The sequence below is a fragment of the Erpetoichthys calabaricus genome, chromosome 3 (assembly GCF_900747795.2).
Source record: "Erpetoichthys calabaricus chromosome 3, fErpCal1.3, whole genome shotgun sequence".
NCBI classification, from domain to species: domain Eukaryota; kingdom Metazoa; phylum Chordata; class Cladistia; order Polypteriformes; family Polypteridae; genus Erpetoichthys; species Erpetoichthys calabaricus.
This window is the reverse complement of record NC_041396.2, coordinates 165,381,474-165,453,562: the sequence shown is the minus strand read 5'-3', so window position 1 is coordinate 165,453,562 and position 72,089 is coordinate 165,381,474.

Sequence of the window (72,089 nt, the reverse complement as noted above, 5' to 3'; positions counted from 1 at the left end):
GAATTTCTCTTGCATTCTGAGTGAGGCTAGTATGATGGAACTGGGGCACCAGTGAGCCCCAAGCCCCAACACTATACAGTCCCAGGTTCAAATAAGGGATGGCTTATTAACCCCTATACCTCCACAAAGTACAGGTTTTCTCTCAATCACCTCACCTCTCTCCACCGCATTGCCCTCCTCCAGTCGAGCGTTGTTCTCCTTCCAACTCACCTGGACAAGGGAGTGTGGTGCCTTTTATGCGGACCTGGGAGTACTTCCAGTACCAGGGTTGCTGCCCTTTCGAAGTACTTCCAGGTGATACGGAAGTCCAATATAGCAGGGAGCACATCTCCCTGTAGCACCCTTTCGCGGCACCCACGTACCGCAGCAGGGCTGCTCTGCCGGACTACATCTCCCAGCATGCCCTAATAGTTTCCGACTGGGTACCAAAATCCATGGCGTATGCCATTTAGCGTCCTGGGGGCATAAAGAGTCCCCAGCAACATCTACTACTGATGGGCTGTTGATCCATCCACTTTGGCCATCTCTTTCGGGTCTGGCACCTTTCTCTCCCCTAGCCAGGATGCTTGTCTGCTCGCTAGGAGCCTCCTGTCTGGGCAAGGAACCATCCCTTCTCCTGAGTGGCATTTACTGTACACTGGGTACAATGAACCTGAATGGGCTATATTCCATGCATGACTCCATTGCTGAGGCAGCTGCATAGAGCTGTGGCCATGAGAGCACTGGTGCCTGTCGTAGTAGTAGTCCCCGAACCAGATGGTGGATGCCAGCCAGCAGTAAAGGGAGCCATCAGACTGAACGAGGCCTTTCAAGCTTGGTTAGCTTGTGGGACTCCAAAGGCAGTGGACAGGTACTAAAAGGCCAAGTGCTGCAATCGCAGTGATGGAAGCAAAAACTCAGGTATGGGAGGAATTCGGTAACACCATGGAAAATGACCTTTGGTCAGCCTTGAAGCGATTCTGGCAAACTGACAGCTGACTTGGGTGCTTTTCCCCTGGGTTTAGAGCAGGGATATAGGACTGCTGATGTCACCTAGGGATATAGTTGAGTGGTGAAAGGAATACTGCAAGTTCCTCCTAAATCCCACTGACATGCCTTCCTTGGAGGAAGAAGAATCAGGGGATTTGGAGGAGGACTCACCCATCACTGAGTTAGAAAAAAACACTCCTTTATTTAATAAAGGTTGTTCTGGCATCTAATGAATGTGCCTCATGGATGCCTGCCTGTGGAGGTGTTTTGGGCATGTCCTTCTGGGAGGAGACCTCGAGGTAGACCCAGGACACACTGTAGAGATTATACTACTCAGCTGGCCTAGGAAAGCCTTGGTATCCCTCCCAGAGGAGGGTGATGGGGAAAAGGGTTGCCTGGGCATCATTATTTACTAAGCACCTTGAGCATGGGAAAAACACTATATACTGTAAATAAAATGTATTATTATTATTAATTAGACTGCTGCCCCTATGACCCGGACTCACATAAGCAACAGAAAATGGACAGATCAATGGATCTTCTCAAGGAAAATACATAATAAACTGCATATCATTCTGAGGTTATTGCTTTATTATTTAGACCCAAATATACAAAGCTAAAGTTTTACGCCTTGGACAGATACCAAATGGAACTTTTTACCATTGGTTCAATGTTCTAGTTTAAATGTATTTTCAAAACAATGATTATTCAGAACAGGGTCACAGGACAGCTGAAAACAATCCCAGCAAGCATCAGGTGCAAACCAGGAACAATTCTTGTACATGATACCTGCCTATTGCAGGGCACACACACACACATGCACACACTAGGGATAACTTACTATCACCAGTTCACCTAACCTGCATGTCTTTAGACTATGAGAAGAAACCAAAGAACCTGGAGGAAACCTGGGCAGACACTGGGAGAATGTGCAATGTCCACGTAGGGAGTACCCAGGACACAAACTCTGGTCTCCTTACTGTGAGGCAGCTGTGCCACCATGCCTTTCTCCTGGAACATCACACAATCTCTAAACACTGGAGACCAGGCCAAGATTAGAACTGGACTTTCATGAAAAAGTAACATTATTTTTTTTTCTTTTTACTACCCTAAAGGGGACTGTTTAACATCATACCCTTGGTTTATTGTTATTGTTATTATTGCATTAGGATTTACTATGCATATCCTGGACCACTTTCTAACACCATTCCCTGGGTTTATTATCTTAATTCTTTAAGATTGCTGTAGATTTTATATCTTATGCTTATAGTATGTTAATGAATAGTATTTTGACTATATTGGCAATAGATATCTCTACTTTCTAATCCTCAAACGCCGCTGCGTGGGGGCTTGTCTTGCTTTGGACGTGCTCTGTTTCTAGGTATGTCAGAGGACCGGGACTTTGTGGTGGGGTCCAGCCTCATGTGGGAAGGCAAAATGGGGAGGGGGGGGGGGTAAGTGGGGGAGAGAAAGAGAGCAGGCTATATCTAATCTATCCTTTTAATCCTTATAATTATAACTACCAACGTAACAATAGGCTGCATGGCAATTACCCGTGGGGAAATAGGAAATTAAGGTTAATGCTGTCTCACTTCCAGTTAAGACTATAAAATGACATCAAAAATTCAGAATCAATGTCTCCATGATGGGACAATTAACTTTGTGAGCTGGAATGTTAAAGGCCTGAATCACAAATTAAAGAGAAAGAAAGTATTCTCTCACCTAACAGGTTTAAACGCTAAAATAGTATTTCTACAGGAGACCCATTTACTAAGCAAGGATCAGTTTCGGCTGCAAAAGGATTGGACTGGCCAAATGTTCCATTCTAGCTTTACAAAGAAAACTGGAGGCGTGGGAATCCTCATTCACAGAACAGTCTCATTTGTAGCATCAGATGTAGTATCTGATCCTGAAGGGAGATACAGTATATGATGGTCACGGGCAACTTATTTAACTGTAAAATTATTTTGATAAATGTTTATGCACCGAATGTCAATGATAAGGAATTCATGCAAAATGTATTTGCATCCATTCCCAATGTGAACACTCATAAAATTATAATGGCTGGGAACTTTAATTGTGTTTTAAATCCACTCTTAGATAGGACTCCTGTGACTGGGGGATGACATCTAACACTGCAAAGACAATTACATAGTTTGTAACTGACCACAACTTATCAGACCCCTGGAGGTTTCTAAACCCAAACTCAAGAACATATTCTTTCTACTCACAAGTACATCATTGCTACTCAAGAATTGATTATTTCTTTATAGATAATAATTTCTTGCCTACGATTAAATCTTGCAAGTACAATGCTATTGTTATTTCCGACCATGCACCTCTGATCTTGGAGCTAAAGTCACTAGGCCCCACACACTCACCTCGGAGATGGCCCCTTAACCCGCTTCTATTAGCAGATGAGAACTTTACTGAATTTATATCCAAACAAATCAGTTTTTTCCTAGAGACAAATACATCTTCAGAGGTTTCTGCAGAAATACTCTGGGAAACTTTAAAGGCCTTCTTAAGAGGACAGATTATTTCATATCTTTCCCACAGGAATAAATCAGAAACCAAGAAAGTATCAGAGCTAAAAAACAAAATTACTAGAGTAGATGAAGAACATGCCAGGCCTCCAAGCGAGGCTCTACATAGGAAAAGGCAGGCTCTGCATTCAGAACTCAACCTCTTGACAACTAAAGAAACTGAACAACTAATTTATAAATCCAGGCATCATTACTATGAATATGGAGAGAAAGCTAATAAGCTTTTAGCTCAACAAATCCACAAGCAAGAAGTTCGCAATGCAATCCCAGTAATCACCAACACAAACGGAGATGAAATCATTGACCACATAGCTCAACAAATCCACAAGCAAGAAGTTCGCAATGCAGTCCCAGTAATCACCAACACAAACGGAGATGAAATCATTGACCATAAAAATATAATGAACACATTTAGAGACTACTATAAATCCTTATATTCTACTGAGTTTAAAGAAGACAATACACAATCTAATGCATTTCTGGATACATTACAGATGCCACACATAGGTACTTTTAGTGTGGAGGAACTGGATAAACCTCTGGCGCTATCAGAATTACTAGATGCTATAAAGTCACTTCAAGGCGGAAAGCAGCAGGCCCTGATGGCTACCCTGCAGAATTTTATAAGAAATTCTCCACTCAGCTAGCTCCCCTCCTATTAGCAACATTTACAGAAGCTAGAGACAATCAAATTCTACCTCAAACTTTTTGCCAAGCATTAATCACCGTCTTTCCTAAACAAAATAAGGACTTGTTACAATGTGCATCATACAGACCAATTTCACTTCTGAATAATGATGTTAAGATACTCTCAAAAATCATAGCTAGAAGGAGGGAGAAAGCGCTGCCTTTGGTAATATCAAAAGATCAAACTGGATTTATCAAGGGTCGACACTTATCTTCCAATCTTTGACGCCTGTTTAATGTAATATACTCACCAACAGAGTTAAAACACCCCAGAAATATTATTATCATTGGATGCAGAAAAAGCATTTGACATGATTGAATGGAAATACCTTTTCACCACATTAGAGAAATTTGGGTTTGGCCCGAACATTTGTGTATGGATCAAACTATTATAATCCAATCCAGAAGCTTTGATTTGTATTAACATTAATTCAGATAACTTTAAACTAGAACGTGGTACCAGACAAGGTTGCCCCTTGTCACCACTGCTATTTGCAGTCGCCATTGAACCACTGGCAGTCCACTGTCGAAATTCTTATCAGATAAAGGGGATTTTCAGAGAAGGACTGGAACAGAAAATTTCTCTATATGCAGATGATATGGTACTGTATATATCAGATCCACAAAATTCTGTGCCTGCAGTCTTAACAGCACTTACAGAATTTCAAAAGATCTCTGGTCTCAGAATTAATTAGAATAAAAGTGTGCTCTTTCCAGTGAATTTTCAAGCACACAATATTAGATTGGACACCTTCCCTTTTATCATCGCAAATCAGTTTAAATACCTAGGGGTAAACATCACAACATAAAGCTCTATATCAACAAAATTTCGCCGTCTGTATGGAAAAAATTAAGCAAGACTTGCATAGATGGTCAACCCTTCATCTCACTCTAGCTGGAAGAATTAACGTTGTTAAGATGAATATTCTTCCTAAGCTACTTTTTTTATTTCAAAACATTCCAATATACATTAATAAATCATTTTTTAATCAATTAGATTCAACAATAACCTCATTTATTTGGAACTCAAAACACCCACGTATCCAAAGAGCGACCCTACAAAGACCTAAGGCAAAAGGTGGCTTGGCTCTACCCAACTTTCAGTTTTATTACTGGGCAGCAAACATACAAGCTATAAAAACCTGGATACAAATAGATGAACATACACGGGCTTGGTCCGCAATGGAAGTAAAATCCTGCAGTACTTCTTTATATTCCCTGCTTTGTGCCCCAATAAATGCAAGTTATTGACAATATACTAATAACCCAATTGTGCTTCACTCACTCAGAATATGGAACCAATATAGAAACCATTTTAAGATGGAGAATCTTTTATCTGTGGCACCTCTGCAAGAGAACCACCTCTTTCAAATCTCACAAACATATGCAGTTTTTAATATCTGGAAAAGATTTGGGATTAAATTGCTTAGAGATCTTTATATAGACAACATATTTGCATCCTATGAACAATTACACTAGAAATGTAACTTTCCAGCCACACATTTCTTTCACTATCTTCAAATTAGGAACTTTGTTAAACAGAACCTGCCCGATTTTCCTCATCTTGCACCCTCCTCCATGCCGGAAAAAATATTGCTCAATTTCAAGGACTTAGACACCATCTCTGCAATATATAAAATTATCTTGCAGTCCCTCCCTTATAAAGATCCAAGAGGACAATGGGAAAAAGATCTCTTAATCAATATATCAGAAAAGGAGTGGAAAATAGTAATGCAGAGACTTCACTCGAGCTCCATATGCGCAAAGCATACAATTATTCAACTCAAAATAATATATATCAAGCACATCTGTCTTGCCTAAAACTGTCCAAAATGTTTCCAGGGCAAGATCCAACCTGTGAACGCTGCAATCAAGTCCCAGCCTCACTGGGTCACATGTTCTGGGCCTGCACCAAATTAACATCATTTTGGACCAAAATTTTTAAGTGCCTTTCAGACAGCCTTGGTGTCACAATCCCTCCTAACCCATTAACAGCTGTGTTTGGTGTTCTTCCAGATGGGTTTAAAGTGGAGAAGGACAAACAAACTGTGACTGCATTCACTACACTTTTGGCACGCAGACATATTTTGCTAAACTGGAAGAATCCTAACTCTCCTCTTTTAAGTCAGTGGGAAACTGATGTTTTATACTATTTGAAATTGGAAAAAATCAAATATTTAGTTAGAGGATCTGTACAGAATTTTTTCAAAACCTGGCAGGATCTAATCAATAATATCTTAGAATAAGCTCTTAATGAACCGAGGAAGCAATTACCTCCACATTTCTTTTTCTTCTCCATTTATCTCTATTGCCCTATTAAACTCGTCAATTTAGGTATGTCTACAAGCCTTAAGTTTTACTCTGTTGGCCATGCTTTCTCTCTCATGGATGGGGGGAGCGACTTGTTTTCAATCCTATCTTTTGTAAAAATTGATCTATTTGTATGGAATGATTACAATAAAATTAATAAAATTTAAAAAAAAGTAACATTATGCAATTCAATACTACAAAATGCATAGAAAAAAAAATACACTCTATAGTGGTTTAATACCTTAAACATAACTCATTATTGACTTCATGAAGCACAGTGAGGATTATTATAAAGTACTTTACCATGCAGCTTTGATTTCAGACTACAGCAACTCACAAGATTACAGCTTGTAGTAATTGTAATTATAGTAATATAAAGCATAATGTGAATCAATGCCTTCCTTCTGTGAAAATGGTTCCTCGTAAAGGGTGAATGAATGCAATGCCAAGGTTAACCTTTGCAAAGCTTTTGAAATAATGACAAAACCATGAAGTGATGGTAATATTAAAATATATGTGACTTGCTTTTTGATTGTGGAAAATTGCTCAGAAAAGGGCAAAACATAAGGATTTGGAAAAAGATGAACACTCTGTGTTCATCAACACACTTTGTTCATCACCTTCTTCTCATATCTTAAAGATGTGGATGTTAAGGTTAATCGGACACTCTAAATGGAATAGGCTTCAGTAAGTGTGGATGTGGTGTGTATGAATGTGTTATGTGATGGAATGACACTCTTTGCAGGGCTGGTTTCTGCCCTTTTGGCTGGTGCTGCTGGGATATCTCTGTCCTATCACAGCCCTAAAATTTTATTAGGTAGGTCTGTAGTGAGATGTCAACTCAGGCCCCTTCTTCATGTCATTGGAAAGAGCAACCACAGAGGAAAATTCCCCCCTGGGTGCAAAGGTGCAAATGGTCACAGATGCTTTCATGCATATACATACAGCTAATGGGATTTTTAAGGTCTAAGTTTGCAAGGATACCTAGATTTCTAGCTTGATGTCTCTGACCCAGATGTGATTACAGGCAGAAACATAGGTGGCCCAGGAAAAAGAAATAAAGCCACCTCAGGGCCCAGAACCTGGTGACCTTGGAGTTTGCATGTTAGTGGTTGCCCAGATCTATACTGATTGGACAAAGAGAAGCCAGAGGTTGGAGAGAAAATGAAGTTTGAGAGCCAAAGTATTTACAACAAATTATGTCAGATATTGATAATTGATTCATTTTTTTTTCTGACTTACTCATCCCAGTGCAGGGAAGTGAAAGGGAGGCCTGCAGTCTATCTCAGTCCTTTGTAGGACACTTATCTGAGGAAAATTTAAAAACACTACTTCACCTAAACTATATACAGTGCCCCACTCTGAGGGAGCAAAATGATTCATTTGTCAATCATCCAAGATTCAGAAGCAAAGAAAAAAGGTTATTGAGTTGTATTACATAGTTATAGTTCTCTCTTCAATCTCTAAACAGTATTCATTTAGCTATTCACAAGGTCAAAACATTGAAAACACTGTCATGTTACATGTAAATATTGCCATCATTTGCTAACTCATTTTCTCATTTGTAACTGAACTGTCTGCTTGTATGTTTCTCTCTTTTGCACTGTATTATCCAAACTGAAAAAACATTGATCATAATTTTACAAACTTCAAGCAATTGCAGAATTTTATTTTTTTTAAAAAATGTAAAATGAACAGCCTCAGCAATTTAAAACACACTCTATCTGATCCTGTTGCTTTATTTGACTACGGTGTTACTTATAACTTAGTTCCTATATTTATACGCAATATAAGTATAATTTTAAATTTCTATTTTTTTCTGTAATGCTAATGTTTGATGTTGCTTTTTTCACACTATGGTCTACAATAAAACCACTTAGAAACTGAAAAAAATCAAGAGTAACTGACATTACTGTGTCCAATTCAGAATAGTCCTGCAACACTTACCTGATTAGTTATTGTTTATTTGATATTTGTAGTTAATTTATATCACTTTGCAGAGATCTGTATTCACTTTGACACTACAAAGTATTATTCTGTTGAACATAGAAAAAAGTGGAATTAAATCCCTGTTGTAAGTTATACAAGTAAGTGAATAATTTCAATAGGCACTGTACACTTTTGCTATAAAATAAGGAGAAATCGTCACTTTGTATGTATTATTATTCAAGTAAAGCAATTTTTTTTGTATCTTAAAACACATTCAATGATGACAAGCTATCAGCACATTATGAGTTCTTATATTATTTAGGCGTGAAAATCAGATTTTTTTCAAAATGTTATTTTCCTAAATTTTGCTGTGACAATCTCTCTTGTGAAATCAGAATGCAAACTTTTTGCTAGTTCCCTTTCAATGGAGATCATAACTAATCTATTCAGTCTCTCTTGAGATATAGTTACTCTTTAAGTTTTTTTTATTCACTACAATGTTGAAAAAGTAACTGGAACTGGCAATAAAATCCTGCATACTGTTTCTGTGTTAGGGAAGGAACCATGTAATTAATACAATAAATAAATAAATAAATGTATGCTTTTAGAGCGACCTGTAGGGGGCATCACAGAGCCCCAAACCACAGACACAACCTCATAGATACAAGTCTCGGGGTCAAATGAAAGGTTTATTATAACATACAGTATACCTTTCATACAGGCTTCTTTGTCAAACAGCATCACTATTCTCTTTCTCTCTTTCTTCTCTTCCACTCCTCCCAGTCAAACTTTGTTCTCTTCCACTCAACTCCAGATCGCCTGGATGAGGCAGAGTGGCTCCTTTTATATAAGACCCAGAAGTACTTCTGGGGCCAGGACATTGTCTGTAGGAAGCCCTTCTTGGTCAGACAGAAGCCCTATAAAGTAGGGACCGTTAATCCCTGCAGTATACCCTGGCATCATCCAGAGCCCAACAAGGTTGTCCCACCAGACTACAATTCCCAGCATGCCTTGCTTATGTCTGTATAGGTACCGTGACCCGGGGTGCTGCCATCTAGCAAATTGAGAGAGCAAATAGTTCAGACAGATTGTCTCCCCTGTCTCTCCATTATACTTGTCTTTTAGCCAGGTAAGATTCTTTCGTTCATCTCTGCTGGGACACCTGTATATTTACATTGACACCTCCTGCAAACCCCCTGGCTCAGGAAGGGAACAGCCTGTCTTTCTCTTTGATCATTATTATTATCATTCAATATGGGGGCGACGTTATGAGAAGGATTTAGGAGTCATAGTGGATTCAACACTGTCAACTGCCAAATGGTGTTTAGAAGCCATTAGAAGGCAAACAGAATGTTAGGTTATATAGCACCCTGATTTGTAGAGTACAAGTCCAAGGAGGTTCTACTTAAGCTTTATAATGCACTGGTGAGGCCTCATCTGGAGTACTGTGTGCAGTTTTGGTCTCCAGTCTACAAAAAGGACATAGCAGCACTAGAAAAAGTCCAGAGAGAGCGACTAAAGAAGATTAAGAGGAGACATGATTGAAGTGTTTAAAATTATGAAGGGGATTGACACTGGTATTTTAAAATGAGTTCATCAAGAACACAGCGACATAGTTGGAAACTTGTTAAGGGTAAATTTTGCACAAACATTAGAAAGTTTTTCTTTACACAGTGAACCATAGACACTTGGAATAAGCTATCAGGTACTGTGGTAGACATTAGTACTTTAGGGACTTTCAAAGCTAGACTTGATGTGTTTTTAGAAAGATTAAGTGTATAGGACTAGCAAGCTTTTTTTGGCTGAATGACCTGTTCTCGTCTAGATTGTTCTGTTCTAAATATGTTCTAATGTCTTTATTTCTGCCTTAACTGCTAGTCACTTGTATTGCATCCAAAAATACTTTTTTTTTGTCAGTCTTTGGGTAAAGACCAGTGCTTAACCAATTTTTAGTTGTTGGTGTGCAACATAAGGGTGGAAGGTCAGCAATGGGCAGCCTGTAATGCAGGTATGATGTGGCACAGATGATACAGCAAGGATTTGGAAAGTTTTCTGCTAAAGCTCAACTCAGTGTCCCCACTGCCATTTATCAGGAAATAAATTAAATTCCTTCGCATGCTCTACTCAACATGGCTGTCACTGAAATCTTCAAACAAAATTTTTAAAGCAAGCTTGCAGTGAATTTTTTTTGGCATAAAATAAAGCCCAAAATGTTTTAAAACATGTTGAGTGCTTGTGCACTTCAATTGTACATATTTTAGAAAGTTTATATTTCTACGATTTTGCACTCAAGAAGTCATCATTCACCAATTTTAGCATAGACTGAAATAGGACATGGAGTGCAACACAAATCACACGTATCAGGACACTGCTGAAGGGCTAAAAATAATGCAATTTTACTTCCTTATTTTATTATGAATTTTCTAACTTTGTAATTTTTATTATACTGATAAGTTATTCATTTCTTCACAAACTGTTTGATTTCCAAAGTTTTCAAAGTCGTACACATGTTTAAGGCTAAAAACAAGTTTAATAAGGTAGATACAATCATATTAACAGAAGACAGATAACAGTGAAACTGCATCTCATTCAATATCATTTCTTATGTCGATCATAACATGTAGTTTAAGAATTAAATATTATTTGGCAGCACTTTATTTAGTTTTATGATTTACATTGTAGTATCTAAAGTATTATATTATCTCTAGTTATTGGAATTTATTTCACTTTATGTTTAATTGGGTTTTCATCTGAGAAATGCTTTACGTAATAGTATTATCCAGGTTTAAGCATTATTTTAAAATTGCAGTTACAATGAAAATGTCTCACAGCTCCAGGATACAGTCATTAGGGACTAGATAATACAAAGAAATCTTTAAAACTACAGCAGTAAGCAATAATGCAGTCAGTGCCAGTACAATAAATCACCTTACTTTGTTTGCTCACATTTTCTGCCATGAACAATGTTTTTGTTCCAAATAAAACCAAAGCCCATGAGGCACTGCATTTTTAGAAGCCAGAAGTGAATAAATTAGTGCCTGCGATTGGACACTATACAGTATAATGAGATGTTTTTCCATACAAAAAAAAAGTTAAATAATTAATAAAATCTGTTATTATTAGATTTGAAGTTAATCATCATAATGTAATAGCTACAAACAGTAAATTGCCTATGTCAGTATATAATGTGATCCAACACATTTACCCTTCCATTTACTGAAGCAGAGCAAGTCCAGGCAGTGCTGGCTGAAAGGCAGAGACCACCTTCACACTCACACATTATTGGTGATATATACGGCAAATAACCAAATATATCAACATGAACAAATCAAAACGTCAATGGAAGAAATATGGTATACCATACTGATTTTTATAAATTTATGATTCAGCAACATTAAAACATTTTAAATCTAAAGATGAAGATAGCTTTGTTCATTTTGATATGAGTCAAAGCAAGATTTGTTACATTACCCAGTTAGTCTCCTACTAGAAAAAGTTAATCCCCTGAACAGTTCTTACTGTGCCTAATGTTTTGAACAAACTGATATCATCTAAATTCTGAAGCTTGGTTTGCAGTCCCTTCCTTATATGTACTTTTCTGACCTGCAGTCCATTTGTCCTGTATAGTAATAGAGCAAAATGTAAACAAGTAGTGCTGCAGTTTGTTCAGGATTTTATTCAAAATGTTTTGCATGAACTGAAGTCACTAAAATTATTCACATTTTAATATACTGATTATAATTTCTAGTTTTGTAATTTCCAGCAGTGGATGAAGTTATCATTCTATTTTTGCTGCTGGGAGACTGGTAATGACTAATTTATCTTTACCTGTAGACGCTCATCCCTAGGTTTTCCATATATATTCACACAAAATATAATTGCTTTCAATAATATCCCCATTTTGTCTAATCATAATTTTGCCTTAAAGCTAGAACAAGTTACAAATTATAATTCTTATGTTTTGTCACATTATTGCATTTTAATGTTTAAACTCATTTTTAGTGAAAACTTTTCTTTTATTCTAGACTTAGAAAAAAAAAATTCTAGCAATGTACCAAACTTTGCATTGCTAATAAAATCAGGCACGGTGTGTGCTTTTGATGTTTAATTGGATTTGTTGTCAATATTTTAATGGCAACTGTTTGCCCTAAAAAGGATTTTCTATATGAGTCTTTACCAGTGCATCATGAACAAAATATATTTTCATAAACCTTCAAGATTACAATGGTAACATCAACTTTTCGAATTTTGTTGGTATAAATCTTACTGGTTGAGAAGGCAGAAACAAAATCATTGAAGCAGCTGTGTTTTGCAGGGGTGCACAGGTTGCCTGTAAAATTTTTTTTTTTTTTTGTACTGGTCTAATCCATACAAAACAACACTTTAACATAGGTGATGAAAAGACCAAATAAAAAAAGAAAAATGAAGGAAATTAGCGTACCTTTAATTAAATTCAACTTCTTGAAACAAGCTAATATTAAGGCACAGCAGCACACCATCAGCAGGGTAAGGGTCTTTGGTCCAAAAGTGAAAACAGGAACACAGGTCAGAGTTTTGTCTATAATCTGAGGTTCTTCTTCTCCAATGTAGTTCTTTCAAATGCTATGTTGCAATCAAATGTTAACTGGATAGAAATTACATAAATACATAATAATAAATTATTGTGACCAATGACCAGGAACAAGATAAGCAAGCTGCTACTGTTATCATCTTATTTAAATATACCTTAAAAATAAGTCCAAAAAAATTATTTATTATTTTATATATTTTGCTTTTCTCTGTAACATGAGTATTTTGCTTAATTCTGATTTGAAAAATGTTTTTTAAAAGACTCTTAAATAAGACCATCATTTCTACTTTGTGCCAGGATTGTTAGAAAGGCTCAGATAACCAAAAGGTCAAAGAGAAGAAGAACCAGGAGCTGAATTAAAGTGTAAAAGGGCAAGGCAGAAATATAGTCAAAAAGGAGGTGAGGATCAGAAATCACAGCATCAAACAAACCTAAAAGTCAAAACCAATATGCTGTAGGAACAGAAAGTGTTTTTAACTTGCCTACCCAGGGACAATAATAATAAGGTGGGAAGAAGTAGAAATTTAACTTGGTTAATCAACTATTTGCCTTGGCTTTGGCAACACTGCTCATTGATTAAATAATTTGGTAATACTTGTTTTAAGAAACACAATAATACAATTTATTGATGAACACAATGGTTATAGAAATATGAAAACTACATACATATGTGTTGACATATAAGACAGAAAAATATATAAAACATAGAAAGGATGTCTATTTACTATCTATTTAAAGTTTTAATTGTTCTTGGCACATACAGATACTTTTCTAAGTTTTAAAGTTGATGTCTGATGTTGGGTGGAGTTGTTTCTTTTTGTTGCTGTAGGTTCAAGTGGAGGATTCTTCTTGCTTTGGAATGCATTCACTCTCTTTGCTGCATGATCCTTTGCCCGGTGGTATTCAGTACTTTCCTCAATTAGGCCCTTTGCTGTGCCATCAGCACCTTCAAAGAGAAAAGCATTACTCTTTTTGACATTAAAGTTTAGGTGCTGAAGTTCCCTTCTTGAAGTAATGGTTACATCTCAGCTTTTTAAGACTACTGCCATACAGCTTTTGCTTTGCATACCAGACCTCAGCTTTCTGGTCTACAAAAAGAGAAAGAGTGGCTCATCAGCTTTTAGTTTTATATATTTTATATATATACTAGGGGGCTCCGCCCCCTGCTCGCTTCGCTCGCCAACCCCTGGTGTTGGGAAATTACAAAGAGCGTGATGTATGAATGAGATATAGCATAGTGTGAAGGTGTAGATGACGCAGATAGGAAGCAAACAATAAAGTGTTTGGCACAGTGTAAAGGTTTATTGGAAAATGTCTTTGTAAACAACATTAGTAGTAAAGATGGTGTCTTGTCCTTGAATGAGTTTTCCTTGGCATGGAGCATTTATGACCTTAACTTTAACGTCGAACTTGCGAGAAGGCCACATAAAGTTGTCCATGTCCAAAAATGGGCTCAGATAGGTAGATGCCAACCTTGTCCATGGTTTGTCCTTGTGATTTGTTGATGGTCATGGCAAAGGCAGGTTTAATGGGGAATTGTTTCCGTTTAAGTGTAAAAGGTAATTCCAGGTCAGAACTTGTAAGGTCAATTCTAGGAATTAGAACAGTATTGTTAGCATGTGATCCTGTAAGAACTGTTGCTTGAATAACATTGTGTGTCATGGTGTTGACGACTAACCGTGTGCCATTGCATAAACCCTGTTTAGTGTTAAGGTTTCCTGCGGTGGGTTGGCACCCTGCCCGGGATTGGTTCCTGCCTTGAGCCCTGTGTTGGCTGGGATTGGCTCCAGCAGACCCCCGTAACCCTGTGTTCGGATTCAGCGGGTTGGAAAATGGATGGATGGATGGATGTTAAGGTTTCTTAATAGCATGATTATTGTTCCGTTTTTAAGGCTAAGACTGTGTTGTGGTAATCTGGCTGGGTTAATAGTGTTCAAATATTCTAAGGGGAAATTAAGATGGTCATTGTCGTCATCAGAGTCAAGTTTGTCAGAGCTTAGAAAGAGGTGTGCCTCTCCAGGAAGTAATGAAATGACCTGGTTATTAATGTGATCAACATTAATATTTTTTGGACATAATATAGTTTGTTGTGTTGTGTTAAAAGGGGTATTTGGTCTAATGAGACCGATGTTCCAAATATCTCCGTAAGTAAGTCGTCGCAGATAAAGGGTTGAGGAATTGTAATAATATCTGGGTGAAGTACATCTGTATTGGTGAGTGTACCATCTCCCAGTTGTAATAACCAATTGTTATATTCGGGATCTGGACATTGCATGTTTTGTACCAACTGTATCTTTTGAAAGCAATGCCAATTGTCTGCGTAACATGTTTTGTTTTAGAAGCGCGTTGTAGGCACTGACGTTTATTTATTTTTTTGATGCGGGTTCGTGTTTGTGGTCCCGTTACTCGAGCCGTCTCGTTCTGTACCCGTGATAGTGAATTCATGACTTGCTTGATCTTTATCGTTAGGAAAATGGATAAGTAATAAGGAGGATTGCACTCACTGTTAATATGCGGACTGTTCGTTTCTTCGTATTATCACCAATCAGGTCTCGCGCCTGTATATGTATTGTAGTCTGGTCTCTTGTTGTTTATGTATGACGTCGTCGGCGTATTGTAAGGTGGACTGAACAATAGCTGAGTGCATGGCATGTGGAACAATAGCTAAGCACTGTCTAAAATCTCCTCCTAATAAAAGTACCTTTCCTCCAAAGGGAATATTATTATTCATCAACGCAATGCCAATTGTCCACGTATTTTAAGGTGGACTGAACAATAGCTGAGCGCATTGGATGTGGAGCAATAGTTAAGCACTGTCTAAAATCTCCTCGTAATAAAAGTAGCTTTCCTCCAAAGGGAATATTATTATTTATCAACGTTTGTAGAAGTTTATCAATGGTGTTGAGTAAGTGAGTGGATGTCATTGTACATTCATCTATAATTAATAGTGTGGCAAGACGGATGTCACGTGCATTGTTACTGTTCATTTTCATAGTGGATACCGATGTTTCTGTGATTGGGACCGGTATTTTGAATAAGGAGTGACATGTGTTTTTGGAGTGGAGACATTTTTTCTTCCGTGGTTTCAGAAGCGCGTTGTAGGTGCCGACGTGTATTTTTTTTTTTCATGTGGGTTCGTGTTTGTGGTCCCGTTACTCAAGCCGTATCCTTCTGTAGATATGCAGGGTATGAATGTAAAGGAGGCAGTGTAATTTGACCCTTTTGACAACAACGTGTCAATTCATTACTTGTATTGCCAGTTGCTTGTTCAGGGAAGTTAAGTGAATGACAATGATTGTAAATGACATTCATTAATCCCAATGAATTTTCATGAATAGTGGACTCATCATTGAACGCGTTGTCAGCTAAGTGGCGCAATCGTTTAGCAGGTGTCTGTCGTTGATGTCCTTGACGTGTATCTTTTGCTTGTGCCGTTTGAGAGATGCGTCATTGTATGTGCAGTATTTGGGACGTGGTATTCTGGAGCTGTAATCGATTTGCCTGTGCTGTGTGAGAAGCCCGTTGCGGTTTACGGCGTTCATTGTTTGTATTGAGCCTTGCCCGTTTTTGTATGTTTAATATGGAGCCTTTTCTGTGGTTGAACGGTTAATAGTGCATCAGTGTAATGAGATTGATCTATGCTGCATAATTTGAACGTGTTCAGATGACATATGTTTAATACGGACGGTTCGTTCAGTAATGGGGCTTTGTGTCTCATTTCTTATTTATGTTAGTGTGGTCGTGGGTCTGAATCCTCCTTTTTGTGTATGTTTCGTGTGCTATGTCCGTAGTCTGTCCCGTTTCGTGTGCAATGGGTTTGTGTGGCGCTCGCGTCTGACTTCTTTTTTTTTGTGTGCAAGGGGCGCGTTGCCTCACTTTTTTTAATCTCTGTTAGTGGAGGGGATGTTTGTGTGTCGTGGGTCTGAATCCTGTTTTTTGTGTGCGTACCGTTTCGTGTGCTATGTGGCGCTTGCGTCTGACTCCTTTCTTTTTGGTGTTCTAGGGGCGCGTCGCCTCATTTCTTATTTCAGATACTGGAGGGGGGCTTTGTGTGCCGTGGGTCTCAATCCTCATCTTTGTGTGTGTTCCGTTTTGTGTGTCATGGGCTTCGTGCGGTGCTGTGTGCGGCGCCGGCGTCTGACTCATTTTTTCTGTGTGCTATAGGCGCGGCGCCTCATTTCTCATTTTACATTGCTTTCCATCTGGTTTCCGTTGCTTGGAGGGGGGGGTTTGTGGGGGCGCCTGCGCAGTACGTCTTTTGCGTCCACGGCCCATGGCCGGATGTCCCTGCGTCCATCCGGTTTACCATTCTCGTTTAGTAATTTGTGTGTTGTGGGTCTGAATCCTCTTTTTTGTGTGCGTACCGTTTCGTGTGCTATGTGGCGCTTGCGTCTGACTCCTTTCTTTTTGGTGTTCTAGGGGCGCGTTTCCTCATTTCTTATTTCAGTTACTGGAGGGGGGCTTTGTGTGTTGTGGGTCTCAATCCTCTTCTTTGTGTGTGTTCCGTTTTGTGTGTCATGGGCTTCGTGCGGCGCCGGCGTCTGACTCCTTTTTTCTGTGTGTTATGGGCGCGGCGCCTCAATTCTTATTTTACGTTGCTTTCCATCCGGTTTCCGTTGCTTGGAGGGGGGGGGTTTTGTGGGGGCGCCTGCGCAGTACGTCTTTTGCGTGCACGGCCCATGGCCGGATGTCCCTGCGTCCACCCGGTTTACCATTCTCGTTTAGTAATATGGATATATATATATATATATATATCCATATATATATATATACAGAGAGAGAGAGAGAGAGAAAGAGAGGTTGTTTGAGAGACTTTCAGTCATTTTTAGAGAGTATGCTCAGGATTGACCCTGGGTAGAGTTCCCAAGGGATTCCCATGAGAGGTGGTTGACAAATTCCACTTCTCATTATCAGGAACTACTGGAGAAGCTCTTTGACTCAAGTTTAAAAGACACCGTTGCCATTCAGAGGGCTGTCAGAGACATTGAATCCAGGCCCACCGGGGTTGATAAGTCAGGCCTGCCTGGCAGATTCAAGAAGTGGATTCATCAACATTCCATCCTACCTCGAGTTCTGTGGCCTCTGCTGGTTTACATGGTTCCACAAACAAAAGCTGAGTCCCTCGAAAGGAAGATCAGTGGATTTCTTCACATGTGGCTGGGCTTCCCCGACAGCCTCAGCAGCGCAACTCTGTATGGGACAAGTAACATTTTGCAGCTTCTGTTCAGTAGAGTTCATGGTTACGCACACAAGACAAGCCCTACAGTACAGGGACTCCAGTAAACAGAAGATGTCATCAGCAGGCATTGAAGTAAGGACAGTGTGAAAATGGATGGCAGAGAAAGCAGTGGAGGTGGCAGAATCACTCCGAAGGCAAAAAGCGCTGGTACGTAGCATAGCAGCTGACAGAGCAGGTGTTGGATACTTCTCAAACATGCAGGTTGGAAAGGTCAAGGGCAAAGAGAGACACCATCTTTTCCAGGAAGAGGTTCGAGCAGGCATGGAGGAAGAGCAGGTGAGCAGGACAGTATGGATCAAACAGCAGGGAGCATGGATGAGGTGGGAGAGTGTACTGCAGTGCAGGATTACCTGGTCTGATATAATGCAGGTAGACTTCCATCATGTCCATTTTCTTGTACAAGTGGTCTAAGATGCTCTAGCTAGCCCAGTGAATATACATGACACTTTCCTGTCCTCTGTGCTCAGGAAGAGGATCCTTAGAACATCACCTCAGCAGCTGCCTAAAGGCCCTTGGGGAAGGCAGCTACCACTGGCGCCATGACCAAGTGCTAAGGGCAGTTACCAAAAGTATAGCCACAGTTATCTGGTGCACCAAGTACCATCATTGTTAAAGCTGGAAAGAAATGCTACCCACAACTCTAAATGAGAACAGGCCTCCTCTCTACAGCCCCTGAATATCAGCAACATGTTGACCTTTTTTAAACTGCTGAAGTTTCCACAACATATTGTAATGATATCACTCTAGCTTGACATGATCATTGTCTCTGAGGTGACAAAACACCTGATCATATTGGATCTCACAGTGCCCTGGGAAGAGCGTATGGAAGAAGTAAATGAGAAAAATGTGCCAAGTACCAGGAACTGGTATAGAAAAAAGACACTCTGTCAGCCCGTAGAGGTTGGCTGTAGAGGTTTTGCAGAACATTCACTCACCTGGGCATTACAGGAGAGACAAGGAGGAAGGTCATTAAATCCATGAGTTAAGCCACAGAGAAAGCCACCAGGTGGCTTTGGTTTAAGAGGGCTGATCCATGGCTTTGATCAAATCTGGCTGGGTCTCCAGGGTGAGGGTGTCTGATGTTGAAAGACCTGACACACCCCATGACCCTAATAACATCACTGAAAATGTGTCCCAGGGCAACTAGAAGATGTATCTTACACACCGAGAGTGCCAGAGACAGTCTTCAGGATAGTGCAGCAAATTTTAAGGGAATGTATAACTGCTGCTGATTAGGATAAAGTCACTTCCAGTTAAAAAGGCAGTCTCCTCATAGACGAGTACTTCTGTCCATTGGAGTTGTCATTCATTGATTTTCAGCTCTTTGCTCTTGCTTAAATCCATTTTGCACTTTCTTACTCAAGAAATCTCTGCAAAAAGGTCAATGTAACTCTGATTTATACCTTTGTTACCAGATGAAGTACAGGCTGGTTCTACAACGAAGAGTTCAGTCACTTACTTTGCAATATAAGTGGGGGTTTTGTGCAGCTGGATGCCCGCTAAATCTGCTGCCTTAACACTAGAATCCCTGAAGCCTACGAAAAAACTCATAATACCAGGCCACCTTAAATTCCTTTGCACCTCTCCATCAGCGTCTTTTGTTTTGCAAATGTGTCAATCCGCAGAAGCAGCAAGCAGCCTGCTATTCCATACCCCACAATGCAGCAACTCAGGGAAAAATTTTTCTTTTTTTTAATTTATCTGGGTGTGAGGTGCCTGGAGTTGTATAGGGTAAATAATATATCATTATTTGGAATACATACATTTCATGTGTGTTTCATGTCTGCAATGATCTGGGTAAATGAAGGATGACAGGAAATGTGTGAAATGCAAGAAATGTTGAACACATGCCTAAAGTAGAAACTTTTTTCATGTTATAGTACTAACGACAGAATTTTGACATGAAGTGTATAATGTGTGAAGACTGAAGTCCAAATATCAAACAAACACTTTCACAAAAGGTGCAAGTATAATAAAACAAGTGTGGTTATTATTAAAGAAATATGACAGAAGAAAAAGAAATCGGGTTAGGGTACGACACTGATACAACTGCTTGGGTGATGCAGCAGTAAGAACTGCTAACTCATAATCAAGAGGTCCCGGGTTCAATTCTGGGCACCTCCCAGAATTACTGTTTTGAGTAGTGAGCTGCTCTTATTGTTCAACTAGCTTTGAAATAAAGCCTGAAGTAATGTGATTATAGATTCGCAGCCAAGTTTTAAATCCTACTGCAGTTTTTCATTAAAGGAACATAGCACACTTTCAGTTCTTTGGATCATTTCAAGAAGCTGAAAAATAAACCTGTATTTTAGTATTTAGCGAGATGGATTATCTTTTGGGTTTACCAGGGAAAGATTTAAATTGGCTGCAGTGTGTTCAAAAAAGAAGCAAGAATCTTAACTATAAAGAGAAGATTTCAAGATATTTCACCAATGTTAGCATCAGTACATTGGCTGTCTGATCTTTTAGAAATGATTTTGAAATAATGTTAATTGTATATTAGGCTCTGAACAAGCATGTACCTTGAGAAATGTTTGTCTCTATACTGTACATCACTGATTATAATCTAAAATGTCCATACACTGGATAGCAGTTCCATGTTCTGAGAATAAACTATAAGAAATGGTGGGTCTATCTTCTAGTACCACTTTGGAACATCTCAGAACACTGCCAAAAACACCCTATTGAAACAGGCCTTGTTTTTAGCACATCCGTTGTAAAAGGCTTAAAATTAATATTTTTAGCTTTGCATCTGTTCACAATAGTGGGCATGACTGTTTTTCTTAAGGTACAACTGTAAGTTAGTCATTATTATTGATTTTTCCAGTTATTAATCACTACTTTTGCCACCTTATGCCACTGTCACCCAGCCAAACCATTCAGCAGCCACCACTGATGTTAGGCGGTATGTGGATGCAGCAATTATTCATGAGACAACTGCATCAAATCTTTAGTACATTGCATTGTGACAATAATTAATAATTTTGTCACATTTATGTAATGTAGAATGCCGGAGGCCTGGGTGATCTTTTGAACTTGGATCCCCTAAATGTTTAATTTTTTCTGCATTCCATATCCTGGAATTTCCTTTCTTTTCCTCCCAAATCATCTTACCATAGCCTGTGTTACGAGATCGGACTGTGACTGTTGCTATTATAATTACTAGATACTGTATGTAAAAACTGATCTAATCAAAACTGGCTGAATTTATGTTTAATTACGTTATGATCATTTATGTAATTAATTATTTTTTTATCTTTCCCCTTTTGAAAAGTACAGCCCCAATTCTAGTTGGGACAGTATGGAAAATGCTAATAAAAACTAAATGAAGTGATTTGTGAATTTACTGTGATTTGTATTCAAACAAACAGTATAAAGGCAAAGTATTGCATGCTTGGCCTAATCAAATGCAGATATATATTTATTCTAAGACAGTTTTTATGATGCTGGTAACATGACGTTCTCCAACTTTAAATTCTAAGTTGCATATTTACAGTACCTTGCACATTCAAATGTTCACACAATCCCCGAAAATGACTCTAATCAGTTTTGATCGCTCTCTAATTATCTCTTTGTGTCTGTCAGTTAATTGTTGCATCAATAGCTCTGGTGTGATACTGGCGACTTCTAACATGATTTATAGTGGCCTGCTGTATACTGGGTGAGACTTGCCTTACCTTAACTGCCTCTACTTCATTTTTCCTGTAGTTGGTTCAGCATTTTAGGAGACATATTGACTTAAATCTCCTTATCATAGTTAATTTGAACTCTTTCCAATTACAAGAACAATTATTTTTGTAACTCTCTAGAATAAGCGTTATTATTCTGTATTTTATTCCTGCATATGTATACAGTATGTAACCACATCTTTCTTTAGCAAGTAACCTTCTATATATCACACATACTTCACCATCTGTATCTTGACATAAGGGTCAACTTTTTATTAGTTTCCTCTGCATTTAATCATTTGCTAAGCAACACTGCTATTCTCAGAATCCTTTTTTTGTTATCACTTTCTGATCAAGATAATACATGTCTCCAAAGACTCCAAAAATAATTATCAAGAAAAAAAGACAGTGATACATTTAGGTAGCTTAATTAAACTCAAAAAATTTAGTTATAACAGTGGAAATTGTAAAAGGAATGCAATGTCAAATGCACTGCAAGCTGATGATTTTTTAGCCCAAGGCTAATTTCCATCATCTTTCCCCAGACAGATATTGATGACAGCTCTAAAAACCCTTTATGCATAATTCAGAACAAGTAAATTATAATTTAAGCGGTTAAACATCTTTACATACGTATCTTTTATGCAGCACACTAGGAATAGTTCTGTATTTCCTAATTAAATATTAAAAACTTAACTCAAAATTACTCAGTGTTGGAATAATCATTATATTACAATACGCATTTTGAGATTTCAGTAATTGTTTTTTTAACAGGTTTGGGTTACAATTATTGCAGGTCACAGATGTTGGTTTAAGCAGTGTGCTTTAAAATTGACTTTAAATTAAGTCCAAGCAAGGTTTCTTTCTTGCTTTCTTTCTTTGTTGTGTTAGTGCTTCAAATTTGGTTTATACCACTACAAGAGATTTATAACAGACATGTCAGAACTTTCAGCTATTTAGAAAGACTGTAGTCATCAATTGATTACTGAGTAGATGAGTTTTTAAAAAAAAATTGCCATAATTAGTGTGGTGCAATGATACACCTGCTGAAAATGAAAAAATAAATCCTCTGTTCACTCGTGTGATTGTTAAATATTAATTGAGAATTAGAGGTTAAGTAACCTATGCACCTCTCAAACTACAGTTAGTAATATAAATTTATGCAAAAAACAAAAATCGAACAATAAAGTAAGACATGAGAACCAAACCTGATCTCATTCAGATATTGGTCTTATATACTCACAAATCATGAGTGGAGATTATTAGGAACACCTGTACACCTGCTTGTCTATACAGTTATCCTGTCAGCCAATCATGTGGCAGCAATGTGCTGCATAAAAACTCGGGAGACGATCATAGATTTCAGAAAACAGTCACCTGCTCACCTATCACTTGCTATAAATGGCTCAGCCGTTGGGACTGTGAACAAAGTAATCTTTGGATACAGTCTATAAAGACTGTTCAAGAGACTTTGATAGCATGAAGAAAACAACAAATGCTGTTACCTGGTTGGCCAGGTCAAAGATACAGCACTCTGAAAAATGTATGATAACAGAAATTTGTTGTGATGAAAAAGTCCACTATTTGAAGAAAAGAAGGTAACCATTTCATAACAGGAATATTATACATTTTCTTCACTGTGCTCCATTCTGTTCTCTGCTTAAAATGTCAAGTTGAGGAAAAGTGGAATTTTAAATAAATTAACTGTTTTTCCTACGGACTTACCTTAGCTGACCATTATCATGAACCTCAGTTTGGCACATGTGTGAATGTTTTGCTATTCGTGCACATGTTGCATATTTTCTTTTATTCACTATAACCTTGTTTCAATGATGTCAACACGTCGCCCTTTTTCAGGGAGCTTTTCTTGTTTGAGCATATAGCCATGTCATGGATACATGGGCACCAGCATATTGCTTGGCAAGATGACCCTGTTGCTAGCCATGACATATAAATGTGATCTTAAAAAAAATGGCACACACTAACTGGTGTCCTAGTTTTTCAGAGGGTAAATATTAAGATTCTTATGGTTTCTTTTTGAAATCTTTTTGACTAGGGCTAAATAATTTCAAGTTTTTCAAAGACATTTTGTTATAAATTTCTGATCATTATTTTCATCTCTTCGAGTATTTTTGACTCCTGCCTGTCTATGTGACTATGTCTTCTACTTGTTCCCCAAACTCACTTTTCATCTGCTGGTTACTAAATCTTCCTTTTAGTTTGTGGACATCTAGTGTTTTTAAAGTTGATTCACAATAATCATAGTGGAGAGTGTAAACAATTATTTCTATTTTTGGTAAGAAATTCAATTGAAAAAATCTGATAAAAATGCTTAAAAATCGCAAGATTTAGGGGTAACCTGGAAACTTGGGAACATGGCTATGGGATACTCTAATGTGACTGGTGATTCTACATCAATAAGATTTTTTTGTTTTCTTTAAACAAACTTGAACACAGCAATCACGAAATCCAACAAAATGATGTCAGTTATATTGGAAATGAATAAGTAAGCCCTACAAACCTGCTAATTTTTATTAGATTCAATTTAAAGTAATGTAATAGTCCTAAACACACACGTTAATTTTGAGTAGATGAGTAATGGCAAAATACCCCAAAATAATTTCCGTCAGTGGTTATGTCATCACAGCAATGAAGTTTTTTTACATTTTTTCTGTGCAAATTATATATTTAAATATGTCACCTAAGAAATTTAAGTCAGTTGCTGAGCCCATCATGCATGCGTAACCTGTGGTCTGAGTGTGGATCCAAACACTACACTGGAATGAAGGGGGCACTTTGCTGTAAAATTGGTGCCATCCTTTGGATGAGGCAGAAAACCGAGGTCCTGACTCTCTGTGGTTATAAAACATCTCAGGGCATCTTTTGAAAAGTGTAGGGTGTTTCCCAATGTATTGGCTAAATTGCCCACCATGGCCTGGTCATTCTAGCTCCTTAATCAACCCCTGTCCCTTATTGGCTATTTCTCTCACCCCTTCACTAATTAATAGATAATGTGTGGTGAGCATACTGGCACCAAAGTGGCTGCTGTTGCTTTATCCAGGTGGATGCTAATGGATGCTAACGGAATAATTTTATCGCAATCTCGAGAAAACAAAACATAACCTTTGATCCTGGCATCAGGCTTGCTTAAATTGCACTGCCTATACAGCTGAAGCCTTGCTAACCATTTTCTTAAATGACAGACACTAATGTTATTATTTTTTAAACTAAGGCTTAAACATATTTCAGGCTGTGTCAGCCCGTGATTGAAGAAAAATGTGACACGCTGATCAATATAGTTCTGCTCTTCTGCCATTTCAAACAGGACATGGCTTCAATAAGTTAAACATTAAACGTTAGATACAATTATTTCATAATTTTGAGAAAACAAGATCTTTTATTTTCTTGAGATCTCGATAAAATTAGTCCGTTATCTCGAGGAAACAATTAAAAAAAATAATGATATTGCACATCCTCTTTAGGCTTCTGTAGTTAATATTAAATTTAAATGTAACTTTTAAAAAAGGAGTTACCAAAAAAAAGTTTTAAATATAATTTTTGATAAACGTCAAGACCTAAATAAAAGCATGATAAAAGCAATGTTTCTCTAGTAGCTAGTTTGTAAAAATGATAATGAAATTTATAAATTGAATGAATTATTCTAACAGACAAAATGTAATAAAAAAAGCAATCTTAGACCATTTTTCCCAGTACTTTGGTATATAACTGTCACTTATGGGAAAACCATGATTAACCAAAAAGGAATATCTGGAAAAAGAAAGACAAAAATTCTACAAATATCTAAAAAAAAGTAATCATTTTGCACTAATTGTACTGTTATGTTTCTAAAAATAAAATTGATTGCTTTGTTCTTGCAAAGTAAATTGAAGGAAAAATCTTGAAGGAAATATTTTGAAACACTAAATGTTGGACAATTTCATCATTTGTTTCTAAAGAACATTATTTGGATGCAGGTTTGAACACCATCACTTACTTCATAACTACTAATAAATTGCTTCTAATATTTGTCAAAATTATTTTTGATCAAATAGCAATAATTTATGAGATGCTTCACTTCATGTTGCTGCAGCATTCTGAAAACTACTGCATAAATATATTCATGACGCTCATTGCTAATAATTATGCAAGACAGTTTGCATTGTTGACATTTGTCTTCATTTCTGTTTCTCACATTTGAAAATATCCTTTGGGCTCCTTTTTCTAGCATTAGAAATGCAATGACAGTAGTTTATTACATTTTACCTCTGCATCATTCACCTGCAATTTGATGAATCATAAATAACGATCAAAACAATGCAACATATATGGCCCTGCCTGTCTTTATTAATCCACTGGAAATGAAAATAGCTGCAAAAGCAATCATGTCTGATATTTCCACCTTCATCACTCTTAAGTTTCATTCACCTTCAGCTGCTTTTTACGTGTTTCACTATTGCAGTATGAACCATAAAGCAAAGCAATGCATTTGTTTATGTGAATTTTTACCAGTGGACATTTTCATTTGATCAATTTCAAGTCAATATACTTTAAATATGTATAGCAATGCAGACCACCTGGTAAAATTAAAAAGTAATGTTATGTGAAATAAAGCCTGACAAGCAATAGAGCAATTGCATTATTTCAATCAGGCATGTACTTGTTTTTCTTGTAATAAATTCAGGAGGCATAGTCATTTGTATTACAAAATTATAAATAAATGAAGAAGCATAGACCACAAGGGGGGAGAGAAGCAAGGCAGATGTGTTTTCAACTTCCATAAAAGAACACAATGGAAAAAAATGCATTCACTTTAATGCATTATTTACAAAAATAGTTTTTGAAATACTTGTTTTTAAAAAATAGAAAAAAGTCTTTAAAGGAAAAAAGGTTGTGGTGGAAAGTATATTTTAAATGCAATTAAAATTTGTTTTGTGGCTAGAAAAATATGCTTAAGTTTAAAAGATATGTTTACCAAAAAATGGTTTATAAATAAAATAGAATCTTAACTTATTCTAATGATGCTTATGCAAGTTCACCTCTACTGTACACGAACTGGCAGTGAAATATAAAGAAGTCAGAAAATCTACACATGGTGTAACATTCAGGTATATTTGGTGACCTAATTATTTTTGTTTTGGTAGTTGGTGCCTTTTTAATTATTGTTTATGATCTTCATCAAAGATAACTACATCATATTCATACTTATCAAATATTTTTGCATTAGTGAATAATTAAAAAATTAAAAAAGGAAATATACAAGTTCTAGTGACCTCTTTCAATGCTAATTTGAATGAGTAAATTACTCAGTAATTGAGACTGAGGCGAATATTTCTGTTTTAAGACAGACAATGCTTTTTAAAGGAGAAATTTTGGAATTTCAAAAATTTTCCACAGGACACTTTGAGGTAAATCAATGGAAAGTTTTTCAACAAGATTTTTTTTTGAAGATTGAGTGTATCAGAATTTAACAAAATTGGTTCAGCAGAGTTGTATCTTGCAGGACAGCAGACAAACAGGATGAAAACAATAAGTGCTTTTGTAGTTTATGCAAATTCATCTAAGAAGACTCAAAAGGAGTGCAAAAATTAAAACTGATGCAGAAGAACGTTAATTTTTTAAAATTATTATTTAATAAGGTGCAAGAAGGGTTTCTCATATAGTGGTGCTAGAGAAAGTAAGATGTGCAACCCCCCCCCACCCAAATACCCTACTATATGCCTCTTACCCCTGTGCTTCTTCGTATGTGTAAATTTTGGCCAGCCAACTCTGACTTTTGGGGAATAGCACTCTGTTTTGCAAAAATAATTCTGCATGAAAACGAACCAAAGCAAAATGTAATATCATATAAGGAGTAATTGAGGAACATTTGTAAAATGAAAAAAAAAATCAGATTAATTTTCATACTGTATATTTTAGCATGATTAATTAAAATTTGACTTATTTAAAAAACATATATTGGGCATATAATTAGGTCATTGATTCTCAAATTCAATCCTGGGAACGCATGGGTGCAAGTTTTTTTCGAACTAAACAACTTGTTATTTCCCAATGGGTAACACTTTACTTTACATTATTTACTGTTGTTTTACTTAGTTTTTAACATTTTCGTCATCAACATGATTTTAATCCCACTTTTCCTGGTTATTTAAACCAGTGTTTCTAAACCTTTTTTCTTTGCTGGCATACTGTTTGTAACCAAAAACATCCCAAGGCACATCACTATCTTACTAATCACACACACATTATATCTGATACATGTGCTCAACTGTACAAAAGGGTTGGACTACTGGAGAAGCCATTAGAAAAGGAGCTCCGAGATCAGCGTTCGCAGACATAGCACTTAGTGAGCACTTTGTCAGCATCTCCCAGCTGCTTGGTCCCTTTGCGGGCCCCTCTCTGTGTCAGAGACAACTCGTATGCCCACTTTCCACCAACACTGTGAGACTTGCTGATGACCACACACCCAGGCAGATGGACTCTAGCAGCCTGGAGCCGCGTGTGAAGTGATCAAAGTGTTGTGTCTGCAACATAGTGATCAAGGAGCTGCTTACTGCATATGCCAGCTTCTTCATGTAGTCCTGTCCTCTTCAGACAAGTCTTGACCACATGAGGAGGTTGTCCCTCTCATGTTCAGAACCAAGTGCGCTACAATATTATTTCCATTACACACCTAGATAGCTCTTACGGCGTACCACTGTGCCACGGTACACTGGTTGAAAAACACTGATTTAAACCATTATTTACTAAAGTGATCACTGATGGGTCTGATGGTGAATAGTTAGAGCCTTTTAGTGTTAAGTGTCATTTGCTCAGAAGTCTGCTGTGCTCACTGATAATTGTCATTGTAGGATACAATGAACTAGAATATAATAAATTAAGAAGAGGCAAATGAATAGTAAAACAATAAAAGGGAGTTAACCAGTTTTACATATATTCAATATATACAAAAAGAAAATACAACTTGTCCAGGCAGTCCAGATTTAGTCTGTGTGTACTGGCCTCACTGACTCTCCTGTTCAATTATCCAGCAAGCTAAAGACCTTCATGCAATAATTCTCAGAACCATGGAGCAAAGTTGGGAATGTTTAATCACATAAGTGGTGTGAGACTGTAAATACAAATACAAACAAAGCACTAATAAGTACTTGTATAAGCATCATGTACAAACATAAGGTAAGTATAGCAGCATTTAAACTAAGAGCTTAACACCCAAAACCTCAGTAACTTTGCATGTTAAAATATTAACATTTACTGACCAAAAACAAAATAACTTATAGGCAATGGCTTCATAAGGGTTAACTAAGAAGGATGGCGAAGGATTGTTTGAGAGTACAAACACATCATGCATACTGCTGCTGCACTTACTTCAGAGTCATCTGAAAATTTCTGTAGATTGCAAGAGCTGGAATATAACTGTGTATAATAATATAATAATACTATAATTGTATGTATAATATAATATATATTATAATTTAATTGTGCTTGCCTATAAACATTTAGTGGGGTGGCAGATTTCACAGTTAACAGTGCTGATGAGCTCCCAAGAACAGCACTTCGTTAAACTTTGTTAAAAACTTTGCAATACTGTGGCATTCAAAATATATTAAGGTTATTGCAGTCCATGCATTTGTTATCAATGAAGCATTTAACATGCAGAAGTTCATCACGATATTGTGTGACAAGAATGTGATCTGTGACACTGCATCATCCACATTGAAACACCAGTACTAATAACCTGATTAAATTTCATGTACACGTGTAACGTTGGCTCAGTTAGTAACATTGATTGAATGCTATGCATCTGCTTAAATAGTCATTGCAAATATGCCATCAAACAATGAGCAATATCTGTGTGAAATAAGTGAGACTGCTGAAATTCCTACTTTCTTTGGTCTATAAAGATAAAATGTTTTCCATTCTAAATACTCACTGAATTTGAAGCATTGGGGTGGCTGTTTGAAGCTTTGCAAATCCTCCTTGGCACTAATTTTCAGACTATTTATAGTATCTTCCAAAGCAATGTGTGTCATTTTTTAAGTGCCTTTTCATTGAAGTTTGGTGAAAGTTGCCTGCCATTCTCTGAAAATGGGAAATCTATGCCTGACGGTCAATTATGACCAATGAAATCTATAGAATAAGTCATTGACAAGTGATTAGGCTTTGCTTTTTGCTCTAAGTTCTAGAGGGAAAAGTTGACTGATTGATGAAAAGTCCAATGAAATCCAGAGATTCAGATGCCAACAATGAGTGATAACTGTATATGCACATGAATCAATGCTCATCTCTAAATTATTATTATTATTGGCCAGCTTTTGGTAATATTTCTAAATATGCCGGCAACTGCACGCCCACATGTACATTGTGCACAAAGACTAGTGTGGTGAAAATCAAAATTAAGATTACATAAACTAGTTTCATTTTGATCTTTATTTTGTTGTATTCATTTAGTACTAGTTTTCAGACATTTATTTCATTTTTATTTTAGTTTCAGATAAGAAATTATTATTGTTTCATTAACAAAATATTTCAATTTAGTTTTCACTAGTGGGAATAACACTGATGTCATGCTTACTTTATATTACTTTTCACAGTTTTATTTCATTCTACAGAGGGACCAGTAACAAAAACATATAATTATTAACAATCGACTGCTTCTCAATCAACCTCTGATGCTTATTTGTAGGTGACTTCAGGGGTGGGTTTAACAAACTAGTACTTTATGCTCACTCTTAGACTAGTTACTTAAGAAGGGATCTGAGAACCTCGAAAAAAAAGTTGTACATTATTTACATGCATTTTCAAGTTTGATCATTAATGGTTAATATTCATTATTTTGGAGAAATGCAGCTCTGAACAGGAAAATTGAGAAAATGCTAATGGTTTGGCTATTTAATTGTTTGGAAATTGATTGCTTTTATTCTTTCTGGTTGCTTCATCTCAGTAAAAGTTTGATTAGAAAAAATAAATTAAGCACATTCCATTTTCTAAACATATTTAACACTTTTCTTCCCTTATATTGTTTAGCAGACTGAGATAACATTTAATAGTTTATTGCTTTCATCTATAGCAACATTTCCCAACTTGTGGGCTGTGACTCATTGGTGGGCCGTGGTGGCATTGCTGATGGGCCACAGCCAACCCCAAATGAAAAAGGTCTGACGATCATGCTTGATTCACCAAGCAAAAGCGTTGACAATCACATTTGATTCATCTAACAATCTGACACTCTGGTGTTTGCGTGGGACAAACCTCCCACTTTGACAATCACGCTGAATTCACTGGTGGTTTGCAAACATGCTAACATGTGAAAAACTGTGTCATGACACTATAAAGGTTAGGAAATGCAGATCTATACCACGAAGCAAGCTTTACCAACATTATTTGTTAACATCATCATTGTGTCATTATTATTATTATTATTATAATTATCATCAATATAATTATTATTACCAATCATTCTTGTTTCATTTAGAAAAAAATGAAGGGGTCTAGAAAACTTGTATTCCCTGTATTTTAGTACAAATAACATTGTTTTTTGTTTAAACTCTGAAATTTTTTTTTCCTCTGCAAATTAAAAAAAAATCAATGATACCATACTAGTGGTTACATAACGACAAATTCCAATTAAATACCTTCCAGTATAATGAAGGCATTGTGAAGTGGGTCACATTGATCCAGTCTTGGTTTTGTTGCAATAACTAAAGTCTTCTAGAATATAGTACCTGCCTTTATATACATCACTATCTATTGGATTCAGTTGTTACAAGTGTCTGCCTTCATTACTTATAACCCAAAATTGCTGGCCATTCATTCAAAATCTTATTTTTAATTATACTCTTCATTACACTTCTACCCAAAGGCAATTCAATATCCACCTAAATTTTATTCAAAGTCTGCTTTACCGTATTATCTTATTTTCTTTAATTTCTTTATGTGCCAGAATCTATAAAAATCATCTATTTTATTTACAATCAAGACAGCTGTTATATTTTTATTATATCCATAAGAATATTCATTTTACATTGTATATCTATCTATCTATCTATCTATCTATCTATCTATCTATCTATCTATCTATCTATCTATCTATCTATCTATCTAAGGAACACAGATAGTAATAAATCCACCAAAGTGACCACTTTTAGATATTAGTGACCACTTTTAGATATTTGATGTACAGCTAACAAAATTGCCAAAATATCAACTGAAAAGACAGACAATTCATCTAACCAAATCTTTCAAGTCCTTTATTCAAATTTTATAATAAAGTATAAGTATCATATTATTTGAATGATCTTTTTTTATCAATCTGCATAAACCAGTAGTACATAATCCTTCTAAATTATATCCAGGTAATAATTTACTAAAACAAATCTTAGGATTTTCATATTTCACAGAAAAGTTGGCAGAGGGTTCCATTGGGAACCAAGACAGCCAGTTGGATATAACCTTTTGCTGGCAATAACTAGTTTTATTACTTATTGAAAATATTGCTTTGAATATAACAATGCAGTAATTCCTAACAGTCATTAACAATTTTTATACAGATTAATACTCTATTTTAAATAGGATTAAATCATTAACTAAAAGGTAATTGTTTATAAAACACAAGGTACTGTATAAGGTTATTTAGGGTGATGGATGCTTTTTTTGCCTAATCTTTTATTTCAGATGTGACATCGCCAATGTATGCCGCATATATATGTATGTAAGTGTAAGTGAACTGCAAGCACTGCAGGCTAGAGGAGCCTTTTCAAAAACACACACAGAAAAAAATGTTTTGTTTTTAGGTAAAATTTTTATTTCTTTTTGTTCTGTGTGTGGAAATGTTCCTTACTCCATGTTTTGTTCCTCAGTACTGTACGTGTTTCCTCACTGAGTGGTGGCTGCATCCTGTCTTGATTTTCTTGATTTCGATTTGAAGATGTTTCTTTCTCACAGAGTGTCTCCTGCCCACTCTTTTACAGATATACTCACAGTCCTGTTCACTGAACTGAGAGGTTGTCCTGTAATTCCTACATTTATGGTCAGTCACCTTCCAGCTAGACATCAGTTATCTTTTCTTTCATTTTGGAGAGGTCTGGTTTGGGGTGATTATCCAGCTCTTTTGCACCAATCCTGCTCTGTTTCTCAGACTCACCTTGTTTTGTCTGTTTCAGCCAGTCAGTCTATTTCAGTCCACACCCTTGGTGAGTGCAGTCTTTGTTTAAATCTTGCCTGCAATGTTAAGGGACTCCCATGTGTCTATTTGGAACAGCATAGCAGGCTTCTTTCTCCCTAATTTTGGATGTAATTTTGATATTTTTTGTGATAGTCTTTCACAGAAGAAATGTCATAATGTCATGTGCCATATCATGTTTGAACCAGGTGACTAGGTGTTGTTGCCAACAAAACAGAGCGGTACTCACAACTGAATACATGAGAAGAGACAAATCTGAAGTCTCAAACTAGCAATTTATACCCAGTACCTGTTGTACTAGAAACTCTTGTTTTTTTAAAGCTTATTAAAAGTTGAGCTAAGTGATGTTGATGTGTTTTGTCTTTTGTAACCTGTTTTGAGGTGTGTGTTGGTGTGTTTCTATCATTAATTTGTGAGATAAAAAGAAAAAACAATTCTGAAGCATGTGCCCCTTGTGGGTACGATATTATGTGTACACCCTTCAAGTCCATTTAGGCAACTATTCCAAGACTTATTTGCTTCATAAAGGAATTTAATTTGCCCTTTTCTTCAGATATTGAGTCCAGCTGTTTGTTTTTTTTTGATATAAACAATCCAAATTTTTCTGCTTTCATAAGATGGGTGCGTTATCAGCAAATAATGACATACTTAAAATAGCATCTGCTGGTAAATAAACTTTTTATTAAAGAACCCAACTATGGGGGGATGCACAAACCAGTGTGTTTTTTCATGGCAGTCCCAAGCCCAGATAAATGGGGAGGGTTAAGGTAGGAAGGGGATCCGGTGTAAAATTTTGCCAAATCAATATGCAGATGAAAATACAGATTTCCATACCGGATCAGTTGAGGCTTGGGTTAACCACAGCCTCCACCAGTACTGTTAGCCAACAGGGTGGTTGGCGAAATTGGGCTACTGTTGGTCAAATGAAAAGATGAGGGGGAAGGCATGTCCAGAGGCATGAGTAAGAGGAGGAAGGTTAGGAGAGTGAAAGTGAGGGTAGGAACTTTGAATGCAGGCAATATGACTGGTAAAGGGACAGAGTTAGTCAATATGATGGCGAGAAGGAAGGTTGATATACTGTATTGCATTTGCAAGAGACCAGATGGTAGGGGAGTAAGGCCAGGTGTATTGGAGCCGGGCTTAAATTGTTCTACCATGGTGTGGATGGGAGAAGAAATGGGGTAGGGATTATCCTGAAGGAATAATATGTCATGAGTGTCTTCGAATTGAGAAGAGTTTTGGACACAGTGATGATTATGAAGCTGGACAATGAAGTTTGCTAGTACCTACGCCCTGCAAGTTGGGTGTGTGATGAATGAGCAAGAAGATTTCTGGAGTGAGTTGTATGAAGTGGTGGAGAGTGTACCCAAGGGAGAGATAGTGGTGACTGGAGAAAATTCAATGGACATGTAGGTGAAGGGAACAGTGGGAATGAAGAGGTGATGGGTAGGTATGGTGTCAAGGAGAGAAATGCAGAAGGTCAGATAATAGTGGATTTTCCAAAAAGGATGGAGATGGCCCTGGTAAATATGTATTTTAAGAAGAGAGAGGAACACAGGGTGACATACAAGAGTGGAAGAAGATGCACACAGGTCGATTATATCCTATGCAGGACAGTCAGTCTGAAGAAGATTGAAGACTGCAAAGTGGTGGCAGGGGAAAGTGTAGTTAAGCAGCATAGGATGGTGGCCTGTAGGATGAGGTTGGAGATCAAAAAGAGGAGGAGAGTAAGGGTAAAGCCAAGGGTAAAATGGTGGAAGTTGAAAAAGGAACACTGTAAGGTGGAGTTCAGGGAGGAGGTAAGACAGGCATTGAGTGGCAGTGAAGAGTTACCAGATAACTGGGCAACTACAGCAAAAGTAGTAAGGGAGACAACTACAACAGTGCTTGGTGTGACATCTGAACAGAGGAAGGACAAAGAAACATGGTGGTGGAATGGGGAAGTACAGGAGAGCATACAGAGGAAGAAATTGGTGAAAAAGAAGTGGGGTAATCAGAGAGATGAAGAAAGCAGACAAGAGTACAAGGAGATAACGTGTAAGGTGAAAAGAGAGGGTGTGAACCCTAAAGATTGGTGAATGATGAGTTGAATAAGAGGCTGGTCACTAAGGAGGGAAAAAAGGACCTGTACCGATTGGCTAAACAGAGGGACTTAGCTGGAAAAGATGAGCAGCAGGTTAGGGTGATTAAAGATAATAATGGAAGCGTACTCACAAGTGAGGAGAGTGTATTGAACAGATGGAAAGAGTACTTTGACAGGTTGATGATTGAAGAGAATGAGTAGTAGCAGTCTGCAGTAAAAGTGACAAATGCATTCAAGAGAGGTGAGCTCATTTTTATTTTCAATGGTGATAGACAGGTTGACAGATGAGATTAGACAGGAGTCCCCATAAACTATGATTTTTGCAGATGACATCGTGATCTGTAATGAGAGTAGGGAGCAGGTTGAGGAGACCTTGGAGAGTTGGAGATGCACCCTAGAGAGGAGAAGACTGACAGTCAGTAGGAATAAGACATAATAAATATGTGTGAATGAGAGGGAGATCAGAGTTATGGTGAGGATACAGGGAGTAGAGTTGGTGAAGATGGATGAGTTTAAATTTTTGGGATCAACAGTAAAGTGTAACAGGCAATATGGAAGAGAGGCAAAGAAGAGAGTGCAGGCAGGGTGGAGTGGGTGGAAAAATTTTTAGGAGTGATTTGTGACAAGAGTGAAAGGGAAGGTCTACAAGACAGTAGTGAGACCAGCTATGTTATATGGGTTGGGGACGGTGGCACTGACCAGAAAGCAGGAGACAGAGCTGGAGGTAGCAGAGTTAAAGATGTTAAGATTTGCATTGGGTGTGACGAGGATGGACAGGATTAGAAATGAGTACATTAGAGAGAAAGCTCAGGTTGGATGGTTAGGAGACAAAGCCAGAGAGTGGAGATTGGCTAAGTTTGGGCATGTGTAGACAAGAGATGCTGGGTATATTGGGAGAAGGATGCTAAGGATAGAGCTGCCAGGCAAGAAGAAAAGAGGAAGGCTTAAAAGGAAGTTTATTGATGTGGTGAGAGAGAACATGCAGGTGGTGGGTGTGACAGAGCAAGATGCAGAGGACAGGAAGATATGGAAAAAGATGATCCCCTGTGGTGACCCCTGATGGGAGCAGCCAAAAGACGAAGCAGAAGATTAAAGAACACAAGACTAATAAGTTATTATGGTGCAGAAGAGACTACTCATTTCTTGTTATATTCAATTTAGAAGAACAAAAAAGAAACAATATCTTTTACTTTTCTCTTTTAGTCTTGCTGTTGCTAGAAGCAGAAAAATAAAAAACAAGTATTGTTAAAAGCAATTCCTTCACAGAGAATTATGAAAAAAGAAGTAATCAGTGTCAAGGCCAAACAGGGGTCAAAACTATGAATGCACAAATGATGTGACTGGACATTTTAAACTGGCTGAAAAATAAAAACATGGTGAAGATATTAGACAGGGTCATAACAGGAATGGTACTAAAATAATACACTCAGTCTTTAAACAGGTTGGCAATTTGAGCAGTGAGCAATTATCCGTTGCTAGATAAATTGCTAGGCTTCATGCACAAAACTCCATTGCCCACAAAGAGAAACAGGTAGTTTGAAAAATAAAGTAATATTTGTAATCGGAAAACAAATGCACTTCTTGTATAGATTACATTTTATGAAGCTGTAAAAATAATAAAATGAAGTAGTAAACATTAGTTTATCCATTTCAAATTTTTCTAACCAATGCTAAACTTGACTCCCTCCTTTAGCAAAGCAAAACTTGGGGTCACATATTTCTCTATGTCTTAATGACCAAATAACTTTTCAATCTCTTGCTTCCTTTTCCTTAATAGCAGCTTTTCTTCTTCCATATGCCCTGGCTCTGTTCCCTTATGCATGTTACCTGCTCTTTCCTTTCCATTTGCACACCTGATGAAGGCTAAGCAGCTGAACCATTGTCTCTTTTACCGTCTTTTCATTTCAGCGTGGAAATCACCTTTAATTTTTCTTTTCTATCATACTGTATACTTTTCACACATACAATGGATATGAAGCAATTATGTAATGTTTTTTGAAAGGATCATAGGAATGGTTTGATTGAGTTACAGAAGAAATAAACCACTCAAATAATGAATTAATGCAGTTTATTTACCTTCTCTTATTTGTCAGTTTGAATGCTATAAACTGAATGTTGTTATCATTCTTATAATTCTCAGACATCTACAGACACATACTTCACAGTACAATCACATTGAAATTTATCTGTAAGAGCCATTTGCTAGTTATTTAAGTTATATTAAATGTTTGCCTAAATATTAGTGTAGTCTATGGGAGGTACTTACAGACGCCACAAGTTGAATTGAATTGGTATATTCTAACTATTTCTAGCCTCTCTGACTATAGATTAGCCTCAGTTAGTGACCTGTCTTGCCGTGTGTAAGGCATGGAGGGCGCACAGTTTTAAACCGTGCCTTAACGTGTCCAATAGTATGAAAGGCAACATGCTCTATTGAAATTGCAGTGCCGTACGTTTAGTGCGTACTGAAGGTGAAGTAAAACTTCTTTAAAAATAGAAAAATAAGTTAAGTTTGACATGAAAAGCTAAGTTTAGAGAAGCAACATTTTTCAAATTTTTTGCTTTTTATTCTACTTATGTAACAACCTTTTTCTTTATGCTTGTGTGGATTGTTTGCATTGAACTTTCACTAAATCTATTAAAATGAACTTTTTGGATTGAGAGGTTTCTTTCGGCACGTGTTTGACCTGTGCTTGATCCTGCCTTACTTACCAGTAGCAACTTTATCAAACCTCTTAAAATTGTTTTACAAGAAGGAGTTCTTCCTTGCCAAGGCACATTAAACATACTAAAAAACTAATATTCAAAATATTCTCTGTATTTGTTACAGATTAGGATTCAATGCTTCCGGTAATGGTGCACATGCAAGAAACACTAACCAGTTGCTCATGGCCACTGAGGCTGTATTGAATAGATGGATTTCCATGCTAATAAATATGCCCCCACACTATTCAGTTACCCTCCACAAACCCTGAAAATCATTACATCATTGCACTACACCCATTAAATACTGTAAATGTATACACACTTTATATTGATGTTAAATAAGAGATATCATTATTATCATTAATAGGCATACTGTGAAAATAAGACACAGAATATTTCCTTAATGAAAAAAGCTCCCTGATGATCCAGTAAGGGTATGTCTAAGCTTTTTAAACTTAGTAAGAGTATGCTTTATCCATGATCCAGTAAGAGTGGAAAAGAAGTGTGGACTGCTTCCATTCTGTGTGGATAAACACATAAGGTAGCTGATGCCTGGGTTGGTGACTCAGCAGTGTGGAAAAAAAATGGATCAACTGCAGTCTAGTCACAAGTCATCCAGCTGTACAAAAGAAACAAGAGCAATAAGAACAACTGCCAAGATGGGAATAAGCCAGCTGTGGAAACAAACAGGATGTAGTAGTTGCTGGTGTGAAGAACTAAACAGCCCCAAAGATAAACAGGAGAAAAGGTTCAGCTGAACACCTGCAGAACAAAATCTAGTCAATGATGAGAGACCAGACTACAAGAAAAGGCCATTTGAATCCACTGGACATGGCTGGAATGTGGCTGTATGGATTCAAAAATGCATGGATTTTACTCATTTAGAAATAAGCAGGAAAAAAAAACTCAAAAAGATTGCAGCTGCTGCTTAGTAAAGAAACACTGGCAGTGCCCAAGGAAAAAAGATCAGAGGGAGCTCTCCTCTCAGAGCATAGGTAAACAAAAGATTTTGCACCCAAAATAGAAATCAAATATCTTCTTTATTTTTAAACACATGCATAAGGAAGAGTGATGTGCAACTTGGCTTTTAAAAGCTTTTATCCTTGACGTACAAAAACATTTGGCAATGCTTGATGTGTGGCAACAACACCTGTGGCCTGACAATCCATACATGATCACACATATACTGGTGTGAAGAAGCAAAAAATCAGAAAATAATCAATGTCCAAAAATAAAATTATGTTTTTTACATTGCATAAATGTGTCCAGGATTCTCAGAAAACTGTTACCTGTAATGACCGATGAGGACAAAGGTCTCTGATTCATCATAAACTATTCCCTTTATCTAAAACTTGTGAATCTTGTTTTAAAGTATGTGGGAGAGCAATCACAGTTTCCATGCTGTTAATGGCTTTTGTAATGTGTGTTTTTAAACTGAACGCACTGATAAATTGATTTTGTTTAAAGAATATTTAAATCTTTTATTTACTATACATTTGTGTTCATTAGTTTGCATAAATTTGAACAAAATTCAAAACTTAACATTCAATTTAGGAAGTACATTTTTAGATAAAACTTTTTAAAAACGTATGTAATAATAATAATAATAATAATAATAAACAACCTGTAAGCTACTCTTTGCTGTGAGGCGGAGTAACAAACCTGGCAAAAAGGGGTTGAGACCTACAAAAGATCATAAAGCAGGACAGAATCTTCACTGGAAACTCAGAAGAGTTTTACTCTAATTCAACTCACCCCCCAATTGCATGACTAAAATGAGAAAACTGACTTTTAAAGTTTAAAGAGACCCAAGAGATATCAAGAATGCATCAGAAGAAAGAGAAACTATAAAAACTGGATGTAGACACAGGTCCCTACAGAAATTTTAGTAAATAAAGATTTAATAGCAAAATGTATTGATTTTATTGATTTTTTAATGAGTTTTATTGGTGTTATTTGAAGAAAACATACAAACATATCAAACTTAACAAACCATAATTCAATCCAAGGCCAAAAGAAAGATAGGAGAGCCAATAAACAAGAGCAAAAAAGAAAAAAAGAAAGAGAAGAATGTTCTTTTCTACAATTTAAATGCTTATTCTAAGATGTGATTAATTATATATTGCAATCTCTCTATTATAAAAAAAATCTTGGTGGAAGAGAGACCAGGGAGATGAGATGTGATCTTCTTGGAAGACACTTTAAAGACCCGTGAGATGAAGGAGATTGGCCACGGACCATTTCGTGGGGACCTTACACATGGGACTTGGTGCCAAGAGATTGCAATTTGACGTCCCACGAGAGACACTTTAATGTCACGCGAGACAAGGCAGTGAATTGGTGCCAAGAGATTGCAATTTGACGTCCCACGAGAGACACTTTAATGTCACATGAGACAAGGCAGTGAGACAACATTTAAAACAAGTTCACGGACATCTAACCAAGCAGTTGTTGGAATGCTTTTGGCAGACAGACATCATGTGCTCCCAGCTCTTAAAACAACGACAAACGACAAACAGAACACGCAGCTTGCCAGCAGCAGCAGCAGCAGCAGGAAGCCAGCAGATGATCTGACTGCTTCTCCTTAGCATGCATTCAGCCAAACCCCCCCACCCCCTCAAAAGGACAGCTGCTATACAGGCTTTGAAATGATCGACGCAAGGCGTGACAAGCAAAAAACGCAGCTCGCCAGCAGATGATCCAACTGCAACTCCTTAAGCATGTGTTCAGCCCCCCCCTTCACAACGCGAGCAGCGTTATATGTCCTGCGACTAGGACTAGTATTGTTTTTACAAAAGTTTTAAAGTAAAAGTGAAAATAATGCATATGTAACAATTCCCATGAAAATAACAATCTCTTTAAATTGTATATCCAGTAAACCAAACCCGGGGATGGGCGAATGAAGTGAGCAGGGGGCACAGCCCCCTAGTATTTAAAAAAAAGTTTTGAACAGATCCTCTAAGTGAGAATTTAATTTGTTTAAATTTTAAATAGTGTAGAACATCAGTTACCCGCTGAATGATAACAGGAGGGCTGGGATTCTTCCAGCTGAGCAAGATTAAGTCTATGTGTTAGTATTGAAATTACAATCAATTTGTCCTACTCTATTTTAAGCCCATCCAGGAGTACGCCATTGGGTTAGAAGTGATTGTGACACCGTGTCCGTCTGATAGGCATTCAAAGATTTTTGTCCAAAATGATGTTTAATTTGGTGCACTCTCAAAACATGTGGCCCAGTGCAGCTGGAGCTAGACTGGAAGGTTCACAAGTTGAATCTTGTCCAGGGTTACATTTTGGACAATTTTAAAGAAATAAATGTGCCCGATAAAAGACGGAAGTTGAATGATTGAATACTTTGCGCATATGGAGCTAAAGTAAATTTTATGCATGGCTGCCTTCTGCTCCTTTTCAGAGATACTAAGTGAAAGATCCTTTCCCCATCGTACCCAGGGATCTTTAAAAGGAAGAAACTTTTAAGATGTTTTTATACAGTATATCATTGATATGCTGTCTGAGTCTTCAACACATCATTATTGCCTCTGGAATAGAAATGGGTGGGATGTGAGGGAAATTTGGTAGGTTCCTTTTAGTGAAGTTTCTGAATCGAACGAAATGGAAAAATTGCATTGATGGGAAGTTAAATTTAAAGTGTAATTGTTCAAAAGATGCGAAGACATGATCTATATGTAATTTTCTAAGTGTTTTAATCACAGACATTTTCCAAATATTAAATACTGTGTGAGTTTGAGAGGGTAGAAAAAGGTGATTATCATGTAAGGGTGCAACAGATATTTAACAAAATGTAGAAAAAAAATTAACAACAAAGAAAGGATATGCTTTCAAAGCAATCTGAAGGCGAACAACTCCAAATACACATATCCAAGAAACAAGAAAGAAAATCCAGAAATTAGTATAGATCAGAGAAATAGTCATACTCCCTTTAACTTCTATACAAACGCAATGCACCATTGCTGGATTTCTTTTACTGGTCACCTTATAAAGCCAGAAGGAAGATCCAGCAGCAATGACGTTAGGGAGGACCCGCCTCCTGAGGCTCCATCCACAAAGCACAGAAAATGGCAGCACATTTAAAACTAGTACTTCATTAACAAATTATAAATACATCTTATAAAGAAAAAAGGCAAAAACATGAAAATAGTAATTTAAGAATAAACAAAACAGCCATAAACAGAAAATAAATACATGTCAGGAAAAAGTTGTCTTTAACACAACACTCTCTACTTTCCATTTATTCATTTAGACATTTAGTTAAATACATTGTTGCCAGGCAGAAAAGTAAACACTGGGTGGTACATCTTTGCAGTGCATACATATAAACAAACCAACAAAAAGCCAGTTAGATATGTCAAAACACCTTAAATTCTCATTTTTGTGTTCCTTTGTGGATCACCATTGTTGTGATGGATTTGGATAGTTTCTCCATATTCATAAAATCTCTCTGGGATGCTTACACAGTCCTCCAGGTGTCTACTAGTATTGCATTATTTGTACTTTATCTTGTATGTGTCTGTTTACTCCTAATAATATTCCTGAAATTGAAAATCTGAAAGTGTGTTATAATTATGCTAGCCATGAAAAACTCCTCGTAATTGCCAGTGTTGTTAATGTAGCGGTCATGTTGCAGTCTAGTCACTGTTCCAATAAAAGGCAATGACTCTGACTTGATTTCACAGCTAGCAGAACTCCTATAAAACCTGCTGTAGGCAGCAGTGGTCTTAATTATATCATCTGTCTAGTCAATTGCCCATCGAAGAAGACAGCTATTGCCTGCCTGCTTACATTTATTTCAGCTGTTACAGGCACACAGGGTATCAGAGAATTATTGTGAGTAAGAAAAGGGCCAGGGGACAACTTCTGAACCAGGAAAAGATGTCATATACAGCAGAGCGGTAGAGAGTTATAGATGGGAAAGCAAACTGAATCAGGCAGACCAGGATCAAAAGGACAAAGTCAAAAGGAGGTTTGTAACAAACGTTTAACAAAGAACACTACCACTAGGGCTCACTTAAAAATTAAACTAACTACCATTATGAAGTTCATGAAGTTGGAGTATCCACCGAGGGGTACAGAAAAATATTCAGGTCACTCAATTAATAGGTGCCCTCCTGTGACGTTGTATTATCGTAATATTTCCCTTTACTTACTCTTTACCTGTTTTCTCAAGGGTAAATGTTCTCGTCAAGTTCGTTATCGGGTTGGTCTACTGTTGCACTTTAAAATGAACACACACACACACATAGATAAACACACACACACAGACCCTAACCACAACAGTGCCCCATGAATGACACACACACACTGATTAACCCTTAGCACTTTAAACCACACATCAGCCTGTCACTCAGCACTTCAAGAGACTTACTTATTATTGGCACAAACAACATACAATGTTTTAGTGATATCTCAGACCTAAATATTACTTTTGGTCTACAAGAATACATTTAAACATACAAAGACTCAGCACTCTTGACTATAGGCCATTTATCAGTCAAGAGTACCTTCTTTTTATCGTACTGTCCCTTCTATTGAGTGGCACCCTCACTCTCAGCCTTATAAACCTCGCAGCACAGAAATAATGGCAAAAAATCTGGCTGTCACCAGGTGCTCAAAGAAATCTAACTTATTAATTCAATCACTCTAGACATTAAGACAAAACATAGAAAGTTAAAAGCAGCATGGTATTTATTACAATAATAATAATAATACCACTAGAACAAAGAATAATAGAAAATAGGTAGTGATAGAAAAGTCTGAATATACTGTATATAGTCTTTAGGAAAAGCTGACGAAAAAGTTACAGATGACAAGGATGAATGTCCTAGGGAGACGTTTGATTTAGCAATCGATGTTCATGACGACCAGTGCCGTCTTCGTCTGTTCCTCTTCTTCTCCTTCTTCTCTTTGCTTCTTCTCCTCCTTCTCCTCATTCAAACCAAGGCATATTTATTATGAAGTGTCATGCCTTGGTTTCACAACACATGCACCTGATTGGCTGGCTGTCAATGTGATTGATGAATTTTGCTCAAACTCTTTCCCAGATAATAAAGTTCTTTGATATTGCCTCAGTCTCCCTTTCCCAGGCCATAAACCCAATTGTTGTCCCAGATGTCCATCCATAAAGTAATCAATAGCCTGAGGTATCAGCTCAGCATCCTTTCCCAGGCTGTAAAATAATTGAGCCACCAGACTGTCTTCCTTTCAATGTTGGAAACAGCTGTTTTAAAAGTGAGGTGTAAGAAAACCTGCTTTGATTTGTCTTTAATGTAGTTCATCTGTTGTTTTATCTTCTTATAATGGAAAATTAAACCAAAATGTACAGATTTTATACACCATAACAGACGTCATCACCATGAGAACTGCAATCACGTGACTCAAAAATGGTGTCACAGTAAGTAAAAATAAATAAATAAAGTTTATATTTTCAAAACAAAACATAAAACTAAACTCAGGATTAATATCTGCAACTATAAAAAAACTGTTAACACTAGAATTACCAAAGCCTACAAAAAAACTTGTAAACCCAGCCCACCTTAAATCCGTTTGGACCTCTCTGTCAGCGTCTTTTGTTTTGGAAATGTGTTGATAAGCGTAAGCAGCCTGCTATCCCATCCTCCCACCGCCATAGAAATGGCAAAATCGCTCCCAGCTCAAGCCTTGTTTATCTGTATGTGAGGTAGTACCTAGAACCATATAAGCTAAATAATATATCGTTATTTGGAACACATGCATTTCACGTGTGTTCCGTGTCTACAAGGATCTATGTAAGTGTAGCATGACAGAAAATGCAAGAAATGTTGAACACATAACTAAAACACAAACTTTTTTCATGTTTTAGTACTAACAACAATATTTTGACATGAAGTGTATAATGTGTGAAGATTGAAGTCAAAATATCAAATAAGCAAATAAGGTAAAAATATAACAGAACAAATGCACTTTTATTCAAGACTTTAAACTTTTATTCAAGACTTTAAATGAAGATAAAGAAATCGGGTTAATGTAACAGAGGAAGCTCTGCAGTCCACTTGTGACTTTACGCTGTACGAAAATAAGTAAATAAATCAAGGTAAAACACATTCGATCTGACTTTTATATAAGTAACATATAAATGTTTTTTTTATGTAAAGACCATCACAAAACAAAATCATAAACAGAACTTTGCCTGATATGTTGGTGAGCTCTGTAAGCCCTGCTGTTTCGTTGAAGGACAGGTGTGGAGCAAACCAACTGGCAGGATGACGCCGGACCTCTTGCTACATCCAAATGGTGTCATCTTTCGCATTTATGCCTGCTGCAGCTGCGTTGTTCTTATGTGTGAGTGGACGTTTCTTGTGGGGAGGGCTTCTGTTCTCTTTCTCCGATGTAGAACCCTCATTACCATCTGAGTTCATTCTGTTATAGCAAGTGTTTATTTGAAAACAGCAGTGTCAGATTAGGGCAAGTGTGAACGTGACTGAGAGAATAAAACTGAATACAAAAAAAACGCTAACCTTTACAAGTACCATACATTTACACAGTCTGTTACAGACTCAAATCAAATATATGTTTTTATTGTATAATAGTAACAATAAGAGCAGCTTACTACTCAAAACGTTTATTTTGGGACATGGGAAGACTCGAACCGGTGACCTTTTGAATAGGAGTCAGCAGTTCTTACAGCTGTACTACCAAAGAAGTCGTGACAATGAAGTACACTAGCCGATTTATTTTTCTTCAGTTAAAGTCTTGAATAAAAGTGCACTTGTTCTGTTATATCTGTACCTTTTGTGAAAGTACTTATTAGATATTTGGACTTCAGTCTTCACACATTATACACTTCATGTCAAAATATTGTCGTTAGTACTAAAACATGAAAAAAGTTTGTCTTTTAGGTATGTGTTCAACATTTCTTGCATTTCTTGTCATGCTACACTTACATAGATCTTTGTAGACACGGAACACACATGAAATGCATGTGTTCCAAATAACAATATTAGCCTATACAGCTCTAGGTACTATCTGACTCCCTGATAAACAAGGCTTGAGCTGGGAGAGCATTTTGCTCTCTCTGTGGCAATGGGGGGATAGTAGGCTGCTTGCTGCTTGGGCTTATCGACACATTTACAACACAAAAGATGCTGAATGGAGAGGTGCGAATGGATTTAAGATGGGCAGGGTTTATGAGTTTTTCCATAGGCTTTGGTAATTGTAGTGTTAATCGGCAAAAAAATAAGCATAACTATATTAAATCAGTTCAGTTCAATTTTTTTGTAGAGCACTATAACAAATTTATATCTATAATGCAAATTTCATGAATTACATACAAAAAAATATTAACTAGATTAATCACACAGTAAATATAAAATACATTTAGTTTTTTTTAACATAACAATGACAATATAATAAGTGAAATAAAATTATAACGGAGATATGGCCAGTTGACAACTGTGGAGAGGAAAACAAAAACTCAATGCGATAGCAGTCCTGGATATATTATAACAGACAAAGGCACAGCTAAGGACAGATAAAGTTAGAAATCTGGTGACCTTTGCTTACTAGTTGCCCATGCCCTCCTTTACAATATTATATAAGTTCACGCTGGGCAGCCTGATAAGAAGGTGATATACTTTTATGGTTGCACTTCAAGGCTTGCAGTAACTCATTTTCTCATGGGTAACAGTTGGTGTTTCAATGAGATGCCTTCATTTTTATCCTAGCAAGTCCATTGATTAAGAGCTCCAAACTTAATCTTGTTTAAGAAAACCAAATCTAATATGTATTTTGAATTTCTAATTGTAATTCTTACCTTCCCTGGCACAGAATTTTGGTGGTTCTACTTTCAAACAGAGTATTCTCCATGTGGAAGTCTTTACAGAAGCTCTTTTTCTTTTTTTATTTAGAATTATTAATGTTTTAATGTAAATAATTAATGTTATTAATTATTAATATTTGGCCTCTGACTTGTTACTATACATTTTTGAATGTTAAGTAAACTGAAGAGATGCTGCTGTCAATGTAGACCTGTGCATTTGCTCACCTCAACTGCCTCTGGGACAAGCTGCAAAATTAAGAAGTGTCGCAAGGTGAGTGTAAAAGATCTGATGGCTATGCCTACGTCTATAACTTCTGAGAATATAAAAGACTTTGAAGAATTTAAAATGGGATCTATTAAACATTCCCATATTCACTACGTAGCACTGTGATCACTGCCATTAACATTATATATAGTTATTGTCTGTTTTTCTGTTTTTCACCTGCATTATTATCATTCTTTAATATTATTTATTGTATCAGTATGCTGCTGCTGAAGAATGTGAATTTCCCATTGGGATTAATAAAGTATCTATCTATCTATCTATCTATCTATCTATCTATCTATCTATCTATCTATCTATCTATCTATCTATCTATCTATCTATCTATCTAAAGAGCCCTATTACGCTGAATTGGAAGAGCTGCTCTCCTGAAAATGAAAAGTGACAATACCCACAGCAAGGAAAACAGTTACAAGCTCATTTGGAAATGGAAGAGGAAAAGATCTGGAGCAAGGATAAAAAATAAGGTGGAAAGGATTTAAATCTGGCCTGACTTCATATAATGAGAAATATTCAGTTGCTTTCATACAAGTTATTTAAACTGTTCTATTTTATTACAATTACAATTCAAACTAAAATGAACAATCAAGACATAGAAATTCAGACTGAATTCATCCATATCACTGCCCAAGAAAGTATGTTATGTCATCAGCAACAGAAATGATTCACTCTGTACCCATATTCCAATGATGAATTATTCTGAATGCTGGTGACTTCAAACAAGAAATCATGTGTCTATTAGGAATGTTCCATTTGTGGACACCAGAAGTTGTACCTGCTCCATTTAAATATTCAAGTCAAGTCAAGTTGGGGAGCATGCACTGGTACAGTGTGTTACCGCACCCACCACACAACGAAACAACTCAGGATCCCAGTTGGCAAACCCCCAGGCAGACACGCGGTCCAGTCCCACCCTCCGGAAATGACCCTCTATCTGCCACAGCCAGGTGTTACATGGGCGACCCCTTAGCCTGGTCCAGCCATTCGAGTCCCCAACAATGAGGATCCTATGAGCTGGATCACCCTCAGGGAAACACGCTACATGGCCGTAGTGCCGTAACTGACGCTTCCTCACAATGAGGTAATGTGCCTCATTCGGGACTCCATGAGCAACCACTCATTCGACACAAAGTCAAACCAATGGTACCCAAGGATTTTACGGAGAGACATAGTACCAAAGGAGCCCAGTCTTCATCTCAGGTCACTGAATAGCGTCCATCTCTCGCAACCATATAGCAAGACAGGAAGCACCAGGACTCTAAAGGCTTGGGCCTGTGTCCTTGTGCATAGATATCGGGAGCGCCACACACTCCTTTCCAGCGACCTTATGAACCCCCATGGTCTCCCAATCCGTCTACTGACTTCATTGGAAGAGTCATCAGAAACATGAATGTAACTGCCAAGGTAAGTAAACCTCTCAACAAGGTCGACACTCTCTCCGCAAACAGACACACTGCTGATGGCTATGCCCAAGATGTCATTAGAGGCCTGGATCTTGTTTTTTTTTCCAGGACACTCGCAAGCCCAGACACTCAGACTCCTTGCTCAGTCTCTCAAGCACTCCGATCAGAGCCTCCATTGCCTCCGCGAAGATCACAGCATCGTCAGCAAATTCTAGATCTGTGAATCTTTCTTCACCAACAGATACCCCACAGCCGCTGGACCCCACGACCTTGCCCAACACCCAGTCCATACAAGCATTGAACAGAGTAGGAGCAAGAACACACCCCTGACGAACCCCAGATTCAACTGGTAAAAAAACAGAGGTTCTGCCCCCACTCTGCACAGCACTCACAGTACCAGTGTACAGGCTGCTCATGATATCCAGCAACCTCGAGGAGATCCCGTGAACCCTCACGATGTCCCACAGGACAGGTTAATCAAGTGAGTCGAATGCTTTAAAAAAAATCGACAAAGGTTGCAAAGAAACTCTGCCGATATTCGTGTTTGCCCTCCATGAGAACCCTCAGTGCCAGGATGCTGTTGATGGTAGACTTCATAGGCGTAAAACCTAGTAGGTGAGCAAGTGATCATGGATCCTATTAAGGACGACCCTAGCAAGGACCTTACCCGGCACCGAGAGTAGTGTTATCCCCCTGTAGTTGCTGCAATCCAGACGATCACCCTTCCCTTTCCAGATAGGGATGACAAGTCCCATTTTCCAGTCAGTTGGGATGATGCTAGTTTCCCAAATGGAAGCTTGTGAATTTCCCCTTGGGATTAATAAAGTATCTATCTATCTATCTATCTATCTATCTATCTATCTATCTATCTATCTATCTATCTATCTATCTATCTATCTATCTCAAAGATTGCTTGCAATGCCTGGATAAGTTCACTCCAGATACCACAGATCCCTCCAGCATTTCCTCCCCTCAGCTGGTTCACCACCTGTACAATCTCAGTGAGAATGGGTGGTTCTCAGCTAATTGGAGGATCAGCCTCAAGAACCGTGGACCCAGAGATAGCCAACGTCCCAGCTGGAGGATCAGCTTTGAACAACTGCTCAAAGTAGCCAGCCTAGCAAGTCACAACTGCAGTGTCATCTGTAATGACCGTTCCATCAGCCGCCCTGACTGTGACTCTCCGAGGAACAGATTCAAATGTGCATAATGCTTCGATTCCTCTGTAAGCAGGACGTGGGTCATTAGACCACAGATGGTGTGTGACTTGCTCACAGATTCCTTTAACAAACGCCTCTTTATCTGCCCTCAGAGCCCTCGCACCTGTCCTTCGTAGTTCCCGGTGCAGACCAGAGTTGCCACTGAGTTGTGTGCTACGACTCCTCTCGATGATATCCAGGGTGCCCTGTGAGATGAAACAACTCCTTCTGGGAACACCGGTAAAACCAACACAACCCTCAGCAACCTTCAAGGTCTTGTCACGGAAGGTCTCCCACATCACATTAGGATCAGCAGTCGTACCCAAATCTGCAGGTTCCTCACACAGACAGCGTGCAAACTCTTTAGAAACAGCCTGGTCTTGGAGTCTGGCCAAGTCCAGGCTCATTTTTCTAGTAGGTGGCAACCTACTGGACCCAAGCTGGATCCTAAGAGTAGCAACAACAAGTCTGTGGTCAGAATTCACCAACTGGGCACTTCTGTAGATCCTGCAGTTTTGTAAGATCCTCCAGCGTCTGCCCACGAGGATGTGATCGATCTCCTTCACCACACCACCAGTATTGGAGTACCAAGTCCAAACGATGTGGCTCAGGGTGCTGGAACCAGGATCCAGCGATTCAACATGGAGCCACTTTTAACACAGTCACAAGACCAAAGGGGGAATGAGACAATCCTCATAGCCAGCCCTGTCAGTGCCAGTGGTTGCATTGAAGTCACCCATGACCAGAAGAATGTCACCCCGTGGGCACCAATCAACCACCGAGTGAAGTTGCAAATAAAATGTCTCCCTCACTGAGACATCACTCACCGCAGTCAGAGCATACACTGAGACAACAGACAAGGCACCCAGAGAGTGCCATAATCTGAGTCTTATAATACGCTCGTTGAAAGGAGTTACATTGGACACCATCGTAAGAAGCCAATCCGCAACAGCAACAGCTACTCCCTGAGTATGACAGCCATCAGAGTGACCAGACCCATAAAAGGTGTAACCACCTACAGAGATCTGGGCAGTCCCCGGTTTGCGCACCTCAGTGCCGCCACTGAAATGTGGAGTTTATGCAGCTCCTCCAACAGCAGAGGAAGATGATCATCTTGCCGGAGAGACATGACGTTCCATGCACCTACCCGTATGGGCTACCTCAAATTGGGACCCGAGTGCTGTCATGCAGCGGGTGACGCCTCAGCACCACACCAGTTCCGATTCCCCAACAGATCTGATCCCATTGGCTCTCCAACGGTTTGGACTCTTCCAGAGATGGGGCTCCAGAGGGCTTTCCCCCATCCCCTTCATGATGCGAGCAGCCTTCCTATGGGTGGCTGCAGCAGAGGTACTCCCATGAAGAGCAAAAAAGAGTCCTTCCTGTCGTCTCAGAGCTGTGTGAAGTTTTTTTTACAGTGGCTGGAGTGCCAATCCTGTCACCACCCCCATGATTTCCCTGGAAGTTGGAGGACTGCTTGCAGGGCCAGATGCAGTTTAATGTCATACCTAGGATATTAATTCAAATATTAATGAATTTAAATATAAAAAACCTGTGGTACATTCTGTGCAGGTCTGATCTCAACCTAATGTCTCCTACAAGTCTGTTATTAGCAGCAGCAGGTCTTAGTTGTCAAGGTGAGAGTTTTTATGTGTATCTGATGCGGAGTTGGAGGCAATTTGTTGAATTTATTTCTTTATGCATTCTTTCATTCATTTGTTTCTGTGAGCTTCAGTAAAATTTTAATTTCTCCTTGGGGACAAATAAAGTACAGTATAATCTAATCTAATCTAAACTAATAAAGGTATAAGCTTTGTTGTATGTTTGACTCAATAGTGTCTGCCACCTAGGTATTTAACCAAGTTCACTTAACAAGCATGATATCCAGAAGACAGAAAGGAAAAATTCCAGATTTTTAGTTGTCCTAGTGAATCCTAAAAATTGAATTTCAGACTCTTCATGTGCTCATTATTGTATTTTGTAACAAAGAAGTATATTATAAAGTATGATTTATCAAGTTTAACTTCAAATGTATTATGTGTATGTAGTACACTGAAATTCTTATAAAAATATTTTATCTTAATAGTGTCACTGATACAATCCCAACAAGAAGATCTCAACACACCCAAAAACTCAACATAGGCACAATGTAACATACAGTATATGCAACAAGCTGCCTAAATGAATTTTGCCTTTTACAATACAAGTGCCACATGTAATTTGCAGCTTCTTTAGCTTTAATATTGTAGGTAGCCATGTCTGTCTGAGGGGTCATTATCTTTGATAGCTTGACTACTCCTTGTACATTTGTAGCATAGCCTGTTTTTCAGAAGTACAAATTTATACCTTAATCCACACAGTAATCTTTATATCCCAGAAAATAGAAATATGTTATAAAAATGTTCCTGCATTATCCAGGACAATTTATTGTGACTGAAAGCTATTTTATGACTTTATAAAAGCATCATTTTTGCCTTCATTCTTTCTAGCAGGATTATTTGACTTTGTGAATTCATTTCTAAGTCCATTAAGCATTAAGATGTGTGGCTATCCCTGAAAGAATCTCTTGAGTAGTTGTCAAGGTGGAGGTTAAATTAAAATATAACATTTAATGCTTAGCTTATTCTTAAGTAACCTTTTTAGGTTAGGATTACTGGGATCTCCACTGTTGTTGTGATTGATCCCACTACATGACATTAGCTTTAGCCAATTAATTATGGCAAATACTCATTTTCTGGAGGTTAGCATTTGCTTTAATACCAAATCTGTGGAGGAGTTACATTAAAAAAGACTGTTTGTTATTTAATAATTTAGAACTTCTTGCTGTCTTTAAGATATTGATTTTGTGTCTTTTTAAAATCAGCTTGACTTTTATCTCTGTAAAATTATATCCTTTTGTACAGAATAAATGTTTCCATTGTGTTGATTTAAGCCTTTTAATAAAAAACTTTTTAGCTATAATTTTGTCACATCTTATTTCGTCACTTTAATAGCCATTTCATAGAAGCTTATCCTGCTTCTAGCAACGTAGATCTTCCTTTGCACTTCCATATGAGGTGTACATACATTAAAGAGCACGACCTAATCAAAATGTACTCTTTTTCATGGTTTAAAATGTTCACTTAAAAGATCTTTTTGTAACAAACCCCGACTTCTAGAAGAGTGTGGTGGTTGCCTCCAGATTTGTGTTGCGAAGAAAACGATACGCTTTTAAAATGAGGAACGGATAGAATGAAATCGATACCTAAGCCTTACAGTATTCCCACCCTGACACCCAAATATTAACAACACACCAAAAAAATGACCAAATAGATTAAATATATTCAGCAAACAAATATATGCTTATTCATTATTTACTGTGCTCCGATGAAGAAAGGTAATGACAAAAAGTAAAAAAGGAACACCACGAACAAAAAAAGGAACACCACGAACAAATCCCCCTGATGATATTTACAGTCCTGGAAAAGACTTTGCGATAGGTGATGAAAGTGGATTTTGCAGTGCAATCACTGACTAAAGGACGAAAAGATGTGCCGGAATATTTTCCTTTATTAAACTATTTCCCGGAACATGGATAGATAACACAGTCCTATCACCAGAGTCCACAAGATAAATGGTCTTCTCAGGTGCGCCTCTTCACGAAGGACATCGGTGGACTGGATTGGGGAAAAAAGAAGTCACCGCCTGATTCACTTTGCAAATCTGGTGGCCGTGCACAATCCTTCTCTGCTGCAAATATCCAGTTGATAAAGGAGTTAAGGTGCTGCTTAAGTTGAAGTTGGCTAGAAAAATGAATAAATCCAAAAAGTCCCTCCATCTCCTTTTCTTCTGGTTTTATGTGCCTATAAACCCCAAACTTCAAATCCCACGAGCCCCTCCGCATCCATGTAAACATGTTTAAAGATGTACACCCCATATTTAAAGCAAGAATCTGTGTGGTTAGTAACATTTAGCAATCACCAAACAGGATATAATTATTAACAAGTGAAACCCCCTATGTGGCACCGCTACATTTTTATAATATTAAAAAAGACCAGAAGTACCTTCTCCTTGACCCAACTATTCAATTTATTCTTGCATTTATGCCAAGCACATATATGCCTTACTGTTACCCAATCAATGAAAATAAATAGAAAATACAAATTTGCAATGCATAAGTATTGCCCTTCCCAATAAAACCACTACCACAAGTAAGCATAGTATCTTATATTCATTACAGAACATCTTTGGTTGATAATCTTTGGGAATAGTTAGTACACAATACACAGTGTTTGGAAATGATTGTTTCTTTGTTAGATATATGTTTTAGTACATTTGACAAATAAGAGTTAAAAAAAAATACCAGAGTGCATCTTCCCAAAATCAATCATTCACCAAATATTTTCAACAAGGGGGCTCCGCCCCCTGCTTGCTTCGCTCGCCTACCCCCAGCATTTTGAACCCGTGCCCGCTGGGCAGCCGTAGTCTGTAGGAGCTTGCGCTGTTTTGAACCCGTGCTTGCCCTGCTTCTGCGGTTTGAGACACGCGTTGTAGGTGAATAGATAGATAGATAGATAGATAGATAGATAGATAGATAGATAGATAGATAGATAGATAGATAGATACTTTATTAATCCCAATGGGAAATTCACATATCCGTTAGTTGAGCTCGTTCGGTTTGAACCCGTGCCTGCTTTGCTTCCGCAGTGTCAGACGGTGGATAGGAAGTAAAGAACGCATTGTATGGTAAATCACAAAGATTTATTGGAATATCTCTTTATATACAATATTTGTAGTAAAGATGGTTTGTTGTCCTTGAATGAGTTTTCCTTGGTATTGGAGTATTAATAACTTTAACTTTAATGTTAGATGAACGCCGAACTCATGAGAAGGCTACATAAAGTTGTCCATGTCCAAATACGCGCTCAGAGAGATATATGCCAACTTTGTCCATGGTCTGTGCTTGGGATTTGTTGATTGTCATGGCAAATGCAGGTTTACTGGGAAATTGGCGTCGCCCAAGTGTAAATGGCAATTCAAGGGCAGAACTTGTAAGGTCAATTCTAGGAATTAAAACAGTATTGTCAATATGTGATCCTGTAAGTATTTTTGCTTCAGTAACATTGTTTGTCATGGTGTTGATGACTAAACGTGTACCGTTGCATAAACCCAGTTTAGTATTAAGGTTTCTTAATAGCATGACAATTGTTCCGATTTTAAGGTTAAGATTGTGTTGTGGTAATCCGGCTAGGTTAATAGTGTTCAGATATTGTAAAGGGAAATTAAGATGTTCAATGTCATCTTCAGAATCAATTTTGTCAGTACTTAGAAAGAGGCGGCTTTCTCCAGGAAGTAGTGCAATGACTTGGTTATTTATGTGATCAACATTAATATTCTTTGGACATAATATAGCCCGTCGCGTTAACAGTGGTATCTGGTCTATTGTTTTGGAGGCGTGAGTACAACTGCATTAGTTCTTCCTTGTTTAGCGTTAGTAATATGGATAATGGATTGCACTTACTGTTAAACGTAGCGTTTTCTGTGGTTGAATTGTTAATAATGTATGACTGTAATGTGATGATTCACTTATGCTGTATAGTCTTCACGTGTGAGGATGACGAACCTTTAATACGGAGTGTTCGTTTATTCTTATTACCCATCAGGTGTTGTGCTTGTGTCTTGTGTGGTGGCACTGTTAATATTGTATCACTGTAATGTGATTCAAATATGTTGTGGAGTCCGTATTTGTGGGTTTTCTGTACTATATCGTGTTTTTGCTTGCGGGTTATTAAAGGTGCGTGGATCATGCATGTGTAATGTGTTTGCGTACTATCTGGCGCTTTCCGTACTCCAATTGATTTGTGACCCTTTCTGGACTCCGTAGTCTGTCCCGTTTTACTTTGGGGTGGCGTATCATGTCGGGTTTGATTCGTGAACCTTTCTCGACTCCGTATTCTGCCCCGTTCTACTCTGGGGTGGGGCGCTGACTCCTGTTGTTTGTGTGATTGTATCACTGTAGTGTGATTCAAATATGTTGTGGAGTCCGTATTTGTTGGGTTTCTGTACTATATCGTGTTTTTGCTTGCGGGTCATTAGAGGTGCGTGGATCAAGCTGTGTAGTGTGTTTGCGTACTATCTTGCGCTTTCCGTACTCCAATTGATTTGTGACCCTTTCTGGATTCCGTAGTCTGTCCCGCTTTACTCTGGGGTGGCGTATTATGTAGGGTTTGATTTGTGAACCTTTCTCGACTCCGTATTCTGTCCCGTTTTACACTGGGGTTGGGCGCGGACTCCTGTTGTTTGTGTGGTTATGTCGTTCGTAGTCTCCATGGACTCCGTAGTCTGTGGGGGGGATTGTGTGGCACACCAAGCAGCACATTATTCCTAACTTCACTCAGTAGTAGTGCCACGCACAATATGGCGGTGATGCCTTCGCCCTCACTACGCATTAGTGCCACTCACAATATGGCGGCAACGTGTGCGCCTTCCGTATTATGTCGGGTTTCACCATGCTGTGTAGGCGCCTTTGCCTTTCATACTTTCCCGTGCCTTCCAACGCGTGATGTAGGCGCCTGCACCTTCCGGGTCTGCCTCCGCTGTGTGGTGTGGACGTTTAACTGTCGTTGTTTCCGCCTTTATATTCTGTCCCTCGCTGTGCATGTGTTTCGTGCCTAGGTTTTTTTGAAGCTGTTGCATTCCAGTTTTCATCATCTGTAACCTGCTCTCCATGTGTTTGTCCCCGTTCTTTAACCTCTTTATGACATTTTACTTTGTTTCCTATTCTGTCTTTTATTTCTGACCTCGCTTTATCCTGCTTGCGGCATGTCAGACGGTTCGTAGTCTCTCCCATTTTGCTCTGGGGCGGGGGGGCTTTGTGTGGCGCCTGCGCACGTTCGTAGTCTCTCCCGTTTCACTCTGGGGAGGGGGGCTTTGTGTGTCTCCTGCGTCCATATCCGGTTTACCATTCTCATTTAGTAATATGGATAATAATGAGGCATTCAAAAAAATGTAATGATGAAGTCTTAGATCAAGATGAAAAATAAAATTATTTTTCAGATGGAGTATTCCTTTTATTGGAACATTCTTTGTGTGAGAAGAGCGTATACAGTATCTTCAGATAACACAGCTCGGAGGAACATCGAGGCATTCTTTTTTATCACTGCACTGGTAAGGTGATGCCTTGCATTTCACTTTACGCTTTACATGTGACAATATTTCTACTGTTGCTACTACATTTGAATACCTAAACATATTTATAAACAGTAACCCATTTTATATTCTGCTTTACCCACATGGTGAAGTCAGTGATTACATTTAAACAAGAGTTTTGTCAGCATTTAAAACTAGCCAGTGAGCATTAGTGTATGATATGTTTCTCTTTGAGTTGCTGGCTCATCATATTAGTTTGTGTTTTCCAACTTTGTAGCACATTTTAAATTGCAGTAGAAAAGTAATACTTTACTTATCAGTTTAACAAAATATGGATAGAGTGCTGAAAATAATGTAATACATTTTATATAGCATGTTGATTTACAACACTGATTTTAAATTTAAAGTAATAGTAGTACTATATAGAATTTGATGAGCATAGCTTCAGAATCTTAGGGTTATGTGTATGGTTAAGTAGTATTCAATAATACTAGATCAAATATGTTAAAACATACCTGAAATAGTTCTATGCAATGGCAATGTAAATACAGAAATTGCCTTCATAATACCAGTTTCTAGGAGTGTTAATGTATTTTTTCACCATGATTGGATTCTGTGTTCAGTTTTAGGTTTTTGGATTGCCTTTAAATTGAGGTGTGTGATATATTTATTAGTTAATGTCCATTTGTTCACTTCGGATTTCTCTAGCAATTCATTTGTTCCTTTTATCTTCTAAAAATATGCTTTTAGATGTGGCTAAATTAACTTTTTGCATGCAATGTCCTGGCATTCCATTACATGATATGATTTGGTCTTGGAGAAGTTTTGGCTGTATTGTGTCTACAAATAAATACCGTATATATATTCGCATATAAGTTGGGTCTTGAAACCCAAACAATCGATCATAAAATCAGACCTTGACTTATACGCCCGTTCAAAAATACGACACTTACATTTTTCATTTTACATCTTCTTGCTTCTTCCAATCTCGCACCAGTTTCTCAGACACATCGAATTTTGTTGCAGCAGTGCAGTTACCAATTTCTTTCGAACGTTCCATCGTGGATAAAGGATTCTCTTACAATAAAGGTGTATGAGGGTGTGAGATACAAAAAAACACAAAACAGTGCAAATGTCGCTTCGGAATAGTTTGGGTATTACCATGTGGTCACGTAGGTACAATACATAGAAAAAAAAAAGGCAGTGTGCTCCGTGATTACACTCTCAGGTGGGCGTTAGCATATCATAATCTCTTGGACCAACAGCGTGAGTTTTCCACAATCAATTTATACGACTGACATTATAAAATACCGGAAATTATACGTTAAAATCTATACGCAGGAGAACTTAAACAAGAGTATAAATGGTAAATCACTGAGCTGGCATTCAATCCTTCTTTGTATCGGATAACACAATGACAGGAAAAATCAGGTTCAATAAATAAATGGATATTTAAAAAAAAAAGAAAGCAGTCTGCTTAGAGAGAGAGAGGGGGGGGGGGGGGGGGTTAGGAGCATGCACTGATACATCAGGCCAGACCAGCAGCATTTGACAGTATGGCCACAATATATCTGAACACATCAGTCCAGGAATGACTCCAATTTAAACATTATTTACCTTGTTTGGGTTGTAAGCCTAACCCAACCTAGAAGGTCTTGTACTGTTCTGATGTTGCCTAGCAACCCAGGAGGCATATAAGCTGTGTATAACAACTCCCCTCTTCATTTTCCCAGGGCTGTATTCAGATGAGCAGCTGTATCGGTGTGTTAGGGAGTCTGCCAGTATGTGTGCCTTTTTTAACACTGCACTCAGCTCTGCAACTCTATCTACCATGTTCATTGATATGATAAATCCTGTAATACTGGAAGGCTCGACTGAGATTTTTGATTTGGCACTGGTTTGCATTATGCTTGTGGCAGTTGCTGTTGCATTTGTAGGTCAACAGTGGAGGTTTAGGTCAAGAAGACCAAGAACAACTGCTCGTGTCTCCTTTGCCCCCACAGAGAGGCCAAAGCCACTCTGTCACTTGAGTGAGAAGTTAAAAGTGGAGGAACCAAAAAAAACAGAAAGTACATACACTGACAAAGATGTTAAAGTGGAGGATATGATGTTAAAAGAAACTATGGCACAGGAAGGCAGCATAGAGGAAGATGTAAAAGTGGAAGACATGAATGAAGAGGTATGCACTTCAATGAATGACTCCAGTGACAAAGAGTTAGAAGTATTAGACCTGAGTATGAAGCGAAGCAGGTCACCGGAGGCCTGCAGACAGAACTTAATTGAAGAAGATGATTACAAGAAGGAAATAATTTTACTAGACAGTTACACTGAGACATCCATTAAAGAGCAACTGTGGGTAATAGAAGGCAACATCTGGCAAATGAAGAAAGTCAATAATGAAATGCGAGAGAATATTCATATCCTGAAAGAACAAGTGTCTCAGTGCTTGGCTAGTAATGAAGCATTCTCTCTGACGCTGAAGCATGCAGAGAGTGAAAGGAATAAGGCAGAGGCAGAAGTCTGTGAGTTGAAGGAAGTGCTTCTGGACCAAGAGGATACTTTAAATGTTATAAGATCAATGAAGGAGCAGATGTGCAGAGAAGATAAGCAGATCAGCAAATGTGTGCTTAATAATCAAGAAATGCAAGAGGATATTCGTATCCTGAAGGAACAAGTTTCTCAGTGCTTGGCCAGTAATGAATCCTTCTGCTCAGAGCTGATGCATGCTGAGAGAGCAAAGCAGAAGGCAGAGGTAGAGGTGAGTCAACTGAGAGAAGCACTCCACACCCAGGAAGATGCTTTAAAAGTGATAAAGCTTGTGAAAGAGCAGATGGGCAGAAAAGGTGTGGAGATCGGTGAATGTGTACAAAATAACCGAGCAGTGCAGGAGGATATTCGCCTGCTGAAGGAACAGGTGTCACAGTGCTTGGCCAGCAATGAAACTCTGTGTATGAAACTAAATGAAGCAGAGACTGAGAAGCCAAAACTGAGGCAAAGGTGGGTGAGCTGAGAGAACAGGAACACGTTATGAAGCAGAAATGCTCAAAGATCCAAAAAGGCACAGATTTGAATGAATGCTGGGAAAATTCACAGTTTGATGCAATTTGAAAGTGTGGATTCTATCATTATAAACAATCATTGTTGTTGGAAGAAAAGTAAATTCAATAAATGAAAGTGATTAAGTAAATTTACTATATGGGATTTGAGAAACTGTTTCTGAAAATAGTAACCAAACTGTTGAACTGTAAATTTTAAAAGAAACTTAAATGAGCCCAAACTGCACACTTTGTGTACAACATGTTAAGTATTACAGTATAATATAATCTCTTCTGTCCCCCATCATACTGAAGATCTGTGACACATTAATTCTTATATTAAAAAATTAAAACAGTCAGAGGTGTTTCTAAGGTCAGCTGTGTAGATATATGCACCTGTGGCTTCTGAACCACAATGAATAATGACAGTATTGATAAAAGGTAATAAAACATTTCCCTTTGCAGAATCTGATGTAGAATTCAGACTGGAGCAGCAAAAAGCATGTTCAGGGAAGTGATACATCATTTGGACAGTTAAAAAAAGATAGTCAGGCAGGGGAATGACTGCATAACAGATTTAACTTAGTGCTGCAGTATGCATAATTTTGTTACAATCTGTTTGCTATCCACAACATAGTTAACAATATATTTATCAGTTCTTATTAGTCTTATTTGATTCTAGCAGGTTTAGGATTTACTATCTGTGTTTTCATAATGTATAATGAAGCTCATGTATAATATGTGCTTGTAATTGCTTACGGATATATAAGTGACAACACTGAGATTCTGTTTATTGTCTTTGGAGTGTGACATAACTATACAGTTTAATGACTACCCAGCCTTAACCTGTTCAAACCTAAGCATAGTTAGGTAAAACACATTTGTAAAAAACAAAAAAAAAAAAAGCTGGTATTTTTTTGTAAAATGTACCAAAAATGACATTACTGCACATTCAGTGTATAGTTAAATATATACTTAATTGTGCATATTGTGTCAGTCAAAAATCTTCCTGATAATAAATCCATTCCAACAGACCCTGGGGATCCCTACTTGCTTAATCAGGTACTGATTCTGGTACTGGGACTGATGAACACTTACAGGGCAAAAGCCTCAACTTGCATCCCACACTGATGAAGATCAATAGCAGGGCTCATGCAAGTACCTCTCTGGCTATGTTAAAAGTATGATAAACATCCATCCATCCATCCATTTTCCAACCCGCTGAATCCGAACACAGGGTCACGGGGGTCTGCTGGAGCCAATCCCAGCCAACACAGGGCACAAGGCAGGAACCAATCCCGGGCAGGGTGCCAACCCACCGCAGGACACACACAAACACACCCACACACCAAGCACACACTAGGGCCAATTTAGAATCGCCAATCCACCTAACCTGCATGTCTTTGGACTGCGGGAGGAAACCGGAGTACCCGGAGGAAACCCACACAGACACGGGGAGAACATGCAAACTCCACGCAGGGAGGACCCGGGAAGCGAACCCGGGTCCCCAGATCTCCCAACTGCGAGGCAGCAGCGCTACCCACTGCGCCACTGTGTATGATAAACATATCCTCCTAAATATTCAAATAATTACTTCATACTTTCTTATATTACACCTTCAGATAACATACAGTGAACTAAACTGCACTTATTTATCCATCCGTTTTCTGAAGCTGCTTAGTTTAATGCTGTGTCACTAGTAAACATGCTTGGTGTAATGAGAGAACAGAGTCCTTGGGCAAACCCTGTATAACTGAAAATATTTTGAAAATATTTAGATCTCATAAAATGGATGAAAATGAAAAAATTGAGTCTTTTCAGACCAGAGTCCTATTATGGCTGCTCAAGGTGGCAGTTCTTGCGGTCATATGGTGCAGGACGAGGTCGGTCCAGGTGGACGGGCATTGGAAGTTTTGGTGCAGAACTATCAATCTTGTTTAATGGAGAGTGAGGAAATCAAACAGTGCCATCTCCTGGAGTGGTGAAGAATTACCTTCACCAAAGCCCTTAATCTGTCTTTCATGCACATGCACATGTCTACACACACACTTCTTCTTCTTCCTAGCTTTTAGCAGTGCTTGTGATGGGTCAGCTGTTGAGCAGGGCTTTTGCCACTTGTTTTGATGGAGGGCATCTTTGGGGGCAAAATCAACTTGTCACATATCTCCCTAGATTTGGTCTCCTGTGTGGTTGCTTGCCAGGTAGGCTCAATCATAAATCTTTCTTGGCCACTGAGTTGTCATCACTGCGAATGAAATGGCCATATCATTGTAGGTGCACAGTGTGCATCTTCTTTTTGATTGGTATCATGGTCATGATTCTCTGAACATCTTCATTCATGATATGGTCAAGTCCAGTTAGGCCAAGAGTCACCACAGCATTTGCATCTCCATGATATGTAACACTTGTTCATGCTTGGTGATGGCTGGCCAACATTCGGCATCATACTTGGCCACTGAGCAGATCACTGCTTTGTAGATCTTTGCCTTGAGGCAGTTTAGAATCTTGTGATCACAGAGGACATTTGTAACCTGTTGCCACTTCAGCCAGGCCATGTTAGTTTGGGCTTTGGTGTCTGGCAGTATATCGCTGTTGCTGCAGATTAACGATCCAAGTTATTTAAATTTGGTGACCTTCTTGAGTTCCTGACTATCAATCTGTATAGCGCCGTTGGTCTGCGTGCCACATTCCATCTATTCCGTTTTCTTGATGTTCAATCCAAGGCCATTTACTTCGAGTCTTCTTTTCCACCTTTGTGTGAGGCTTTTCTCAGGCCTGTCGGGTATCTTCCATGAGTGCAATGTCATCAGCGTACAGGTGTGTCCATGGGTGCAGCATCTGGAGATCCGCTGTTGCCATGTCCATACATAAACTGAACATCATGAGCAAAAGCACCGATCCTTGGTGGACACCCACACTAGTTTCTGGTTTCAAATGGTTTCTCCAGATCCAAGAAGATCATGTGGAGTGATCGGTTCTTCTCCATCAGGAGGTGTAAGGCATGTATTGAATCAGTCATACCGTGGCTGCTGAAGCCACACTGGCTGGTTGTGATGGTCGCGATGTTTTGTATTTGTCTATCCAGTACTCATTCAAAGATCTTCATGGTGTGGCAGAATAGGTGAATCCGGCAGTAGGTTGCACATTCACTTACATCTCCTTTACCTTTCCATATCAGGATCATGGTGCCAGCAGACCAGTGCTTGGAGACGTTGCCTTCATCAACAATTTGACAGAAGAACATTGCCAGTAGGTCGGCATCACTGTTGACAAGTATCTTCCATACTTCTGCTGGCACGTTGTTTGTTGCACACTACTACACACATATTACATTATATATTTGCAAATAAACATATTTATATATACAGTATATCTAGCACCTTTAGATACTGTATATATATTCGGGGACCTGCATGTTTTATTAATTTAAATTTTATTCTGTTCTCTTTTGTATAGCTCCAGGGAAGGGTTGGTTGGGGTAGGTGCCAGTGGTGGGGTTTCAGTTACATATATGAAAGTGTTTTGTAATTTGTTATCTCTTCTAATTATTTAAAATCAAATAAAAAATGATTTATATATATATATATATATATATATATATATATACACAGTCATGGCCGAAATTATCGGCACCCCTGGAATTTTCCCATAAAATGCACCATTTCTCCCAGAAAATTGTTGCAATTATAAATGTTATGGTATACACATGTTTATTTCCTTTATGTGCATTGGAACAACACAAAAAAACAGAAAAAAAGCACGCCCTTTGGAAAAAATAACTGAAATCAAGCGCTTCCTATAACCATCAACAAGCTTGTTACACCTCTCAACTGGAATTTCCAACCACTCTTCTTTTGCAAACTGCTCAAGGTCTCTCAGATTTGAAGGGCGCCTTCTCCCAACGGCAATTTTCAGATCTCTCCATACTGTAAGTGTTCAATCGGATTTAGATCCAGACTCATTGCTGGCCACTTCAGAACTCTCCAGCGCTTTGTCTTCAACCATTTCTGAGTGCTTTTAGAGATATGTTTGGGGTCATTGTCCTGCTGGAACACACATGACCTCTGACGCAGACCCAGCTTTCTGATACTGGGCCCTACATTGCGCCCCAATATCTTTTGGTAGTCTTCAGATTTCATGATGCTTGCACACAGTCAAGGCATCCAGAGCCAGAGGCAGCAAAACATCCCCAAAACATCTTAGAACCTCCACCATGTTTGACTGTAGGTACTGTGTTCTTTTCTTCGTAGGCCTCATTCCATTTTCTGTAAACAGTAGAATGATGAGCTTTACCAAAAAGCTCTACCTTGGTCTCGTCTGTCCACAAGACGTTCGCCCAGAAGGATTTTGGCTTCCTCAAGTACAATTTGGCAAACTCCAGTCTGGCTTTTTTATGTTTCTGTGTCAGCAGTGGGGTCCTCCTGGCTCTCCTGCTGTAGCATTTCATTTCGTTCAGATGTCGACAGATAGTTCGAGCTGACACTGTTGCACTCTTAGTCTGCAGAACAGCTTGAATATGTTTTGAAGTTGATTGGGGCTGTTTATCCACCATTCAGACTATCCTTCGTTGCAGTCTTTTATCAATTTTTCTCTTCCGTCTACGTCCAGGGAGATTAGCTATGTTGATTAGCTATCTTGATTATGTTGCCCACAGTGGACAAAGGAACATGAATCTCTGGAGATGGACTTGTAGCCTTGAGATTGTTGATATTTTTCCACAATTTTTGTTCTCAAGTCCTCAGACAATTCTCTGCTCTTCTTTCTGTTCTCCATGCTTAGTGTGGCACACTCAGACACTCAACAGAAAGGTTGAGTCAACTTTTCTCCATTTTAACTGGCTTCAGGTGTGATTGCTATATTGCCAGCACCTGTTTCTTGTCACAGGTGAGTTCAAACGAGCATCATATGCTTGAAATAAAACGATTTACCCACAATTTTGAAAAGGTGCCAATAATTTTGTCCAGCCCATTTTTCGAGTTCTGTGTGACATGATGTCAGATTTGCCTTTTTTTCTGTTTTTTTATGTTGTTCCAATGCACATAAAGGAAATAAACATGTATATACAAAAACATTTGTAATTGCAACAATTTTCTGGGAGAAATGGTGCATTTTCTGAGAAAATTCCAGGGGTGCCGATAATTTCGGCCATGACTGTATAGATACATATATATTTGTGGGGGGTGCGGGGAGTGGGGGGGGGTTGAACGTCGTAACGTTTTATTTATTATGAACATCCATCCATTTTCCAACCCGCTGAATCCGAACACAGGGTCACGGGGGTCTGCTGGAGCCAATCCCAGCCAACACAGGGCACAAGGCAGGAAACAATCTTGGGCAGGGTGCCAACCCACCGCAGGACACACACAAACACACCCACACACCAAGGCCAATTTAGAATCGCCAATCCACCTAACCTGCATGTCTTTGGAATGTGGGAGGAAACCAGAGCACCCGGAGGAAACCCACGCAGACACGGGGAGAACATGCAAACTCCACACAGGGAGGACCCGGGAATCGAACCCAGGTCCCCAGATCTCCCAACTGCGAGGCAGCAGCGCTACCCACTGCGCCACCGTGCCGCCCTATTATGAACATGTTCTGCTTAAGTTTACATATGCTGGGTTTATATCCAAATGTCTGTTAATGGCGTTTTTGTCTGATAGCCAAGATTCAGCCTGTTCTCTGGCACTTTTAGTACTGGCCTTAAATGTTACTTGTACATTGTCCCAGTTAAACGTATGTCCTGTTGATTTTGTATGTGTATAGATCTGTGATCGTGAGTCCTTCCTTCTAACGGCGTTGCGATGTTCCTGTATGCAAGTTGCAATTCTTTTTGATATGTGTCCTATTAATGAGACTAAACAGTGACCCCACTATAGAGACAAGAACTAAGCTATCCACTGAAGACTTAATGCACATAATATCACTTTGCCAAAAAACTCACTTTCATTTCAATGGCAAATACTACATTCAAAAAGAAGGCATGCCAATGGGATTGCCGCTATCAGGACTATAGCGGGACTGGTAATGCAGCGATTCGAAAATGTGACTCTATCCCATTTCACACCCAAAATTTGGATACGCTATGTAGACGACACATTCGTCATATTAAAAAATGACCAGCTGAACGAGTTCTACAACCACATCAACACAACATTCCCTGCAATACAATTCACCACGGAAAATGAAATGAACCAACACATCAGCTTCCTGGACATCACCATTGAAAGAAATAATGACGCCACCCTGACCACTAGTGTTTACCGTAAGGAATGCAATGCAGACAAGATATTACACTTCGCCAGCAACCACCCATTGTGCCATAAACAGAGCTGTGTTAAAACTTTATTCAGAAGAGTCCACACCCGTTGTAATACGAAGGAAACAAAAATGAACGAAAGACACTACTTTTCCACCTTTTCACTTCAAACGGATACTCAAAGACATTCATTAATGCCTACACAGAAGATGCCAAAAAACTCAGCAAACAATTGACTCGAACCAGACACCCCCATCCCACTTGGTACACACTCCCTTATCAACATGGTGTGTCTGAAGGCGCAGCACGCATCCTGTCCAAATCAGGCATCAGATTAGCACACAAACCCGCGAACAGGCTGCACACTGTCCTTTTCAACGCTAAAAACAAGAAATCGACAGCAGAAACACGAAATGCAGTTTATAGCATTCCATGCAGTTCTTGCCCAGCGGTATACATAGGACAAACATCAAAAAGAATTGCAACTCGCATACAGGAACATCGCAAAACCGTTAGAAGGATGGACTTATGATCACAGATCTATACACATACAAAATCAACAAGACATACGTTTAACTGGGACAATGTACAAGTAACATTTAAGGCCAGTACTAAAAGTGCCAGAGAACTGGCTGAATCTTGGCTAGCAGACAAAAACGCCATTAACAGACATTTGGACATAAACCCAGCATATGCAAACTTAAGTAGAACATGTTCATAATAAATAAAACGTTACGACCTGTGAGCAACGAATTGTGCTATATATTGCCTTTGATTCTTGTATGTCTAGGCATTATCCTCTGATGAAGGCTCCTAGTAGGGGCTGAAAGCTCAGGAATAAAAACTACTTTATGATACGTGATTCATTTTTCTCCCTTTGTGGATCTCCAGCTGCTAATATATATATATACACACACATATACTAGCAACCAACCTTGGCTTTGGATTCCAGACACTTGCAGGGGACACACACACACTCATATACACTCACGTGCACATACTTAGACCAGGATAATTTTTAAGTTATCCATCAGATAATCTCTAGACTGAATCTCACTAGGATGTGAGAGGAAAAATGAGGGACACACAAGGGGAGAATATGTGAACTCCACACAGATAAGGACCGAGTTGATAATAATCAAATCTAGTCCCCTGGAGCTCTGAAGTAACAGCATTAATCACTGTACCACTCTGCATATTACTGGTGGGAGTTTTCCCAGATGGAGAAATTATAATTTCTCCTTTTTATTGCAAATTGTGAATTATTCTAGCCCATCTCAAATATTTGTGTTGCTTAGGTATTAAGACACAGACTAATTCATATTGTAGAATCAGGAATTCTATAAGCTAAATGGGCTCAATAGAGTTAAATAATTAGTATTTAAATTTACTTTTTACATATCACATATGACTTCTTGTTAAACTGGCATCAGATTGTATCAGTGCTTTTCATCATTTACTGGCTGTTGTTGTAAGCAAAGTTCTGTTTTCCATGTTAATAAACTCCTTTGTATTTATTTGACAGATCGTCTTACAGTCATATTCACTTCAATTAAAAATCTTACAATTCGTTTGGCAAGATTACTTATCACAGCAATCAAATTGAAATTACTGATTATATTATCATGAAACAGACTATAGTTTATTTGCAGTATTAATCAAATCACCTGGCAAATGTAGAGCTGAATTTCTACAAAAGGCTGGCAGTATATTTAACTGGTTTGAATTCCTTTTAAACTTGAATATCAAATGCATGTTCTAAGCCAACCCCTGATTTATTAACAGCTTAGAGGCAATGGCACAGAAGCTGAAAACATGATTAATAGGACTATATATTAAACAGAGTATATATACTGCATTTTTATGAAAATTCAGGCTAGCCAAAATCATTCATGAAATTTTTTTTTTTATATTTTCCTTCACAGGCAACATATTTTGCCTTTGAACAAACAGAGTGCATGTTTATCCACTAAATGAGACACAAATTTCATACAGTTAGGTTCATAAATATTTGGACAGAGACAACTTTTTTCTAATTTTGGTTCTATACATTACCACAATGAACTTTAAGTGAAACAACTCAGATGCAGTTGAAGTGCAGACTTTCAGCTTTAATTCAGTGGGGTGAACAAAATGATTGCATAAAAATGTGAGGCAACTAAAGCATTTTTTTAACATAATCCGTTCATTTCAGGGGCTCAAAAGTAATTGGACAATTGACTCAAAGGCTATTTCATGGGCAGATGTGGGCAAGTCCGTCATTATGTCATTATCAATTAAGCAGATAAAAGGCCTGGAGTTGATTTGAGGTATGGTGCTTGCATGTGGAAGATTTTGCTGTGAACAGACAACATGCGGTCAAAGGAGCTCTCCATGCAGGTGAAAGAAGCCATCCTTAAGCTGTGAAAACAGAAAAAACCCATCCGAGAAATTACTACAATATTACGAGTGGCAAAATCAACAGTTTGGTACATCCTGAGAAAGAAAGTCAGCACTGGTGAACTCAGTAACGCAAAAACACCTGGACATCCACGGAAGACAACAGTGGTGGATGATCGCAGAATCATTTCCATGGTGAAGAGAAACCCCTTCACAACAGCCAACCAAGTGAACAACACTCTCCGGGGGTAGGCGTATTGATATCCAAGTCTACCATAAAGAGAAGGCTGCATGAAAGTAAATACAGAGGGTGCACTGCAAGGTGCAAGCCACTCATAAGCCTCAAGAATAGAAAGGCTAGATTGGACTTTGATAAAGAACATCTAAAAAAGCCAGCACAGTTCTGGAAAAACATTCTTTGGACAGATGAAACCAAGATCAACCTCTACCAGAATGATGGCAAGAAAAAAGTATGGAGAAGGCGTGGAACAGCTCATTATCCAAAACATACCACATCATCTATAAAACACGGTGGAGGCAGTGTGATGGCTTGGGCATGCATGGCTGCCAGTGGCACTGGGACACTAGTGTTTATTGATGATGTGACACAGGACAGAAGCAGTCGAATGAATTCTGAGGTGTTCAGAGACATACTGTCTGCTCAAATCCAGCTAAATGCAGTCAAATTGACTGGGCGGCGTTTCATGATACAGATAGACAATGACCCAAAACATACAGCCAAAGCAACCCAGGAGTTTATTAAAGCAAAGAAGTGGAAAATTCTTGAATGGCCAAGTCAGTCACCTGATCTTAACCCAATTGAGCATGCATTTCACTTGTTGAAGACTAAACTTCAGACAGAAAGGCCCACAAACAAACAGCAACTGAAAGCCGCTGCAGTAAAGGCCTGGCAGAGCATTAAAAAGGAGGAAACCCAGCATCTGGTGATGTCCATGAGTTCAAGACTTTAGGCTGTCATTGCCAGCAAAGGGTTTTCAACCAAGTATTAGAAATGAACATTTTATTTGCAGTTATTTAATTTGTCCAATTACTTTTGAGCCCCTGAAATGAAGGGATTGTGTTAAAAAAATGCTTTAGTTGCCTCACATTTTTATGCAATCGTTTTGTTCACCCCACTGAATTAAAGCTGAAAGTCTGCACTTCAACTGCATCTGAGTTGTTCCATTTAAAATTCATTGTGGTAATGTATGGAACCAAAATTAGAAAAAAGTTGTCTCTGTCCAAATATTTATGGACCTAACTGTATGTTTTCCTGACTCATTAAATGTTCTTTAAAACTTTAAAATTGACTTTTGGTGCAGTTAATTTTTTTGTCAGTTTCTGAGTGTTTTGCCACATAGCCTCTTTTAGAAGCCTCTACAATTTTTTCCAGTTTAAATAAATAAATGTAAAGTTCACAAAGCACTATGTAATCCAATAGTTATTTTAGAATCTAAAATGTTTCCTTACTGACCGTCCATGGTTATGCAAAAATCAGAGAATTCCCAGATGATGTTTTTTAGCCAATGTGAACACTTTGTAGACAACATTTACAAAAGAAAAATGGTTTCATGTTCTGTCTGGTTGCTCAAAACTCCAAAGGTAAAACTGCTGTCTCATCTAATGTTACTATATCTGGACACAGGAAACTCGAAGGAGGACCCACACTTCTGATCCAATGTTAATAAATCTGGATGGTAAAATCTCTTGATATTTATGTAGGCAATTTCCACTTCAGAAACTGATTGGACAAAATATGATACAGAATACACAAGTTTATTATATTTTTCACCTCCTCGGCCCATGGAGAGTTTCTTAGTTTGCAAGACAAAAAGGTTGAAAACAGCTGTTTTAGATAGTATCTTCACAGCTGAGCAGTAGACAGAAAAAGTTAAATTTATTTTTAATTGTCTTTAAAACATTTTATTCATTATACAGGTAGAAATTACCATAATTGTTGTCTTCTTTTAATATATTCTGTAATATATTATTTTAATATATTCTGTAATATATTCTTGACACTGTATTTGGTGATGCCTTCTCAGAGCTCCAGTATCTCAAACTCAAACTCCGGCCTAGTCAATCTCTGAGTGGAGTGGGCATGTCTCTCCCATGTCTACACGAGTTTTTTTTCTGTGTTGTCCTCCAATGTTCTAAAGTTGTAGAGGACAGATTGAATGGAGAGTCAAAATTGGTCTTGTTTGAGTATGAGGTACAGGGTATGGACTGGTATCCCACCAAATCTGGGCCATGTACTACTCCAAGGAATAGGCTCTGGCTCTATAGCAATAACATCATACCGTCCCCAGGTTAGAAATGATTTCAATAATTAGTCAACTTCTGGTTGATTGTCCCTCAAAGAGGCTATTGTGGTATTAACTACCATTTCCTTTCTACTGCTGCAACCCTGATCTTCCACAACTCCTGCTATTCTATTATACGCACTTTCAACTACTTCACCCACTTTCTGCTCATTCATGCTGCTGGCTCCATCTTACATAACTCAGTTAAGCTCAGGCAACACCTTCTGCCTCATTTTTCTCAATTCTATGAGCTAATCCAATGGCAGGTTCTTCCCGAGACTCACTGGTGCCCATGCACCCAGGCCAACAGACCTTCGAAACGGAGCTATGCCTCTGAAGATCTTGTAAGTACGTTCTCTCAATTCATGCCTGTCTTTTCCATCCACTGCATGGGCTCCTTTTATGGTTTTTCCAGGTTACTCCATCTCTTGTAACAGTCCATGGACGTCCAAGCAACATGTCTCAACTCAGGTCTGAGCTGCGGGTTGTACAATATATTAGAACAGATGGGTACTAAAAAAAAAAAACTACATAATCCTCATTTAATTGTGAAGATTACCAAATAAGGTTACAACAATTGTTATATCTGAAAATAACAAGAAATGTTCTGTAATTTATTCTGTGGTTAATTTGACAGGTCCCTGTAGATCTTAAGAAAGATGTGCACCCCTAGATCATTTTTGGAAATAATTGGGAAGGGGAGTTTTCAGTTTAAATCTCAGATAAGAAATATAATTCAGTCATTCTCAGCATACAAGTTGCTCAGTCTGCTCAAACTATTGTATCCTCCAGCTAATAACTGTGTATCACACTCATCTAGCTTGACTATAATGTATAAAATCTACTGGGGCAGGATGCAAACTACCCATTCATCTGCATTCTTGACTGAACATGGTGTGTTACTTGTTATGTGTGTACAGAATATAGTGAATTTCTTACTTGCAGGTCTGACGAACATGCAACATGATGTAGTTATCATACACTTAAACAACAGTGTAAATATACTAGCAAGAAAAAATGTAATGCAAAACATTTTGGGCAACCCTTGTATAAACGGCTTAATATTTTCTTTCAGCATTTTCAGTACATGCTTTCAATACACATGAAGCCTGCGTCTACCTTGGCACAAGTGATTCAATTCAGTTTCAATTCAGCTTATTTTTATTTAGTGCTGTTCAATGAGTCTAGGCACAGAGTGCTGAAGGTCATAAAGCAGTGAAAATTCTTAGGTGTAAAAAGAATGAAGCCCCAAAGGAACACAAAAGGCAAAGTTGCTAAAACAATAATGCAATCCATAGTAAACACAGCCCCAGTGCAATATCCAAAAAGAGTGGTTTAAAAAACAGCAAGAAATCAAGACATTCACAAAAGCACTAAGCACAACGAGAACTCATCAACTCCA